Source organism: Theropithecus gelada, chromosome 13 (genome assembly GCF_003255815.1).
Source record: "Theropithecus gelada isolate Dixy chromosome 13, Tgel_1.0, whole genome shotgun sequence".
Classification (NCBI taxonomy): Eukaryota; Metazoa; Chordata; class Mammalia; order Primates; family Cercopithecidae; genus Theropithecus; species Theropithecus gelada.
The window spans coordinates 88,348,862-88,420,950 of NC_037681.1; the positions used below are offsets into that span (position 1 = coordinate 88,348,862).

The 72,089-nt window shown below is 41.0% G+C and overlaps 1 long non-coding RNA gene across 1 annotated transcript; it reads left to right on the plus strand.

Annotated features, from left to right (window-relative positions):
• The first annotated feature begins 26,869 nt into the window (after window positions 1-26,869).
• LOC112605392 lies at window positions 26,870-55,997 on the plus strand. Its single transcript, XR_003115403.1, has 2 exons — window positions 26,870-29,136; window positions 55,709-55,997. It is a non-coding gene; the product is annotated as an uncharacterized LOC112605392 (long non-coding RNA).
• The last annotated feature ends 16,092 nt before the right edge of the window (window positions 55,998-72,089 follow it).

The following is a 72,089-nucleotide window of genomic DNA, read 5'->3' on the forward strand; positions in this document are numbered from 1 at the left end:
GGCCTTATTTTACACTACCTCAGGCCTCTCATCTGCATTCACAGACTTTAAATATGTATAACCAGTATAATATTTTTGAAATACTTTCCAATGTTTCCTTATACCTCATACCTCTTCTGCATTTCAGCTTCATTGAAATAGAGAGGGCAGGTGCCACTATGTGAAAAAGGAGAATATGACAAGGAAAAACCCTCTCCTTCCCCTTGCAGGTCTGAAGAAGAAAGGACATACAGACAGGGCAACAAGCAGTCATGTGTGTGCTCAGAACTCCCTCTCCAAGGTGATAAGTTAGATCTGAAGAGAGGAAGGTGACCAAGAGAGTTAAGAAGACACAGTGCCATGGTCAGGTTGAGAGAAGGAATTCTAAGTAGCCTTCAGTTCCCATGTGTCATAGACTCTGAATAGAGAGCCACAGGGCCTTCCTGGAGACAGGATGACCCCACGGCCTTCTCCAGGAATCCTTTGGAGGACTTACAGAGATTCAGAGGGATCTACAGAGGCAATAAGGATCAAGAGGAGGTCAGGCAATGGAGGGAAAGCTCTGGAGCATGGCAGAGCTGTGAAACCTATCACAAATTTATCAGCTGCAGAATGTCTAGAAAAAGTGGCCAGCTAGACCAAATTCCAGTGGATGCCAGGCAGCATCCACTCAGGGAGAAGCATGGGGAGACCTCTTCTTTCTGAAGCCATGAAGATCTTTCTCCCCATCTCAGACACCATCCTAAGAGAGGGCAGAGGTGTAGAGAAGAAAGAAATAATACTCCAAAGAGACAGGTTACTCAACTGGACTAAGTTTTGAACTAGATTGTATTAAAACTAGGGCAGTGGTGGTGGTTGTTTTCATTCCACCAATCAGGTAGAATACAAAAAGGATATCAGAACAAATTTAGAAAACAAGGAAACTGCTTTTTCTGCACACCTCAGTATAATACAAGTAATTCTGTGATCCTAATATGTATGAAATCATTGAATAAAGCTAAGAGGACAACAAAGAATGGAGTAGTATGATGAGTCTATGAGAAGGTAAATGATTTTCAGACAATTCAAATTCTCTAGAGAATTTGTTGTCACAAAACGTACTATAATTAAACTGCATTGGGCTTGGGCAAAATTCATCTTGGATACCTTATTTGAAATAGCATTCAGTGAGCACTTGTGCTAGCCACTGTAGATACTTTACTAAATAGAACATGCTTGCAAGGCACTTACACCTTCATACCATCTTCTCTTCCAATAGCCCAGTGTCTACCTGGTGAAATCTACTTTGAAGATGGCCCTGGTGTCTGTCATGTATGCCTTCATGTAAATTAAGTTAATGTATTGACTCTCATAATCTGTGGTTTGTTTGCTTGTTGTTGTGATTGTTGCTTACGTTTTTATGTCATTCCCAACTATACAAAGTAAAGCTTTGATCTCTGCTAGAGTAACCTTCAGGCAATAGTAAACTGCTATGGAATTCTGTATTTTTTCATACCAGGGAGGTCTTCTTCACTGAAATTCATTCAACAAACACTAAGAGCTGACTCTATTTCAGATCCAGGACTACACAATGGAAAGATATGGTTGCTTCTCTGACACCTCCACTTGGAAGTAAGAATCTCAAATATATATCCTATTAGGAATATATCCTAATAGGAAAACATGATTCCCACCCATGCCAACCTGCTCATCTACACTTTTTTCTCTCTCAGTAAATAGCAGCACCGTGTACCCAACATGCTGAAATTGGAAGCCCTCATGTAATCCAACTCCTCCCTTTTGTCAACACCGCCCCTCAGAAGCACAGACACTTTGACACACATACCTACATGTGTACATGCACATCTAAAGAATCATTCCTGTTGGTCCTGCCTCCACATCAGGTCTTAAGTCTGTGCTCTCCTCTTCATCCCCATAACACTTCTGTGGTGAAAGCCACACACATCTCTCAACTGGACCACTCAGATCAACTCTGGCTGGGTTCTGCTGCTTCTACTTTTGCACCCTACAATCCACTCTCCTTTCAGCAGTCAAATCAGCAGTCAGATTGCCTCACTTCCCGGCATAAACTCTTACTGGCTTCCCAGGACATTGGAATAGGATCTGTATCCCTTCCTCTATCCTCCAAGGCTCTGCATCATCTATACCGCTTACCTCCTCATGTGATCTGCCCTTCTGACCTCCCCAGCCTCACCTCCTATCTCTTTCCCCACCACCTGCATGCTGCAGGCTTAGGCGGTTCTCAGAAAGAACAACATTCTTTGACTTCAGATGCCTTGCACTTGCTATTCTTTCTGCTTATAATTTGCTCTCCACGTCCCTTCACATGACAATGGTCCTTTTCCCCGTGCAAGTCTCAGTTTAGATGTCATCTCACAAACACCTTCCAAGACCAGACTAGCTAAGGGTACTCCCTTGTTTTCCACAGCATTACGTTTATTTCCTTAACAGCAAAACCTGAGGTTATAAATAGTTGATTTTTTTTTTGGTGGCATAACTTAGTGGTCAAGCATCTAGACTCTGTAGCCAGACTCTGAATTCAAATCCTGGCTCTGTTACTTCCAAGTTGTGTGACCTTGCAAAAGTTTCTAAACCTCTCTGTACCTCTTTCCTTATTTCTGAGAGGTAAAAAGTAATAATACCTGCCTCCAGGAGTTATTAGATGATTGAATCAATGTAAATGAAGCACTTCAAATAGTGACAATTTGTAAGAAGCATAATGTGATTGTTTGTTAAAGAAATATAAAATAAAATATGATCATGGCAGGAATCCTGTCTGTCCTATTCAGCACCATCTCTCCAGGGCTTAGTCTCATGCACAGCACAAAGTAGACACTCAATAAATAGATAAATGAATAAAATAATGACTAAATAACATGTCTTCTGTCCTTGAAGCTTTTGTGGTAGAGCCCAAGAGGTTGCAAACTTTAACGTGCAAATGAATTACCCAGGGGTTTGTTAATATGTGTACTCTGTTTCTGTAGGTCTGGAGTAAAGCCCAAAATTCTGCATTTCTAACAAGCTTCAAATGCTGCTGGTCCACAGTCCACATTTTGCATAGCAAGATTCCAGCTGATTGTTGGCAGATCTTAGTCTAGAAATTTGGTCCTGAAACCTGTCTGCTGGAAACAGCCTTTCTGTTTACACCTTATAAGTAGTTGCTTCCTAAGGCCATCCTCGAATCTTCGGAAGTGTTGATGAGGCCTCAGTGGACACTGCCCACGATTTTACTCAGGTGTCGTGTCACGTGAGTCAACAGCCATCCTTCCTGCACTCTCGACCACCTGGGAAGGTCTGGAAAAGGTCTCCTTATATTCTTCCCCTTTATCATCACTGAGCCATCTATATATTTCATCTGAAAAGAATCTTTCCTCTTTAGGGCTCTCTTTGGGGCCTTAAAAGGTGTAGTAAATGTGTTCCCTTTACACCAGCATTTTCAGTAATTTATTCCAGACACTGGAGCTTGTATTATTTAACTCTTAAATGCTTTCAGATTTCAAATATGCTTTGTATCAGCAAATACAAACTATGTATGTTGGCACTGGCATTTTAAGAACAAGAAGGTTAGAGTTTCAAAAGCGACACCCTGATTTTTTGGACATGACCAAGGTGTGATTAATTTTTCTGGGCAGAGGGATATGTGGCTGGAATTACTCAGAACTGCCCACCAGTTGCCTCTCAAGAGGGTTTGAAATGAAAACATTGCCATTGCTATTGCCTTTACTGTCGAGTGTGCACCAAAAAGAAAGTCCTGCTCCTTTCCAAACTTCCAACCAAAATAACCCCAGGGCGCTCTTGAAAGTAAGCATAATCTTCATGCAATAAGACATTTCACAGCACCATGTCTGAAACCCGAATGTATATCTTCTTTAAACAATCACAGACTGCAATGCCTAATTATCCTGCTTCCAAAAGCATTGGGTTAGGCACGCAACACATCTCGGTAATGGAAATGGACTCTAGTCTCCTGGAGCCAGTTCATAAAAGCAATGGAGTTGTTTTAATGTTGTCAATTCTCTCTCAGCAGTACAGTCAAGTAATGTAGCAGAACTGTCTGATGGCCAAGGTAATGATCAGAAGGGATATAACAGAGAGAGACATCTACTGGCTGGTATCGTAGAATTGGCTCATTTATTCAGTTGGAAGAGTTTGGCTTGAGGGCCTCATGGTACTTGTTTCACAAGTCAACGTGCCCTCCGCAGGAACATCACAGTCCAGACTACGTAAGATCTTAGGGTAAATGTCAAATTCCTCCTTACCTGCTCCTTCCCAGAACCATGACTCCATTTGTCAGTCTGATGAAACCTCCTTCTCTCCCACATGCATACGCAGCTTTCATTGCTGAGTATCAATTACTTTCATATTTGAGGATGGTAACTACAGCTAAAAAAAAAAAAAAAGCTATTAGAATGTCCTGCCTTACAGATTCTTAAGAATTGACAACCAAGTGTCCAGCTCAGCTCAAGAACATGATGTTTTCCATTCTAAAATTCTGCAGCACCACCAAGCACTTCTTAAAATGTGAAAACTCCGTAAAGGGCCATAGCAACTACCACAGACTGATGTCCCGTGGTCCTTGTTTATCCCAAACTAATTTCCCTCTGAAACACTATGATTTGTCATTGTTACTGGTCAATGCCCCTGTTAATTATTCATAATTCCCTCTCAATGATAATGCCCACCCAGATAACTTGCTTTTCCTTGCTTCTATTCTACCACCTTCGCCTAGAATTGATGGGGACCAGCAAGAATAGAAGAAGCATACTGAAGCTTGATGTTTGTCCTGTCCCATATTATTAGGCATAAAACTCTCAAGACTCAGAGGCACACCTTAATAGTGTTACACAGGCAGAGTCATGACATCCATGCTTGTCTACAGCAGGCAATCAGAACGCACTCCAAGAGGGAAGGGAAGTGACATTTTTTTTTCCCAATAGATTTTAAGATAGAAATCACTGATCTTACAGAGAGAATGAGGACACAGAAAGTCTCAGATACAGCATCTAGCTAGCACAGCATTTGCAGAGCATACTAGATATTGGTTGATAAAGATCCCAGACTTGAAGCCTGTACTTTCTGTAAGAGAATGAGCAAATATTAAGACTTAATACTTAATATTCCCTGGATGCAAGTAGTAAACAACCTTGCCCAGAAAGTGTGGGGCACAGAGAAAGTTCTAGACAGTGACATATTCCATTAAGGAGCATTATCAGTTTCTTAGCTTAATAGAGAGAGGGGGGTCCAAAATTGTATAACGTTCTTGTTACAAGGTGTGTACTCAGTCATCATCAATTAACTTTTCCTTGCCTTCATAAAGACTCAATTAAGATTCTGCCAGTATTGTGACATAACATGTCACTGCTTGGGGCCCTGCCAGACTCTTAGACAGCAGGAAGCAGTCTCACTGGTGAACATCTATTCTATCCCCCAAATCCCTGGGAATCCCACCTGGCGCACATGGGTTGTGACTCAAAATTGGCCACATATTTTTCTCCCTCCTCCCCAAGGCTTACCCGGGTAACTTTGGCTTAAAGCACAAAAATGGTCTTGGTAAATATGAAGGGCTTTAGAAATATTAGTGTCAATTGTCATTGTTGCTTTTGTTAAGACTACAATTTGGAGCTATAACCACAGGATTGGCAACTTCCCCCAAATCCAATTATAATCACTATAAAGTGGAAATCTTAATTCCTTTCTCAAAGAGTAGTGATTCTCAAATGGGGGTGATTTTTGCCCCCAGTGGACATTTGGCTATGTCTGGAAACATTCTTTTGGTTGTCACAGTTGGGGGTGGGGGTGCTACTGGCATCTAGCAGGTGGAGGCCAGAAATGCTGCTAAACATCCTACAGTGTACAGGACAGTCCCCAAGCCCCAAAGAATTATCCCACCCCAAATGTCAATAGTACTGAAGTTGAGAAATCCTATCCTACAGGATTGTGGGACGGAGACAAAAGATGTAGCCTTATTTTCTGCCTGAAACCCCATTATCAGCTTCTGGGTTAAAGTGGGCCCTGGTGTAGCAACTGGGCTTGGGATGGGAAGACTAGGTGTTCCTTTAGCCCACTTTGCAATTGCGTGACCTCTGACAAATCAAAATGACCAAATCCTAGTTTCACATATTCTGTTTCTACTGTCAAATATATCCTAGGTTGGTATTCATAAACATGTTTACATAATGCAAGTGACATTGTAATGTATCTTCCATGTTTGAGAGTGAAAGGCGTGTTATTCACAATTATAGTGGGACAATAGGAGTAAATCTTGACTGTCCTAGGCAAACTAGGACATGTGGCCATCCATCAAGAAGAAGAAGACAGCAGAAAAGCAAAGGAAAACAGCATCTTCCTCTGTTTATCTGGTATTCTGTCCACTCACCACTCATCTGCCTGTCCGGCTGCTATATTCACCCCCTTATATAGGAAGGACAAGGCTTATTATCTCTAACTGGAGGGTAAGCAAACTGAGAAGCAGAATGGGAAGCCAAGCGCCCCTGTACCCCTGGTCTCCTGATTTATACCTCAGGGTCCTTCCATCCGCAGTCATGTCTATCCTCCACAACTGCAGCAGAACAGAGATAGGCAGCAAGGAGCGAGCCAAGACTTCATGGTGCCGGATCTGTGAGTCCATGCCTATTTCCTTAAGGGGTTTAACAAGCCTGTTATATGCATTAAGTACCGGCTGCTTAAGAGAATCTGCAACACCATCTTAATACTAACCAGGAGAGAAGCTGGTTAGCATTAAGTGCCCAGAGGGTCGTGAGCCAGGACAGATGGCCATCTTTTCTTCATTAATGCTCAACTTCCTATAGCATCACTAGATAGCAAACCACATTCATCTTTATGGGAAGTTTAGGGAGAATAAAGGAAGAAAGACACTCATGGATAATGGAGAACATCCTCACAGAAAACAGTCAAGTGTGGTCACCTGATTTAGATCTGGTTTTCTAACCTCACTTTCTATTTGTTGCAGTCCCTGATCTCTTAGATCCTGAAATAGTGCAATGGATTAGAATTTTCCTCTGTAGTTCTTGATCAAAGTAAAGCCGACTAACCTGGTTCTTCTCTTGACAGGACCTCCTGGGACAGGGGTTTTAGTGCTGGACCATGCCAACTCCAGTGGCTGCATAAAATTGACTCACTCCTCTGTCCTAACACAGGGTGCCAGAGAAGTACAGGATGCCCGATTAAATTAGAATTTCAGATAAACAACACCTAAGAATTTAGCATAAGGATGTCCAACTATTGCATGGAATATACTTATACTAAAAAGTTATTAGTTGCTTATCTTAAATTCTAATTTAATTGGGTATTCTGCATTTTTTGTTTGCTAAATCTGGCAACCCTACCCTAATTTAAAGGTGCTTGCACTTCCTTCGTAAAGCTACTGTCATCTGCATCACTTGAAATGAACTATGACGCATATGGCCAAAGATTTACTTGAAATTAGAGAAAGCCATTAAGAAAGGGATGTGTGACAAATATTAACATTTTTAGGCACAAGGCCGGTGGTCATTGAGGTGAAATGGGGAATTTCTACTTTTCACTGGAACCAAATACTGTTTGACTGGCCTGAGTCTCAGGATTTTATTCACAAGAAAAAAACAAAAAGTGAGTTTAATGAAGAGCCATGGCTGAAGCAATTTGCTGACTTGCAGTCAAGGACCAATGGCACCTTCCAGGGCTGGTCAAAAGAGGTTGAAAAAATAAAGCATCTGAAAATAAATGCTTTAAACTGTTTTGGCTCTTGCTTGGGGAAAAATCTATGAATAAAGAAATCATTTGAGTGGGAGAGTTAATGTTGTGTGTGGCAAATGGCAAGTTTCAGGGGAGAAGCCTCTATTCACTTACAACTGAATGATGCAGTGGAATAGAATTGGGGAAGAGGTAACTGAAGATGCTTTTAAAATTCTGGGCTATAAAGTTTTCAGAGCAAACTTAAGTCTTCTGAAGTTTATCCTTATATATCTTCAGTAAATAACAAGTTCTCATTTTTAATGGGAAATATATTTGGAAATGCCTATAAATTGTACTTTTAAAAATATAAATAATATTTCAAGTGTTTTAGTATCATAAAATAAAAATTACAGCGGGGGGCCATTAAAAAAAAAAAAAGGTATTTCAAAACACAGACAACATGGGATAGGCACCAAATATCTAGCATGGAAGAAAAGGCTATAATCCAGAAAGGGAGAGGGGTTGTTGGATCAATCATAAATGAGAGAAAATTCTATTCTCTTATTTAAATTATCCACAACTAAATTGAACTAAAGATTCCCAAACCAATTTTCTTCCAGAACAATTGTGTGATCCGTGGCGCTTATTTATTTTCAAGGAAACAATTTGAGGAGTGTTCAGTGAATTCCTTGCACACTCAGCTCCTTCCCCAGTAGTCCTGGTCTCCCCAGACTTGGAGGGACAAATATCCCACAGCCAATTTGTCTACCCAGAGGTCTTCCCTCCAGTCCCCACCAAGCTAGGTCGCCAGTGAGGCAGCAAACATGATGCGTGCGGGTCTAGAGGCGTGCTTGCTGCTCGCCTATGTCAACTGGAGATCATCTCTGACCATAGTTTTTGCTATCTAAAATTCTGGATTTGGAACTGATCAGCCACTTACTTAATCATATTTGAAATAAAAATATCTTCTTCTTTTCAAACACAATCTGAATTAAGATCAATGCTAAAGCATGAAATACATCATTTAAATCAAAACAACCCCCTTTCTCTCTCTCTGTCTCTTTCTCCCCCCACCATTCCTTTAGGCTCAGTTTCTCCAACAACAGTGAACAGCTGTCCTGAAGCAGCAGTTTACTATCATTATTTTATAATTCCATCATTTTGCCGGGGAAGGTTTGTGAGTCTGTATGCATGAGAGATACTCACAACATGGCAAGGCCCTCATAATCACCTGTGATTAATGCTAAGAACCCCCAGTGGTACATCCTTTAATGGTGCTCTTAGAATCATGATGTCTGATCTTGGTTCTATTACTGTCAAAAGTGCTTTAATCTGCTCTGGGTTAAGGGCTCATACATCTATGCTGGTGCCTATCCAGGGAAGCAATTGGTGATTTTTTTTTTCACCCTCTGCCTCAAATATTCATTCTTTTTCCTATTTGCTTCATAACATAGAAATGAAAGAAGCAAAGAGTGTGTGTCCTCTGGAATCAATTGTAACTACTGCTATTACACAGGTCATTTGGCCCAAATTGAAGCATCGTGCCTGGTTTTTCTATGCCCTGACTTCAAGGCAACAGAACAGGAAAGAGTAGTTCACAAGAAATAAAGTGCAATAGAGGCACTTCCTGGGAGAGGTCACCAACACATCGTGGTGTATTTCAGGGTCAATTTCAGCCGATTGTTAACACTACCAGACACAGAAACCTCCAATGCCATTTGCTTATTTCAAAACTCCTTCCTGTTTAGCGTGTCAGATGCTTTCCGCAGCAAGAGTTAGTGACTCACAGGTTGAGAGGCACTTTTTGCATACCTGCTTGTGTTTTTAACTAAAGTGCATCCAGTTCCAGGTCTGGCAGCCAGAACACTTCCCGTTGTTTCTTTTAATACAGTGAGACAGTGACACATAACCAGTGACACATAATTGAGCCACATAACCATGGGTGGATCAATTATAATTTTTAGGCTTCAAGTTCCCCACCTGTCACAGGAGGCAGTTAAACCACCAGCACTATTAAACTTCAAGTTCTGGTGCATTGGGGGTTCCTGTCCCCACAATAATGCATAAAGAACAAGGAGTATGTCTTAAGATGGATTTTTCTTAAAGACAGAGGAAGTCACCCTTTCATCAAGGCAAGTGACCTAATGTGAAACATTTCTTCAACTATTAACCCCAAGCTATTCATATCTCAATTAGGTCTGATAAACAACATATGACACAGAAATTACTCCAACAATAAAGAATGGCATCACCAAGCTAAATATGATTACTTGACTGATTAGACTTGGCTTCCGTGCTCTATAGACAGAATTTTCATTGATGATACTTGTGTGTGTATGTGGGTGTGGGTTCCCTAAGCTCCTCTAATAATTCAGAGAGAAGGGAGAAGGGAGAACTAATCTGAAATGAATATCTCTAGGAGACAGCCAAATTCCAAGTTGTACTCTAAATATAAGGATTGGAGCACTGGTAACAATAATGGGGATAACCCAAGCATAAGAATTTGGAGATGAGTACTGTGAGAATTTAGAAAATAGGCATGTTGGATAACATTAATGTAGTAAAAGCTCTTTCCTTTCTCTAGGTTGACAATGCCAAGCAGGGACCCAAGTATTCTGAGAAGAAAAAAAAAAGCAAGAGTAGTTAAAATCCAAAACACTATTTTTGTTTTTGCTCTGTTAAAGATCTTTTCTGTAATTTACTGCTGAATCTTAAATTGCACAGACTCTAGATTCTGGTGCCACATTTCAAAAAGTTATTTCTATAGTCTGAAAATTAGCAGATATTTTTTACAATAAATTGGCTTTCCAAAGAAAACACAAAATAACTTCTATGGTCACATTTAAACATCAAGATTCAAAAATTACATTAATGGAATAAGATAAAGTCTCCGAAATTGCAATAAAGGTAAATGTCCCTAAAAGTTGGAGAAGAATGTGATTATTTGGAGGAATGAATACCCTGAGCCAATGCTTTTCAGACTTCAGGATGCATTTGAGTTCCCAGAGCATCTTGTTAAAGTGCAGATTTTGATTCAGTAGGTCAGGGATAGGCCTGAGAACCTGCATTTCTAACAAGCTCCCATACACTGCTGCTGCTGCTTAAACTCAGACCACACTTCCAGTAAAAAGGTTTCTAAGTGACCAATTTTCAAAGAACTTGACTACAGCCATCTACACACAGATTATTCTAAGAACAATTTGACATTTGTTTGATGATTTGGAAAGCACTTCTAGTTCCTACGGATCTTCATTTTCGTCAATAATTATTACAAGAAAATACTCCATTATTGAAGCTTTCACGTTTGGATTCTGGATCATTAAAGGTTTATACTTTACAGAGATGAGAAAAAGGCAGGGCACAAATGCGGAGAAGAGCATTAATTTCCTCCCTACCCTCCCTCTCTCCTGCAAGTTTAACTTCACACGTAAATTTGACATGAGGAATACAGCAGGTATCAGACTGAGTATAGCCGTATAAAAACTGGACTGCTGTCTTGAGAGATGTGGCTGAAGACTTCTCACCAGCCCCGATGGGAAAAGAACTGTCCTTTCCTGTTGGTAAGGACGGCGTTCAAGTTTACCTCGTATACTCGACTTTTAATGTCATTGCCAGGAAAATGACATTTGAAGAAAGAAAGGGACCTTGATCTGTGGGTGACCTGAAGATCGAAGTCTTTAAATTCTTGTATTTAGAGACCATTTAATACCACATTTGTTATTCTGATTCCTCCAAAAGCAATTTTTTAAAACTTTTTTTACCTTCCCCGTCTTTTATTATTATTATTATTATTATTATTATTATTATCATCATCATTACTATTATACTTTAAGTTCTGGGATACATGTGTAGAACGTGCAGGTTTGTTACATAGGTATACATGCGCCATGGTGGTTTGCTGCACCCATTAACCCGTCATCCACATTAGGTATTTCTCCTAACCTCCCCTGTCTTCTAATCCACTTGGCAAATATTTTTAAGCACCTACCTCATCTCATTGTTTCAGAATCTGGGAACACAGCAGGGTTCAAAATAGAAATCTATGACTTTATATTCTAATGGAAGATACCAGGCATAAACCAAATAAACTCCTAATTTAGAATACAAGAAAGTGAAAAATTCTAAGGAGACTTGTTCAAACAGCATTGTTCATAGCAGTCAAAAGATGAAAGCTACCCAAATATCCACTGATGTATGAATAAACCAAATGTGGGATATACACACAATGGAATACCATTCAGCATTACAAAGGAAGAAAATTCTGACACTTGCTACAACATGGATGAACCTCGAGGACCTTATGTTAAGTGCATAAACCAGTCACAAAAGGACAAATATATTTTTACTCCATGTAGCTGAGATACATAGGATACATAAATTAATAGAGACAGAAAGTAGAATGGTGGCTCTCAGGAGCTAAGAGAGGGAAGAATGCGGAATTCCATTTTAATGGGTATAGACTCTCAGTTTTGCACAATGAAAGGAGTTCTAGAGATCCAGTGACAGCAATGTGAATAGACTTAACACTACTGAACTGTACACTTAGAAGTGAAGAGGGTAAATTTTATATTGTGTGTATTTTTGTGTTATATGTCTTTCACCACATTTTTTTAAAATGCTATGGAGAAAAGTTAAACAGAAAAGCAGGTTAGTTAGAAATGGGTCAGTTAGTTAATGTTACATTTTAAATGGAGTAGTCAAGAAAGGTCTCGTTGATCAGATGACTCCAGTGCAAAGACTTAAAGGAAGGGAGAGACTGGGCCGCATGACAGAAGAATCTTCTGGCAGAGGAGATGGCAAATGGATGGACTCAGAGGTAACAGAAATGACAAAAAGTCCACAGCACTTACATATTTGCATTGTCCTCCTCACTCTACCAGACAGCTAAGTCAGAGCCACTATCTGCTTATATCTGCAGGGCAGGGCCACTGATTGAGCTAATCTTTGGTCCTTTTGAGAGAATTGTCAGAAAAGACCTAATGGAAGCAACACAGACTAATTTGAGAGCACCTAAGTTTTATGTTACTCTGGCAGCTATTCATACCACCTTTTCAAGATTTCGGAGAGCTGAAGCAAAGGACAAGCAAAATGACGTGCTTTCAGCCATCAGTCAGACTTCTGTTAACTAATGGCCTAGAGACAGGGACAGGACAATAGGATGGGGAGCAGGGGATCTGTATCCAGCTCAGGCTCTGGGGAGAGAAAACATTCTAAATTCAACCATTGTAGAAAGCAGTGTGGTGATTCCTCAAAGACCTAAAAGCAGAACTACTGTTCAACCCTGCAATCCCATTACTGGGTATATACCCAAAGGAGTATAAATCATTCAATCATAAAGACACATACACATGTATGTACATTGCAGCACTATTCAAAATAGCAAAGACATGGAGTCAACCTAAATGCCATAAATGGTAGACTGGATAAAGAAAATGTGGTGCATATACACCATGGAATACAATGCAGCCATAAAGAAGGAGATCATATCCTTTTCAGAAACATGGATGGAGCTAGAGGCTGCTATCCTTAGCAAACTAATGCAGGAACAGAAAACCAAATACTCATGTTCTCACTTGTAAGTGGGAGCTAAATGATGAGAACACATGGACATATCAAGGGGAACATCAGACACTGGGGCCTGTCAGAGGGTGGAGGATGGGAGGAGAGAGAGGATCAGGAAAAATAACTACTTGGTACTAGGTTTAATACCTGGGTGACTAAATAATCTGTACAATAAATCCCTATGAGACGATTTTACCTGCAGAACAAACCTGAACATGTATATCTGAACTGAAAATAAAAGTTAAAAATAAATACATACATAAATCTTAAAAATGCAAGAGGGTTGTTAGCATAAAGGACTTCCGGGGTAGCTGGGAGATAGAAGGGCTGCTGGGGGAAGGGCCATCCCATTCTGCCTGGATCACAGCCTGGCTCCAGCATGGTGCTGTCTCAAGGGTACCAGGTGACTGAAGGCCTCAGACTGGTGCTTCTAGAAGATTTTAGCAAGGAAAGGGGTTTACACAAAAGGCCCCAGCAGATGCAGGAGTGAGATACTTGGCTTCAGGCATCTGAAGGGGAGCAGAGAGTAAGAAAACCATCAGAAAATATATCTGAGATCCCCCTGGAAACTCTCTTTTTTTTTTCTTTTTTTTTTTTTTTTTTTTTTTTTTGAGACGGAGTCTCGCTCTGTGCCCCAGGCTGGAGTGCAGTGGCGCGATCTCGGCTCACTGCAAGCTCCGCCCCCCCGGGTTCACGCCATTCTCCTGCCTCAGCCTCCCGAGTAGTTGGGACTACAGGCGCCCGCCACCTCGCCCGGCTAATTTTCTTGTATTTGTAGTAGAGACGGGGTTTCACCGTGTTAGCCAGGATGGTCTCGATCTCCTAACCTCGTGATCCGCCCGTCTCGGCCTCCCAAAGTGCTGGGATTACAGGCTTGAGCCACCGCGCCCGGCCGAAACTCTCTAGAAATAACAGAGGGAAAGGAAAAGTCCAGTAGAATGTGGGAGCTGCTTATACTGCAACCTCCTTTGTTAGTAAAGTCTGGGAAATTTGGTTTATTAAAAAAATTCATTTCAAGTTTTATGTGTGTGTGTCCAAAAGACTATAGGATTTAATGATAGAATCAAGCTCTTATCTTCAATTGTAGATCAGCTTAATTTTCAATCAATTCCCTTATCCTGTTTGTGCTTCAATTTCTTCATAAATAAAATAAGGGCAATAATACCTACCCCTTTGGGGTAACTGTGAGTGTCGAATAACAGATGGAAAATACTTAGAAAACCTAAACATCCTAGCTTAGTCAGTAAATAATTGTGATTATTATTCTATTCTTCTCATTGTCATTTTATTACAAGAGATCTTCCCCTTTCCACCCTGGAAAATATATATATATCTCTGTCAAGAGTCTGAGCAAAGGAAATCTCTAAAGTTAGGTGTGTGATTTATTTGTCATGGTCCCTAATGAGGAATTTCATTTTAAACCCTTTTGAAACATCTGTTGCATTTCAACTCAGTAAGTGCAAACAACAGAAAAATAGTAGCATCTGGGCTAGAAGTAAAAAAATATCTGCTCCTGTTTTGAAAAAAAGAGTAAGAGCTAGAGCGGGGTGGGGGTGGGGGGTGGGGGAAGAGAGAGGAATGGGGGAAGGGGAGGGGAGGTTGCTGCATTTCTCACACTAGCACTTGATCAGGAGAAGTCCTGCTCTACCTGTCGCACAGGAAGCTGCATGATTGATGTGCACTTGCAGCTGCGCATCTGCTCCTCAGAGTACCCAGAGTCCCCGTGCCCCGCCGCTGGGTCAGCACTTTCCTCTGCGGGTGCTGAGAAGTGACTTTCTGCATGCGTTTCCCACCCCCTCCCTTGTGCCAGCCTTTGCTTCTACGAAAGTAGGAAGAAATGGTCCATGAAGTTTCATTTGCCTTGAGAAAAACAGAAACGTCTTTGGAGAAATTGCAAGTCGAGTGCCGGCAGGGTGCAGCCAAGAAGGAGGCCTGTGGCCAGCTCCGCCTGCTGCCTGCAAGGAGGAGAGAAGGCCAACGGGGATAAGAGTCCTGAGACCTCAGAAGACAGGGGAGCTGTTTGACCATCTGCAGAGAAAGAAAGCCTTAAAGGAAAAGATACAGATCTCCTAAATCCCATAGGTTCCTCCACCCTTTTCAATGAGTTTCCTGGAGTTGTTTTGAATCTGCCCCGAAGGAAGTCAGCTCAAAGGCCGACAGGAAAGCTGGCCCACTCATCACCTCCCTAGGCAAGCAATAACCCATGAACTGGATATCAGGACAGGTAGCTGCTGTCACCCAGGGAACTGATCCCACCACAGCGATGCCAGAGACAGATACTCAGGCGGCCTGGGAGCTCTCAAAACAGGGGTCCATTGTGGGACAATCAGTCATCTTTTGTGGCCAGCAGCAAACTGAACTCACCTCCGGGGTCCTTCCTCCAGGCCGCAGGTGAGACCTGATGCATCCCTTCCTAAGAGGCACAGGGATGCTTACACACATACTTCTCGGGGATCTTCCAGTGTTATTGGAACCCTTCTGGGCCCAATATTTCGCCCAGATGTGCACAGGCAGGCAGGAGAATTGTCTCATTTGTAAAGAGTCTTGCTTTTCTGGCCAGAATTGGTAATAACGGACATCTTCACAGTTGGAACCATGGATGATTAAATGATGTTTAAGGACCTTAAACCTTATTTGGTCTGATCCCTTTACCTGCAGATAGGCACCCTGAGGTCACAGAGGCTGTGACAGGCCCCCCACATGAATTCAGAGCAGCTGACCTGTGACCTGTGGCTTTTTCCATTCCTGCAGGACACATCCAATTTGTCCCTGGGATGCTCACAGAGGAATGAAAGCCGTCCTTGACTTGAATCTATCTGTACACTTGAGATAACTTCCATGTCCAGTTCCCCCAAAATGGAGTCTGAAGGACACAGGAAATGAACATCTGTGATTGTCTTCAACTAATAACACCTGGCTCCACACCATAGGGAGATGGAGAAGAGAACAAAGAGGAAGGGGAAGGGGCCATAGGGTGGGGTGTGGTAAAGAAGAACAAAGGAAGAAATGAGGATAGCATGGTCTAAAAGGGAAGGAAACAGGGAGGAGAGGGAGGGGGAAGAGTAGGCAGTGCCCAGAAAACTTGTTCTAGGGAGAAGTTAGAAGATTGAGGCTGAGGGAAGGGAGTAAGAGCTCATGAGAAAAGGGAAAGTCAAGGAAAGAACTTACTTGAACTTAAATTCTCAATGAGAATCAGTATGAAGGATCACAGAAGTCACACCAGAATCAAGCCTAGCAAGATTGTGTGTGTGTGTGTGTGTGTGAGAGAGAGAGAGAGAGAGAGAGACAGAGAGAGAGAAAGACAGAGAGAGAATGTATTGGCTTGAGCTCCAACCCGTTTTTTATCACAAGACAAGGGGGATAAAGGTCCCTGGTTCCCAAGACCAATTTCCTCCCTGACCTGGATATGAACAGCCCTCCTCCCTGAGGCGTTTTCACCTTGCTTAGCCTCCTCTGCAGAATCCAAGGAGGATGGGAGACTTAAGTTACACAGCAGGGGCCAATAGGGCTGCACAAAGCTCATATTATTCTTACTTTAATCATGGGTTTTGCTTCACAAATCCTGCTTTGAAACCATACACGGCGCTGAAGTTTTATGGCAGCACTTGGGTTGGTTTATGGCTTTGCCAGAGATTGTTGGGGTTTTTTCCTAAAGATATCACTGAATTTTTCTGTTTTCCCTTCTCAAAATAATTATTGACAAACATGTGTGGTGATGGCACCACCCCGTGGATTTTCTCCCAAAATAAATTAAATCAAGCCTTCTGCTTTGCCATTCACTTATTTCTTTATGAAAGAGACAGAGAGAGAGAGAGAGAGAGAGAGGGAAGGGACGAGAAGCGGGAGGAAGGGAGAAAGAAGAGAGAAGGGGAGGCAAGAATTCCTTTTCAAAAAGTCAGAAAACCAAATTCTCACAATATTGAATGAAGCTTTTCTTCTTGTGTGTGGATTGAAGGCTGAATTATGCCAAAGGTGTGACAATCAGAAAAAAAAGTGAGTCAGGGAAAAATTTCCTCAGGCTGATTTTATGCCTTCGGTACTTGCTTACATCCTAAGGCCTGCACTAAGAATGGGAATTTGAGATATTAGAAAATAAGATAAAGAAACCAAAAGACACATTTTTTCTCTAAATCCTATAAATGGCATTTCTTTCCTTTGACTCACAAAGGTATCCATGTGATATTCAGCACAGACTTACTAAATATTACCACACGGCTCCCACGGTGGTGGCTGTATAGGCATTAGGAGACAAGGGTCTCCCTGAAAGACTTCACATAGCCCAAAGCCATCACCACCCTGCTCTGTGTCACCCTCATCTGTCACCCTGACCAAGCCAAAAGCCTCCCCCAAATAGTTTCTGTTTCTTTCTCTTCCCTAGAGTCTATTCCCATGCAAAAGTCAGAGTGATCTTTTAAATTACACATCAGATCATATCACTCTCTTCCTCAAAACCCTCCACTGCTGCAGCTCACACTGAAAATAAACTCGCACTCCTGGCCCATGAACTGGCTAGTCTCCACCTACGTTCCAACCTTACCTCCTCGAAGGTTCTCTCCCCTTTCCCACTAAGTAAGGCCACAAAGGCCTTCGATTGTTTTTCTGTTCCTTCATCAGACCTATCTTGTTCTCACCTTAGAGCAATGCCCTTCAAATATTTTACAGACTCTTCGTGTGACTAAAATGACTGGAAAAGTGATGGACCAGTCCAAGGTTTCTACCTATGGAGCAAGGATTAAATAGTCCAAGAAGCAAGTTCAAAGAAACAGTGGGGAAAAAAAAGAAACTGGAAGGTCATTTTCTTCATGCTGCCTTTCCAGTTTAGCTCATTTAAAGTGCTAATAATTGCACTTGTTTGTATTTCCCCTTTCCTAGAATGGAAACCTAGGAAACAATAACCTCATCTGTCTTATATTCTCACCACCTAGAACCATGCCAAGGACTTAGTGGGCACTCCCATAACTAGCTGTTGAAAGAGTAAATGAAAGAAAAATCCTAGGATACTCGCACATTACAATTTTAAATACCAATACACATCAGTTCTACGATTAAGAACAATTATGAGAGGTACAAACTCTAAATTGGAAGAAAGTTCCCTCTTGCTTAAAAGATGCAGTAACAAAAATGGTGGCATTATCAAACCATTATGAATCTACCAACAAGAGCCCAGCTTCCTGCAAAGCTGGCTGTGGTCTTTTGCTCTCTGTAACTGACCACTCAAGGAATTCATTTCTTCAACAGAAAATACTTTGACAAATGGTCTCATTTTCATTTGATGTCTTGATTTCACTTTCTGAGAGACATCTATTTGCAGCAGGGCAATGTGGCCAAGTGGAATGTTTTGTAGCAATATTTGCAGTGATGACTATTGCTGTTTGACTCAAGACAAAGTCTTTGAGTCTCAAGATCCATATCTTCAAAATAAGGTGATAAGATCTATTGTCAACTTCCCTCTAGCTTCTCTGGGAATATGTTAGATGTAAATCAAACCCCCTGAACTTTTCTTGGAAGAAAAGAGAAGTAGCATAGATATAAAATACACCTAATAAGTGAGCCATCTTGTTGTCAAGTTCTTATCTATTTAATTAAGCTAAAAGGTGATATACCTTTTTTTCAGCATGGTGGCCTTCTCTAAGAACATAACTTAATTGTTATTCCCAATCCACAAAAACCAGAGCTCCAAAAAGTCAATAAAACTGGAGAGAGAGAGGTGGAGAGAAAGAGAGAGAGAGAGAGAATCTCAGTTTAAACTATGGCCTCATAGAAATGTAGGGGTAGTTCCCAGCCAAGAGCCTGTTGAAAGTGTGGATTCAGTTTCTTGTTCCTGCGGAGTCAGCTCTTCATGGTGTATTCTTGCAGTTTTACTTCATTTAATACAAATTTCAAAAATATCCAATCCATTCATATTAAAAAGAACATGTAATGACAGACTGCAGTAAAGCCCAAACAACCCTTACTATTGGCATTACTTGGACCCCCAACTACTGGTAGCCTCCATGATACTAGCACAATTGCCTAGCACTTGTTCTCCCTCCACAAGAACGCTTAGGTGGATGGTTGTGACATTCTCTGCTTGTGCCTAATTGCCATGCATTCTTCCCACCTTCCTTGTTCACAAAACTCCAAATGTTTTTGGGCAGCAATATACCCAGCCCCAACTGAGATACTCACTTATCCAGCTTTCTTAGAAATTCAGTGTGGCTCTGGGATTCCAGCTAAAGAGATGAAAGTAAGTGTTTACTGGGAGTATCTGGGGGCAAGTTTGCGTCTCCTGATGTGAAGGGGCAGGTTCTGATGGCATAGTCCCTCCCTTCCTGTCATGTGCTGTGGAGGAGACAGTGTATAGATGGAGGGGCCATCTGGTAACCACCAACAAACAAGCATGAGGACAAGTGTCATGGTGCAAAGAGCAAAGCACAAAGATGAAAAGAGTTTCAGTCCCTGGTGACATCAATGAACAGCCAAATCCACACCAGAAACTGCCTGCATCTGGTTTTCTTGATATCTGAGGACAAGAAACACATTTTTTTGTTTAAATCACTGAAATTAAGTCATCAAATACTTGTAGCCCAAATCATTGCTAACTGATACAATGACCATATTACGTAAGAGTAGAGAAGTAGTTTTATAAACAGAAATGGCATCCTGGATCAATAGGAATTAAGGGCCCTTAAGGGATTCCCTGCTTCCAGGAAAAGGTATCCCTAAATAATCTCTAATCTCTACCGTTTAATCCCTATCCCTCATGGTTTATATGTAGACATACCAAATTATTCCTTAGATCCTGAATCCTTGGCTCCGAAGCCTCACTGTTTCCCACTAGCCAATTCCCTCAACTGTTCCACATCCACCCTTTATTACTTTCCATCCATTAATCACTTGCATTGTCCAGGTTTGCAATTTTCCAAACTCTGCCCATTTCAATTAGATTCCAGGCTCCCAGACATAACCCGGCAGCCTCCACCTGCGCCTGACTGACATCGGAGGCGGCTGGAGTCCTGCAGGCTCTATTTCCATGTGTGCCATCTTGAGTCCAGAACTAGATAATTTCACTCATCTAGAAAATTAAGGTGAATAAGAGAAGAGAAAACTGGAATGGCATATGGTCTAGCTTCCTGAATTTGTGTGATTATCCATTATCAAATCGCAGGCACTGAGTTATTAAGTCTATTGACAGATGCAATGTAATTTTCTTCAAACAGATAACTGATCCTGGAGCTGATAAGGTCTGAATGTGCATTGCACACGCCCTCATATTTTTATCATTCTTCACTTTCTTCATTCAATGCTCTGTTATCAAATTACCAGTACAAATGTATTCACAGAAATAAAGCAACATAGAAATGCCTTAAATTTATACTCTCATTTCCTTAAAATTTCTTAACTCTGAGCAGCATTACTCCAGAATCTTGGGAAAAGAAACTAAAATAAGTAAGAAAATTACAATACAAAACGTTCAAAATTATGAGTCTGGGAAATGTTTGAAATAAATGTACAGAAAATAGGTGAGCTTCAGCTCTAAGCTTGGACAATTTTAAGGACCTCAAAGTCGAGAAATAACAGCGTTTTGATCCTGCTAAATGTGTAAAGGGCTTGCCTTTCCTTTTATAATCCCTGGCAAGGATATTCTCATGCTGGTAATAAATCAACACTGAAATGTAGCTCAAATTACAAAAGCAAAATAAAATTATTGGGACAACACCTTACACAAACTGGAGAGGACACTTTGCAAACATATTAAAGTTACCCTCTGAGTATACACACTTGGTACTCATGAACATAACAAAATGCACAATTCCATACTTGTGAAACAAAGAAACAAATATCCTACTTGTTCCACAATTCAGCCTCAGGCCCTGATTCAAAACTATTTTTTTTCTCTGAGTTTCCCCCTACTAAGATGACTGTCCATGTTCTGTGTTCCAAAGAGTTAACAACAAAAATAAAAGAGCATCTAGATGTTTGCTTTCAGATGGGCAGGTATAATATATACATTATTATTAAAATACATATACCAGATTACATGACCCCTTTGAGAGAGAACGTGTGAACTGGTGGTCTAGCCACTCTTCATTTGTGAAGAAACATATAAGTGAGACCCAGCACCTTCATGTAGATGCAGGAAAAAATGACTAACGTTGAGTTCTTACTGGGAACCAAAATATTTTAGAAATTCAGACATGTTATTATTTGCTCAACAATAAGTCACTGTGTACTGAACTTTAAAGAAAATTACTGATTTTATTTGACTATAAGAATATAATTAAGTGTAAGATTGTATAAGAATCTTATTTAGCAAATGTACTAATTATGATCCTTGGGGCATTGTATATTTAGTTTTGATTGTACCTTCACGAGACACTCCCCAGGCATCTTTTTCATTTTCCTTACTAAAAGCTAGTGGTATTCCCTGCAGGATTTAGTTAAGAGTTTCTGCTTTACAAACCTACTAGGAAAACATTCCATTTCTTCTCAGTTGGTCATTTTCAAAGACTAAAGGCAGTTAGGCTATTTGTTTTCTCTAATGCATTCAGTCTGTTGATTTCTATATAAATGAAGGTCTATAATAAATTTCAGTTCTCAAAATTTTGTGAAGCATGTTTAGTGTAATAGATTCCTGGGTGATTTTGTTTGCATCAGAATTTCTCTTCCCTTCTAGAAAGGACATGTTCATACGTGAGTGACAGAGTTCAGCACAAGAACAAAATAAAAACATTAATTATCCAGAGCTGCCTGAATCATAACAGCTGTGTTGAATGTGTGGGACACTGGTGTAGGCATCCAAGGAGCATCAATATTTATTATGAAGATGTGCCTATTGATTGAGCTATAAAATGATTCAATGTAATATATGCCATTCCAATAATTGAACTCCATTCAAAAGAACACCAATGTAGCCACAATGAAAATTGAGAACAACGATTTTGATTTATTAAATTATTCTATGCAGCCACAAGATCTTGAACAAAGAGATAAAAAGTTAGTGCAAGTCTATGGTCATGCTGCTGTCTTACTGTTAGAAGGACCAGAAGCAAATTTTCCAGCCTGACTAAGGGATGCCTGGTTCTAAGGGTCTAGCCCCATATTGTTTTGATAACAAGTGCTCATCTGAACCTTCGGTGGCCCAGAGGCAGAACCCTTAGGCTACACCTTTCCCTTGAATGGCATCCCCTTATCATATCACCTGTTCCTTTCAGAAGACCTTCTCTGGTCACCCTAACATTCATTTTTCTCATCTCTGAACTCCTATGTCTGTAGGTAGATATGGGCATAAGGGGAGGTAACAGGGATGAAATCCACATTTAAGGAAAGAATGTGGTCTCAAAATCCTCAACTGGTCAGAATCTCTATGTTCTGCTTTAACAAAAGATAGATCACATACACCTCATAGCTCATTCATGGAGGTCAGTTTTCTTGTTTTTAAAGGACTTTTAGAGTCTGTATTGAGGTCAATAAACTCATCTCAAGTTTTTCTATTCTCTGTATCCATATAGTGCAAATTCACAGTCCGATTGAAAACCCTATGATATTATAACGATACCTATTATTAAAGAAATGTATAATTATCATCATAATACCATAATTACTGAGACATGAAAGTAAACAGAAAAGGTTTTAAATGTAGATTAAAACAAGAAGATTTTATGTAACCATGAACCAAAAAGGTTAATTACTCAGCACAGCCCCAGCTCCTTATTCATTTTGTTAATTGGGTATACTGGTTTTGGGACCCTCTCCCAAAACGTATGTACACCAGAAACTGTGAACGTGACTTTACTTGGAAAAAAGGATCTTTGAGGAAGTAATTAAGTTAAAGATCTTGAGATGAGATCACCCTGGATTTTCCAGATGGGCCTTAAATTTAGCAACAAGTGTCCTTGATAAGAAGAAGAGAAGACACAGAGACAGAAGATAAGGCCATGTGAAGAGGAAAGCAGGGATTAGATGCCTGGGGTCACAGGAATGCCTGGGGTCACAAAAAGCTGGAAGAGGCAAGGAAGGATTCTCCTCTGAGACCTTCAGAGGGAGTATGACCCTGCCAACACCCTGATTTTGGATTTCTCACCTCTAAACCTATCAGAGAATAAATTTCTGTTGTTTTAAGCCACCACGCTTGTGCTTATTTACTGTTACTTAGGTACTTAATTACTATCACAGCTCTAGAAAACTAATACATAGGGTTTTACTATATTTGATTAAATGCCACTCAATAAACACAAATGAGTTATAAAGATGAAGACTCTTTAGAAATTCATTTAACACTTAAGTGCTACTATGTGCCAGGAACTGTGTAAGACTGTGGACATACGGCCAAAATTTTAAAAGATGTTACACTGTAAGACTGTCATCAACCTTACAGTGAAATCTGAAAGGGTTTCCCTCTGCCCTTCAGTCTTTATAGAACAAGAGAAAGAAATAGCAGTAAATTTGAAGAGAAGACTATAAGATAAAGCGGGGTCAGTGGAATTCTTTTGATAGAAAGGTTATAAAGGCAATTTTGATATGTGGAAAATATATTGTCACTAAAGAACCACAAACGTGTTTGCAGACATTCAGTTCAAATGTAGAGTTTATCAGACCCTAAAGAAGGCAAATATTTTCTACATCACCTATTAATTACAAATTAAAAGAGCAACATGTAGAAACCCCAAGACCTGAACCCTTTTCCAAGTAACTATCCTAAGGAGATCTTTTTCTCCATACCACTAAAAAAGAAGAAGAAAAAAGAAAGTAAAAGTGGTGTTGAGTCCTCTGTTTTTTCCTACATTTTCCAGATGATATTTCTCATTATGATGTGTCATCCCATGTTGTATCAATCGCATTACAATATGTCACTTAATGTAACATAAAGCAATATGATTGACAACATCTACTAGGGCTTCTCACAACAGTGCATGTCAACCAGGACATTTTTGTGGCTTTTGCAAATAAAAAAAAATTCAACATATTTCACATAACATCACATCCAAGATACAGTGAGGAGGAAAGAAAGGCTCTTTTGAAGATTTTTGCAACATTCCTTCTGGGGGAACTGATAAACATCTGCTAAGTAAATGGAGTCACATATGTTCCCTATACTTACATCAAATGGACCCAATAAACTATTACCAGCCTGCCTCAGGTTCACAGTCAACTCCTGTTGCTCCTTGTTCGCGCTTGCCACGTTCAGTCCGAGACACCTTTTATGATCACCTTTAAATGAAGAAACAGAGCTATCAAATGGAAGGTCCTCATCTGAGCCAAAGGAAGAAGTAAAGGCTGGCAGGGCTCAGAGATAAGTTAGGAATGTTCTAGAAGCCATTAATTGGTACAAATCTGGTAGCAAGTAACAGCTCAAAACAGCTTAAACAAATGGGAGATTTATTATAAGGACATGGGGATTTTCCAAAGAACCGAGGGCAGAGAGAGAACTAGACCTTAGGAAAAGACCAGATGTGATCATTAAAAAATCCATCAGCATCCTCTCCTCATTTCTATCTCAGGTGCTCTGTCCCACCTGCTTTCTTCTTCCCTGTCTGTTGCTACGCCTTACATTCGGTAGAATTCACCCCCGTGACAATCAACAAGATATAGTCCCAATGATATGGATATCTTATTGGGTATTTGTTGATTTCCTCTATGGGATGTTTTTCCTTCCTAACAGAAATCCAATTCCTCAACCATGCAGTGTAAAAGGGATATACCTCACCTCTAGCTCCATAGGAATACTCAAATTGGCTTTAATCAATCAGTGGATTCCATTACCCTGGCCAGTGATTGGTTCAGGGAAGTGCACTGAGCTTAAATGGATCCAATTAGAGAGAATCTGGGAAAGATTTGTCTAGAATCCTGGGACACAAACACACTCTTCTTCCCTGGACCTATCTGAGTGAGAATGCTAGCTTGGGGCTGCTGCAGCCATTTTTAATACTATGACAGGAGCCAGCTTGATGGTTCCACCAATTCATAAAAAGGGAAACTGAGGTTTGCATTCCTGTGATGTCATTTGAGTTCTCAATCAAATCACAGCTGTAGCCTAAATCCCTCCTAGCACAGTTTGGTTTCATGAGTCAACAAAATCCCTTTATGCTTAAGCCAGTATAAATCAAGTTTTCTATTTCTTACAACCAAAGGAATGCCAGCTTATATAAGAGGTCGACTCACTGTCCTACAGATGATAGGAAAATCTCTAGCCAACTAGCTTGAGCCAGCCAGTCTAATCAGTCATGGTAAGGGTACAAACATAGCTCTCAGGTGACAAGCCCCGTAGACTAAGTAGGTAAACCATTCTCAGAAAAGAGGGTGGGTATTTTGAATAAAATCTATTATCAGTTAAGATACCCATTTGCTGGATGAGGCTGGATAAATAGCCCTGTGTGCTTTGGTTCTTTTCATGTTTAAGTTGGTTGGTCACATTTCTGTACCTAAACTCCTTCGTGGTACTCTGATTGAGGATTAATTTGTTACTCACTCTAAATAGGGTTTCATATTTCGCAGATAGGTTCTAATTTTTTAAATGCTTTACATTTAGATGGTTTTTTACATTTTCATAATTCTTTTCCTTTCCCCCTCTTCCTCTGCTGTTGCTGTTTGTGCATATAAAAAACAAAGAAATATTTTCAGATCCTTGCATTTCATGATTCCACCCCAGGTTTCTATGGTATACCGACTTTCAGAGCATCCCCTTTCAGGGGCAGTCATGTGGCTCACCCACTGGTACTGAGGGTGCAAGTAGCTCAAGTTTTCTGGCATTTCTGAAAGAATCTTGGTCATGATGTAATAGGAGGCTTAAAGCTGCTCAGACTCTACATTGAAGGAACTTCACTTGGAATTTAACACAAAGAAAACATCAGGGACATGCATACTGAGTTAAGCATAGTGTTTTTTGTTCATTCAAGTGTTTTGCTTTTTAAAATAATAATTAAAAATTGCAAACACTTGAATGACAAAAATATTAACCTGTTAAATAATGTATGATTTATCCATGTGATAGAGTTATATTAAACAACTAAAAATCTTGTTTTCACAGACTATTATAGGAAATTGAAAAATGCTTGTGAAGTACTGTAAAGTGAAGGAAGTAGGTACCAAAGTGCATACAACATACAATCATAAACTTCACACACACGATAAAAACTGGAAGGAAACAAATATTAAGTTGTGATTACCTGGAGATTCTCAAGACCATAGGATTATGAATGGATTTTTTTTCCTATTTTATATACTATTTTGCAATTTCCAAATTTGTCTACAGTGGGTAAATATCACTTTTTTAATTAGGAACGAAAAAAGGTTATTAAGAACTCATTTTATTTTTGTAGATGTGGAATATATTTTATCCTCTAAATTTTGGTTTTAGAGATAGTATAAGCAGGTTGACATAAAATCATTTTGAGACAATGTAAATATGCCATATCTAAATCACATTGAAGAAAATGCAATAAAACAAATTTTAAGAATAAAACAAAGAAAGATATTACCCACTTATGACGAAAAGGGCATTTTTGTCCATTATATTTCCTACTTGAAGAATAAGAACAAACTGTTCACTTTCATTTCTACCTTTGAAACTTCTGAATCAAAGGTCAGAATGACTTCCTTTCTGCATCACCACAGTATGGCAGCTGTATGATTTATAACTCTGATTACACTTTCGTCTCCCACAATATGCTAAAATGAGTGAGGTCAGAGATTCCACTTTCACTCCGTTTTCTTGTTTTTGTGACTAGGGGTCAAATTATTCATATTACACTCATGCAGTTTTGTTTAGCTTGATTGTATACTGAAAGCCTGGCACACATAATTAATCAATGTATTGCTAGTGACTGTTGAACAACCCGTATCTGTTGGAAATGTTATTGTAAAATGCCAGATGCAAGGGGAAGGAGGACAGAAGCAGCTGAGAGAGAAAAACCATGTCATTTTTCCCTCAGATGAGCGTTATCAAAGTGGTCATGTGTATTGAGAGAAATCAATTTGGCTTTACAGATTTGTCCTCACTTCTGGAAAATCCAAAATATATCTCCTATTGTTCTTTTGCCTGCCAGGCTGACACACCAACAAAAGCCACCTCCTATATTTTTGACTTTACCTTATACACATTTAAAAAGTGCATTGTTTTGCAGGCCACACAGGAGTACTGGCCACAACTGGTATGATTATATAATCCAGGGCTTCAATTTCACCCCAGCACTCAGTTCTTACTCTCAAACCCTCTCCCTAATTTGTATGAGAAATGTGTAAAGGGAAAATGGCAGTCCAATTTTTTCTTTTTTTTCCAATAATGGCCTTTCATTTTTAGTTTCCTTAGACTTCATGGACTTTTCAGCGACTTTGTTTTAGGAATGTGTGAAAATTGGCTTAAGATTTTAAAAATTTATTTCAGTATACTTTGCCATGAGGAATTGATATAGAGACATTAGCAAATCTAGTATCCTTTTGAGCACCCCTTTCAATGACAGAGTTACATTTGTCTGTCATTTGGCTGCCTTTACTGAGTGCCTACTGTGAGCTAGCCACTGGGCTGGGCTCAAAATTTCATTAAATACAGAACAAGAATTGCTGTTCCTACCCTTAAGGAGATTCCAGGCCGATGGTGAAGAGGCACAGAAACCAGGGTTACATGTGGTGTAGCAAATGCTCTTGCCCAGTGGTCCAGGAAGGCTTCCTGAGGAGGTGACACATGGCTGCATTTTGAAGGACAGATACAAGGCAGCTAGGTAGTCAAACGGAGCCCTTTAATCTCCTAAGTCCTCACTGGTCTTTACAGCTGTTCCTCATGTGCTAGAACAGACATTACAAACTCCACTACAGAATCAAGAATACTGGGAAACACAGAGGTTGTGACTTGAACATTTTCACACACCCAGAGAGTAAAATGTCTATATTCAAATCAGCTATCCTGAAGAGTATCCTTTGCTCTTCCCACCAAGGCAAAACAAAGAACCTGCCATTTTGCTAGGGTGTGCAATGCCCACACAAAGACATTTCATTGAAAACACATTATTTGTAAATAAAGATCTTTATTACCTCCCAGAGATATTAAGTGAACTTAAAAAACTGCTTCCTTCAAGCACTTTCCTCAGCCAAAACCAATGCAGCATGCATTAAATACCTGGCCCAAGATGATGGTAATGGGGACGTGGGGATTCCAACGCATTTTCTCTTTTCATTCCCCTGAGACTCTGATCATTCTATTTTGGACTCGTGGGCACTAAGTTGGTTATTTCTCCATTTTGCATAACCCCAATCTTATACCTACAACAAAGTCCCTTTTCTCTTCTATTTAATTGTTACAGCCATTGCTACTGCTGAGTGAAAAATAAAATATCTCTGTGCTGGCATATTGCTTTATTTTGTTCTGCTTTGTTGAGAAAGAGAGAGAGGGGGCAAGAACTGAAACAGCAGAAAATGATCTGTTTGATGAAAGGTAACAGAATTATAAAAGTGGTCAGATTCCACAGAAGGCCGCCAAATATGAAGAAACTACAATCAGAATCTGCTTCTAATAGAACCATTGGCCTCAAGAAGGGACTGCAGCAGGATGAGTCAGTGCCCCAAGTCCCAGACACATTTCAGCAGCTTTGAGAAATGAGGACAGGAGCACCGAAGTAGGGCACCTGGATTGGGTCACCACAGTGGTGATGACACTTTGTCATTATTGAATTGGATTTAGGAAGTGAAGACCCCACCAGAAATGGAGAACACACAGCAGAACGGGTGGTTCCAGAGTTCTCAACAGCACATAGTGGGTGTCTGAAGTCCATTTCCGGGCTTTGCATGGGTCGAAGGTAATCCAGTCTCATCCTTATCTTGCCCTACCCTTCACGAGTTTCCAGAGACCAAGAATAACTTCTATGAGGAGGCTTCTGCTCTCTCCCCAGGACAAATTTTATCTATAAACAAACTTGTTGTTTACGTCAACTTTACTTTTTTTTAAAAAAAGTAAGCATATCTAATTGAGTCAAATTACAGTTTAAACATAACCAGTTAGAATTAAATATGAGGGCCGGGGGCAGTGGCTCATGCCTGCAATCTCAGCACTTTGGGAGACAAAGGTGGGAGGATCACATGAGCCCAGGAGGTAGACCAGCTTGGGCAACACAGTGAGACTCGTGTCTCTTAAACAAAACTAAACAAAACAAAAAAATCTCTCGTTTATTTGTCTCATTAAACAGTTTTTATTTACAAACACAAACACACACACACACAGGAGAAAGTTATTTACTGGCATAGAATTCTTTGTATCTTGTAGAACTGTGACTCTTCCATCTGACACTATCAAACTTGAATACATTGCCATGTAAACCAAAGAAGCATTTCCCCGCTAAATACAATTCTTTATGATCTCATTGATAGTCCTTGCTCTATACCAAGACACTGTTTACTTCTGCTGGCCCAGAGAATTCCACTGGGAAAGGATGATCCTTTTTAGCCAAAAACAAGTTTTTATCTTTAGGCTTATGGGGCATGATTCATATTATGTTGATGTTTTATATCGTTCTCCTTTCTCTAAGAGTTCAAAGGGAATTGAAGAATAGAAAAAAATGGAATATCCTTCATTAGTTCTATGCAACCCAGATATAAAACTGTGCATGAATAAAGAAGAGAGAACAAGAACAGAAGTTATATTGGATTAAGAACGATGTGGTGGGGGGGGCGTTTTATGTGTCCGTGCACATGCATGCACACGTGTGCACACCCTCACTGCCTTATGCAAGTGTTAACCCCAACCCCTTGCCCTAGGGGAAGACAAAACATGATCCCCACTCATTTACAGTTAATCTCAAAGGTTAATTTTGTTGCTCATACTCTATAAACAAAGAAGATATTTCTTTCCCAGCTCGGGAACTTTTGCCATAAGCGAAACAGAGAAGAAAGTCAGCGCGTCCCGAGGATTAAGGAGAGGTCGGAAGATCCGAAGAACCTGCTGCTGACAGATTTGCTTATTAAAAAGCCTGCTCTGGTGGACGGGCTGCCGCTGATGGCCTGACACAGCCGGACTTCAGAAGACCAGCACACAATCAGCAGACTGTGCTACCCTGGGGACCGCAGGGCACAGGGGAGACTTTTCTAATTTGTCAAAGTTGTATCTAATTCCACAGAACAAAGTTCGCAAAGAGAGATGAGCAGAATCCACAAATTATTGCTCATTCACCAAGCCCTTGATGGAGAGATAGAAACAGCACACAACTAGGGTTTTGTAAAGTAACTCGACCCCTGCCAGTCGGCTTTGGGTAATTCCTCCTTGTGGGCATAACAGTTTCCCTTGTTTTTTGTTTAATAGGATTATTCCTCAGAATATTAAAAAGATAACATCAACATCTTTCAGTGGCCCCATAAACTATTTCAAGAAATAGAAAAAGAAGGGTTCAGGTGTTTTTGTGACTCCTGATAGGACTTTTGTTCTCTCAGAAGCTACAAAGAAAGAATGTGGTTTTGTGAGGGGTGTGCCCAGAGCAAACCAAACAAAACGTTATGTTTTCTAGAAAGGCAACATCCTTCAAACTTCCATTGCCCATCGAGACTCCTGCTAGCCTATTTGAGAACTGACACTGACTTTCAAATGGGAGCTTAGAAATTTCGATTCTGAAAATTGAGGAGTTGTGAAGAGGGAAAGCTCAGACATTAGCTTTGAGTCAGGGAATGCTACTTAAAAGGAACACATTCTCTGGATGAAAACGTATTGAACAGTCTTGAAATGAGGAGATCTCCAGGGAAATATTGCCTTCTTGTTGGTAAGGAGTGGCACAGTCAAGAAGCAGCAGGTCCAGACGTGTCGGGAGTTCCGTCAGTCTAAGTCTGCCTACTCCAGGAAGGAGGGTAGTACAGGCAAATGATGGCTGAGCCCACCAAGTAAGAGACTTCCATAGCAATACCCATAGGCTTCTTATAACACAGTGTTTTACAATGATTGCAGCAGGAAGAGTTGGGAAGAACTGAACCAGTCTCAGGCCAGTCACTTTCTTTTTTACCTAACAGCAAAAACCCTCAGTCCAGACATCTAAAATTCATCAAAATTCACAATGTACCTTACGGTGACTTCACTGACTAGGGCTCTATGGCTCTAGATACCGATTTTCTCATTGCATAGATCTTTGCAGGTGCAGCAATTTCAGAAACTGCGGCTCTCTTTCAATCTGGATGGGCTCTCCTAACTGCTTTTGCAAAAATGTCTTCTGCCCAACATTTTCTCCAACTATGAGGAAATTGATTTCAGGGATTACCTTAGTTTTAGTCAAGAAAAAGAAAAACCTCCTGGTAGAATGTACCTGAAAGATAATCCTTACTCAGAAGCCATTTGCTACTGCCTATCTTCATCTATCAAGCAAACTTCCGGCTGCAGAGCTGGAGGTTAAGGAAGACTCTTGCTTGATGCTCTACTGAGGTTAGGTTTTGGAGAAGCCGCCTAGAACCATCGACAGGACCTGGGATTTTATTATTTTTGTTTTTTGAGTTTTCGTTTTTTAAAAACTTTTATTTTGGGTTGGGGGTACATGTGCAGGTTTGTTACATAGGTAAACTGCAGGTCACAGGGGTTTGGTGTGCAGATTATTTCATCACTCAGGTAACATACATAGTACCTGATAGGTAGTTTTTCCATCCTCAGCCTCCTCCCACCCTCCACTCTCAAGTAGGCCCCATTGTCTGTTGTTCCCTTCTTTTGGTCCATAGGTATTTGATGTTTAGCTCCCACTTATAACTAAGAACGTGTGGTATTTGGTTTTCTGTTCCTGTGTTGGTTCTCTTAGGATAACGGCCTCCAGCTCCATCCATGCTGTGCAAAGGACGTGACCTCATTCTTTTTTATGCCTGCATTGTATTCCATGGTGTATATGTACCACATTTTCTTTATCCAGACTACCATTGATGAGCCTTTAGGTTGATTCCATGTCTTTGCTAGGGACCTGAGATTTTAAATTAAGATCTGATTTGAAATTCTAGCTAGGGCAGTTACTTGCTGTGAGACCTGGGGCGTGGATCCTAGCATATCTGAGCCTCTATTTTCTCATATAAAATGAAGCTGAAAATAATGCTTCCTACCTTGCAAGGCTGATGTAAGAAATAGTTTGTCAGGGTATACAAGGATAGTTTGTAAAATGTTCTATACATGTTAGCTGCTGATTTGGTTGGGTTGGTTTGGTTGGTTTGGTTTTATGACTATTAACTACTTTTGTTCGTTAGCAAGTTGTATTCCCATCTGGTCAGCCCACAGAGCAGCCTAGGCCAACAGTCCCTGTACATCTCCCTTCCCCATTTCAACTAAACAGCCTATGAGGGGGAGACTTCCACATTCCATTTTTTTAAAACATAAAATGAGTGTTTACATAAAAATCAACTTGGCCATTTTTATTGATTTTTTTGGAAAAATAAAAGCTATTTCAAGCCAAGTATATAGAACTGGACATAAGGTATATTTGTAAGAAAAACCACAGACACAATATTATTTTATTCTACTATCTTTTTCTCTCTTCTCACTTACAAAAAAGGTTTTGAGAAAGCTTGAAATATGAGGCACAAATATGATAAAACTGAAAAATCATTAAAATGAGTAAAAAGGCAAAAGAAAAATAAAAAGCAGATCTACACTAATAGGAATTTCTACAGCTTAATATAAAACTAAGCACTAAGGTTACTGACTCAAATCAAAAGGGAAAGGTGGTAAGTGGCTTTTTCCAATGTAAGCAAGCCTCAGAAGGGAGAAAAGTTATTTCCCAACACCAAATTCTGGAAAAGACTTTTTCACAGGAGTCTTCACATGACTGATTTTTGAACCTAGTAATTGTCATCAAAGGTTTCCTAAACATGATCACTTTTTATTGATTATCGACCCATTCTGTTCTAACCCTGCTAAGAGGGACTCTTGAGTTTGGAAAGCCAGTTTGGAAAAGGAGGTTTGCTATTTGATATAAAATCTTGGCAACTCTTGAGTCATCATATATTTCACTGTAATTTATATTTTCAGCAACAAACTTGCACAAGTTTTATAATGAATTTACTTAGTTTGTTATAATTAGTTAAGATATATTGAATTCTTGTTACGAGTTAGGCTAAGCCCTTTATCTGCTTTGGTTCATTTAATCCTCCCAAAATCCTACCATACAGGGATTATGATTTGACTCATTTTACACCTGGGAAAGCCGAGATTTATGGAGGTAAAGAATTTTGCGCAAAGTTACACCATTTGCAAGTCATCCTGGAGTTTAAACTTGACGCCAGCTCCAGATTACCTGCCTCACCACTCACCACTATGCAAGCCTGCCTCACACTTTCAGGCAGACCATATAAGGACTACAACGATCATCAAATGAACACAAAAGTGTATGGGATTTAATCAGAAAAGTAGGTTGCCAGAGAACACAAATTCTATACTGTGACAAAGAGAATTTATTAGAAGTTTATGGAGAAAGAAAGGGATTTTATTTCTGGTCTGCTAGTACTGAGACTGGACAGCCAGCCAGGGCACCTTACAGGAAGTGTGAACTTCATCTGAAAGTTGGGTCAGAAGCCCACGAAATTCCACTTTGCTTCCACAGACAGTTAAGTAGGCCTCCCCCTGGGCTACCAGATTCCCAGAGGGTTGGTGCCCTGTCCCATCTTTGATTCATGATCTTTCCCCACAATGCGGTTACGTCAGCAACTTGACAAGCAAGTCATTTTGCCTGTCCTGGCACAGCACAGAGTGCTGTGTACACTGTTAACCAGCTGTAAATGCCCGTGATTTTAATGGACACTGGTTCAGTTCCCCCATCTGTAAAATGAAAACTCTATATGAATGAGAAATAGATCACTGGGCTTTAAAATTCTAAAATTATGTCATCCTGTGGTCCAGTCTGTCTCTTACAGAACAGAAAAGTTTAACAAATTTCCTCAAATCAAAGCAAAATATTATATTATACAGGAAACAACCTAAAGTCAAATACCTCTCTTCTTTCACCTGCTCTTGAGACTTATTTTGATACAGGAATTATGTACATAGACTCTGGGTACTTCTCATTTATAAACTGTGTGTACTGGGCAAGCTATTTAAGCTTAGTGTCTCAGTTTAGTCATCTATAAAATGAATATAATAATACCTACTTCATAAGATTGGTATGAATTATAAATGAGTTAGTAGCTATAATGTGCGAAGAGCTATGCTGACAACCTAGTAAGTAATCAGTAAGTGATAGCCCTTAGCCGTCTGTCTCTAACTCAACTCTCCCATTTTTCTCAAGCTAATATGCTTACTATATACATTTTCCAGTATACTGTCCTTCATAGCTATGACTTATCCTAACCTGACACACAGAACATTCCTTTCACATTTCAAGCCCACCAAACTATTTCTCTTCGGCCACTCCAAAAGCAACTGGAAGGAAAAAAAAAAACTTTTATGAGACTTCTCAAGATGAGAGGACTCTGAATTTTAACTTCAACACAATTTCGACTCCTTCACTTGCTTGCAAATATATTCACCCTTCATATATGTTGCAAAGCACTTATTTTAGAAGGCGCCCATTTGCAGATATTGTTTGAGGCCAGTACAATAGTGGATTGGTTTCCATTTTGGTCAAATTTTGGTTTTACATGCATTTATGAGGATATTAGATAAAGCAGTACACTACAGTGGAAATAAACCTGCAGTATGTGATTGTCTTAAAGCAGAGGAAAAAAATACAAAATTTTATCTGAATAAGGAGCAAAATGTGTTGTGGCTATGATTCTATCATTCAAACATGCTGTCTCTGTAATACAGAAGTCATCTTTAACTTTTCTAACCATCTTACTCTCTGGCTCTAACCATGCCAAGTCCTATTAACTCTTTCTTCCTAAATCTGTCTCTGGGATGCACTTGGAGTATATCGTATGACTCTCTCATAGCATCTCTTGCAGTCTGTTTCATATTAAAGTTATTTATGCATATGCCTGTCTTCCATACTAGATATTTTAGACTGAGGCCCTGTAACCTGACTTGTCTTTGTATTCCTAGCAGCATTTAGCATGTGTGCACAGGCACATACACACACACACACACACACACACACACACACACACACACAAGCATGACACTGGTTCGCTCTTCTGTGCTTTTTTTTTATTGCTGTTCCTTTTGTCCCAAAGGCCCTCACCCCTCACTTTTTCTACCTGGTGACACCTTTCTCATCCTTCATTGGCTAATTCCAGTTCCCCACTCAGACTCACACTCCTGCAGGGTTCCATTTGCCATAGGACAGTGATTATCTCATGGCATTAGGGTTCATTCCATACCCCTCCGCCTTCCTCATCTGATTGTGAACTCCCTGAGGAACAGAAGCATATCTTCCTCACCCTTTTATCCCTGACAGTGCCCATCATAGAGTCTAACACACAAGAGGCAATCAAAAATTATTTTGGAAACTGAACTCTGTCACTTGAATCCTTAGGACCAACTTCAGGACTAAATGCCTCCTTTAAACAATTACCCTGGTTTTCTCAGGTAACTTCCCCAAAGAGTACTAAGGAGAGTTTGCCTATTCCTATATGTCACCCTACGGCATCTACCTATGAACACTAGGCTGGGGACACAAACTTGAGCATGAATCCATAGGACACTCACACTGAAAAATCTAACCTCACTGTGGGTTGCATGGCCCTGTGACAAAGTGAGAAAAGAAGGAAAAAGACCAAGTCTAACCATCATATAAAAGCAGAAGCTTAAGAAATACCACAAAATGAACCACATGTTGATTTCCAGTAAACAAGTGGTGACCCTGCTGAGAGGAGCCCAAGATTCTACTCCATGGCACAAAAGGGGCTTAGATGCCCTGAGGAATATGTGCGCATTAATTACGTGGATCTTCCTGGAACACTGGTCTCTCTGCCCCACAGGTAGCTTCGAATCCCACTCCTAAAAGGTCTTCAGGAGGAAGGCCATGACTAATTCCACAAGAACAGAAGCTGTTGCCCTGACCTCTGTTTAATGTACACTGCAATTTAAAAAGCTGCCCAAAAGACATTTGACAAGTAAATGGATGATTTTGTAATTCTTTTCTCTCATGAAAATAAAAGATTTTGTAAAGTGGGTGGCATTTCTACCCCCTTCTCTAGTTTATTGAATTAAAATGGCTTCAGTGTTTTTAGAAAGCACTCCTCTTAAGATGCAAATTTATACCATTTTTCTGCATTCGTAGGATTACATGCTCTGCTTAAAATCTACACTCCACTTCAGTTACACACACGTAATTCTTTCTGACCTAGATGGAACAGAATACTCATAGCAAATTGAGAATACAGATCAGGACTGAAGGCCAAAGAAAGCCAGTTAATGGTCTGCATATCATCCCCAAATATAGGATACAGGATTCTTGGGGACTTTTAAAAAAATTGTGCCTCCTTTTAAAAGGAAAATAAGCTGTTCTTTCATTTCTTATTACAGTCCAGGAAAGATCAGGATCTAAAGGGGGAGTTTGTAATATTGAGAGACACATGTGGAAATCGCTTCCATGATGGCAATTTCCTGAACTGCTTTCCAAAGCCCTTTTTTGGCTTAAATAGTCCATGGAGCCCTTTTAAGAATTTATACAAAGAAACTGATCAGTTTCATAATGTTGTGATGAAATTAGAGCCCATATTGCTTAACTGGAATGACTATACACAGTAGCTATTCTTCATTTATAGATTGACTGTAATTGTCTGGGGGAAAATCACCTCTCCAGAGGACTTAAAATGAAGCAGAAAGGTCATATAGTAAGGACAGACATTTGAACCTGATTTACAGTAATTTGAAGGTCTGAGGAAATATTCTGAATCCCTGATTGTGAGTCCTGTTCTATTCTGACATTCAGGGAAGTAGTTTTGATGAAAGCACATCTGGTTTTCTCTCTCCATATTTAATGGGGGCTAAATACATTTGCATTCATTAAACCCAGGAACCTGTGGGTCCAAGAAGCCCATATATGATGTGTCTTGGAATAGCAGTGTAACTTTACATTTAACAAAATTCCTGGTACTTTATCCAATCCTAGAACTTTTTTTGACTTGGAGGCAAATAAATCTCATATCAGTTCTCTGGTCATGAATAAGTATAAATGAAAGTATCTAAGAGACGTTTCTCCATTTGGAGACTGAGTCATCTCACCCATGGTGGCCTCCCTGCTGTGGAGAAGAAGCATATTTTAGTTTTGGTGACTATACGGAGTCACCAGCTTTAAGCAATTCTGCTCACCTGTAGGGAATTTCTCTCCTACTCAGTGAAAGAAGAAAGGAATTTCTGTTAGAATGATGATATATCTATTGGCAATTAGGATTTCCAAGGCAGCGGTCATGAAATTACGGGCAAACAGGGTCACATATGACTCATGGGTCATTGGACACTTTTGCTTTTGTGGCCCCTTCCACATATGTATGTATATATGCAAAAATACACATATGTGTACATACATACATGTATGTATATGCATACAAGTTGAGCATCCCAAATCTGAAACTCCAAAATCCAAAAAGCTTCAAAATCTGAAACTTTTGGCACATCAACATTATATTCACAAGAAAGGTTCATTGGAACATTTCAGATTTCAGATTTTTGGATTTGGAATGCTCAACTGGTAATTATATAATGCAAATATTCCAAAATCCAAAAAAAAAAATTGAAACCTAAAACTTTTGGCCCCAAGCATTTCAGATAAGGAATACTCAACCTGTATAAATATACACACATATATAATTATATTTTATAACTGCATTGGTATACACATGAATATGCTAATATTGTTAATATGGTCTGGCTCTGTATCCCTACCCAAATCTCATCTTGAATTATAGTTCCCATAATCCCCATGTGTCATGGGAGGGACCTGGTGGGAGGTCATTAAATCTTGGAGGCAGTTACTCCCATGCTGCTGTTCTTGGAAGGGCATGTTTGCTTCCCCCTTCCACCATGATTGTAAGTTTCCTGAGGCTTCCCCAGCCATGTGGAACTATGAGTCAATTAAGCCTCTTTACTTTATCAATTACCCATTCTTGGGCAGTCCTTAATAGCAGCATAAGAATAGACTAATACAGTAAATTGGTACCAGAGTGGAGCACTGCTGTAAAGATACCTGAAAAAGTGGAAGCGACATTTGAACTGGGTAACAGCGAGAGGTTGGAACAGTTTGGAGGGCTCAGAAGAAGATAGAAAAATGTGAGAAAGTTTGGCAGTTCCTAGAGACTTGTTGAATGGCTGTGACCAAAATGCTGATAGAGCTTGCTAAATACAATGAAGTCTAGGTTGAGGTGGTCTCAGATGTAGATGAGGAACTTGTTGGTAACTGGAATAAAGGTCATTCTTGCTACGCTTTAGCAAAGAGACTGGTGGCACTTTGTCCCACCCTAGAGATCTGTGGAACTTTGAACTTGAAAGAGATGATTTACAGTATCTGGCAGAAGAAATTTCTAAGCACCAAAGCGTTCAAGAAATGACAGAGCGGCCGGGCGCGGTGGCTCAAGCCTGTAATCCCAGCACTTTGGGAGGCCGAGACGGGTGGATCACGAGGTCAGAAGATCGAGACCATCCTGGCGAACACGGTGAAACCCCGTCTCTACTAAAAAATACAAAAAACTAGCCGGGCGAGATGGCGGGCGCCTGTAGTCCCAGTTACTTGGGAGGCTGAGGCAGGAGAATGGCGTAAACCCGGGAGGCGGAGCTTGCAGTGAGCTGAGATCCGGCCACTGCACTCCAGCCCGGGCGACAGAGCAAGACTCCGTCTCAAAAAAAAAAAAAAAAAAAAGAAATGACAGAGCATAAAAGTTTGGAAAATTTGTAGCCTGACCATGCAGTAGAAAAGAAAATCCATTTTCCGAGGAGAAATTCAAGCCAGCTGCAGAAATTTGCATAAGTAACAAGGATCCAAATGTTAATTGCCAATAGGGAAACTGTCTCCAGGGCATATCAGAGACCTTGGTAGCAGCCCCTCCCATCACAGGCCTGGAGGCCAAGGAGGAAAAACACGGTTTTGTGGGTTGGGTCCAAGGTGCCTCAGGACTTGGTGCCTTGTGTCCCAGCCACTCCAGCCATGGCTAAAAGGAACAAAGTTACAGCTCACACCATGGCTTCAGAGGATGCGAGCCCCAAGCCTTAGCACCTTCCACATGGTGTTGATCCTACAGGTACACAGAAGTCAAAAATTGAGGTTTGAGAACCTCTGCCTAGATTTTACAGAATGTATCAAAATGCCTGTATGTCCAGGAAGATGTTTGCTGCAGAGCCAGAGCCCTCATAAAGAAGCTTTGCTAGGGTAGTGTGAAAGGGAAATGTGGAGTTGGAGCCCCCATATTACAGAGTCCCTACTGGGGCACTACCTAGTGGAGCTGTGAGAAGTGGGCCACTGTCCTCCAGACCCCAGAATGGTAGATTTATAAGCAGCTTGCACCATGCACCTGGAGAAGACACACTCAACACCAGCCAGCCTGTTAAAGCAGGTAGGAGGGGGGATGTACCCTGCAAAGCCACAGAGGTGGAGCTGCCCAAGACCATGGGAACCCACCTATTACATCAGCACCACCTGGATGTGATACATGGAGTCAAAAGAGACCATTTTGAACTTTAAGTTTTAATGACTGCCCTATGGGATTTTGGACTTGCATGGGGCCTATAGCCCCTTTGTTTTGGCAAATTTGTTTCATTTGGAATGGGTATAATTACCCAATGCCTGTACCCCCATTGTATCTAGGAAGTAACTAACTTGTTTTCTGTTTTACAGGCTTATAGGCAGAAGGGACTTGCCTTGTCTCAGATGAAACTTTGAACTTAGAATTTTGAGTTTTGCTGAACTTAGAACTTAGAGTTTTGCTGAAATAACACTTCGGGGAACCATTGAGAAAGCATAATTGTGTTTTGAAATGTGAGAAAGACGAGATTTGGGAAGGGCCAGGGGCAGAAAAATATGTCCCCACACAAATCTCACCTTGAATTGTAATCCAAATTGTAATCCTCACATGTTGGGGGTGGGATCTCACAGGAGGTTCCCCCATGCTGTTCTCGTGACAGTGAATGAATTCTCATGAGATCTGTAGTTTTATAAGGGTCTTTCCCCCTCTCTTCTCTGCACTTCTCTCTCCTACCACCAGGTAAAGAAGGACATGTTTGCTTCCCCTTCCATCATGATTGTAAGTTTCCGGAGGCCTCCCCAGCCATGCAGAACTGTGAGTCAATTAAACTTCTTCCTTTATAAATTACCCAAGCTCAGGTATTTCTTCATAGCAGCATGAAAATGTACTAACACAATTGTATATCAAAATATTCTCTTCAACCTAAAAGCTCACTTTTTTCTTCTGATTTTAAAATAATTTGAGATATTTTCACAGAACTTTAAAAGTATTGTGAGCCCTAGGCACTATGCCTACTGTGTCTACTGAGTAAGTTGACCCTGATGGCAAACACTTTTTCATTTGGATGGTTCCAGTTCTCAAATCTCATCCCTGGCATTAACTGCATGGAGCCTTAGTTTCTTTCTGTGTGAAATGACAAGACTTAGATTTCTTAATCTATATTATTTCATCAGCCTTCCCCCAACACCATGAGGTGTCATCTTTTTCTACTTTCCACAGGCTCAGAGATTTTAAGAGATTGCCTTGAATTGTCTCAGCTGGGAACTGACAGCATTTCTTGGGAAAGGGAAGGGAATGAGAACCAATATTTGCCTATTTTAGGCATTTCACACACAGAATCCACCATTTGATTTCCAACAACCCTGCAAGGTAATGTCTGAATTTTCCATCCAAGCCAATCAGCTAATAGAGAGCTTGGCCAGGGTAGGGCATAGGTGGCAGTAGAAAAATTTGGGAAAATCTGATAATAATACTAAGTCCAAAGTGCAGGAACAAAGCTCCAAACAAGAGGCAAAGTCAAGGGCCTCAAGCCAGATAGAAAATGGAGTGAACTAGGAGCTTGGGGAAAAAGAGAAAGATGATGACCTGCTGCTGCAAACAGGCCAGCATGCCCAGGGACCCACTTTCCTGGCTGTCATAAAGATATAAAGAGAAAAATCAGAATGGATAGCTAGAATATGTCGTCTTCATTTTATAGCTGAAGAATCTGAGGCTCATAGTGCTAAGGTAGTCTCAGGTCACACAGGTAGGAAGTGGAAAAACTGTATATGACTCCTAATGCCACGTTCACTCACAGAACAGACATCTACGTAGAGGCCAAATCTCCATTCTGAGTTTTTTCAGCGGCCTCCTAAAAAGATACCCCAATCTTGGGCATGACCATTGGGAGCAAGGCATTGCCTGAGATCTTGCCAGATTGGTCTCCATTAACACACAGTCTCATGCATATCCCCAGGCTCATAAAGAAAACATGCAATAGCAGAGTCCTTGCCAACATTCTATGCTGAATGAATACACAGAATATGGAAAGAGATATGTTTCCCTTTTTACATCTTTACAAAGAAAAACTTGGAGAAATGGAGTCCTAAAGAGACAGAGAAACCTGACCATTCAGTCTGCAAAGAGAGTAAAAGGGGGCCTACAGCATTTTAAGTCATCTATGTATTATGTGTTTGACATTTTCCAATCAATGGAAGCCCTCAGGATCCCCATTTCTGTTGAAGGAACTAGCTCTAATACTGGCTGGAGGGGAATTGTCTGAATGAATCCATTTCAGCTACCTCCCTCCAGCCAGCTTCTCATAGTCTGAGTGGCCAGCCACCTGCCCAAAGCGCAGAAGGCAGAGCGCTGCAGGGAGGGTGATTAGGATGGGCTGGCCCAGAGATGACAGCCTTGCAGAACTATAGCACAAAAATTAATCATATAAGGTCTCTTTGAATCCTGCCAGCAACTGATTTTAGGAATGAAGTTCAGTTACCAAAAACTACATCTAGCCCATACTTACTCTTTTATGCAGTCTTCCTATGGGTCACTCACATACCTGGAATGACTTTCATTATAGTTTCATAACCATCTGGGATTGCATCACTTGATTAATTCCAGCATTTAATTGCAAACCCAAGCAGAGAGGCTTTTTATCATATATCTACACACTCGAACTCAGCTAACATGTAAGCAATATAGCTTAATCACTTGAGAGCTACATCCCACCTGTAAATACATAGATACATTTTTCACAAGTCAAACAAACACCCGGAGCCTGGTGAGAGCTATGTTGAGCCAAAAGAAGACATAAAGCCACATTCTCAACTGCTTTCAGGAAGTGTGGTGGGTTGTAGTGTGGGTCTCAGCACTCCTTTCCTTGCCATGACTGCCTGTTGAATATGGTCCCAGTAGAAAGCAAGGAGAATGGTACACTACCACTGCAATGTCATTATGAGAGTCCACAGCACCCACACGCAAGACCCCATGAGACTTTGAAAAGTTAGCCCCAGCCCTATCTCCTGTCTCTCTGTAGGACAGAACCCAAGTGGTCCCACAAACCAGACTTTGCAACTCCCTTGAAATCTGACACTCATTTACTTAAGAATTTATTATACATCTGCTAGCATATGTATGTCTCAGCTTTGGCATTTCGTCAGGAATACATGCTGGGAACACTTAACTGCACTGACAACCATATAAAATAGTAAGGAGTCCACCACCAAGATCTACACGCTCTTCCCAACACAGTTGGCCTACATCTGCTCAACACACTTGATGCTGTGTTTACTTGATGCTCAGGTTGAGATCCAGAGTCTAACAGGCCATCCGATGCCCCCATTAACTTTTCATAAGGAAAGCCCATAAGCATGCACTCATGAATCTGGGGAGAAGGAAGAGAAATCAAAGTCATGGTTGACAACATAGGAAACCTTTACATGTGTCATGATTGCTCTCACTGGCATCCATCTCCTGAGCAGGGGATTCTGGGGTGTCACATTTTTAAGGAGTCCATTTCACAGCATGCTTCGGCATCTCAGAATGCTCTCTCAGGGAGCAAAGTCAATCCTAGGTCACTATTTCAATGTAGTTTCCTTTGTACTAAATCCTACTTTCAAGAAAATTCCTGCTATGGTTCACTGGTGTTTAACCTATCATATAATATCCAGGTTTACTGTGTTAGAAGAAGCAGAACAGTATTAAGCTTTTCCCACAAGCCTGTGATTGCATTTGACCTAGTAACCTGTATTAGATTAACATTTATTCTACAACTGCACAGCAAGCCCTGCACCTTGGTGAGCTGCAGTTTATAGAGGACACTAACCATTTTTACAAGTGGAACAGGAAAAGGGAATTGAATCTGAGGGAGTAATTCCAAGCAAGTATGTTGCTGCAGCAGTTAAATTGTTTATACGAGGAGTAGGGGAATTACTTCTGACTGACCTCTCTTTTTATCTGCTTAAAAGACAAAGTGCAGGTCTCCATAGCCAGGGCAAACTCTGGGGAATGCAGCTTTAAAATGTATAGGAGCCATAGGGCCCCCGCCATCCACCAATAAGCAGCAGCTTCAAAGGCAAGGGAGCACAGGAATGTAAACAAAGTTACTGGAATTAGGATGTTTTCACAGTAGCCAGGGTCCAAATGTTTCTCCTGTCAGTCACCTCCAAGCAGACCCTCCAGGTCAGTTGGGACAGAAGTGAAACACAAGTTCAAAATGAGAACAGGCTTTTCCATCATGGGTATTTTGATGGAATGGCTTCTCGATTTTCCTTGGCCACAGCTCAGTATGCAGTGGACTCATTAAGGAACATGTCAGGCTTTGAGGGAGACTGAAGAATGACAAGGGACCCGACAAGGCATCTGTTTGGGACCAAAACAAAAAAGCTGAATCCACGAGGAAGTAATTACCAGGAAATAAAAATCAGAACTCTCTGAGCATCCACCCAACATAACAATGGGAGGAGGTCACCCCACATTATACGGTATATGTAATGAAATCCAATTTAATCTTTCAGTGAACACTGGATTCACCAACACGCCTGCTATGATGGTCAGGGAGTGTTCCTCCTAATAGAGTCAGAGGGAAAGCTGAAACTAGATTATGGGCTCATCCAAGAAAGCCCAATTGTTTCTTGAAATGAAGCAAACAACAAAGCAATAAAAAAAAAAAAGCAATGTCCTAACACTTGAAAAGTACACAAAGACAGTGCTAATGTATTTCTCTTCACATCCAGGCGACCATATCCCCTCCCATGGAAAAAGCTGTGATATGATTGTTTCACAACTCCAGGATATTTTTTGTCTACTTCCCATGGTAATTTGGTTACTTAGTTTTCAATGGAATCTTCCAGAAGTTTCTGAGTATTCATTTGGGCTCAGAAAAATACAACTATCCAGCCTCCTTCCCAGATGTATTGTATCAGAGTCAGCCAGGATGAAGCACCAGCCTCAGCAGGTTTAACCACTCTCCCAGGTGATGCGGATGAATACTCTCAGTGGAGGACCAATGTTCTAGAACCCATGGAATGCGAAAAAGCGTCCAAATGAGGGTCTGTTGAAGAGGTGTCAACTAGAGCTCAGTTGCAGCTGTTTAGACCCAGCAGCACAGCAAAAGCTGACCCTGTTTTATTTAGGAATCAGCTCAATTAAAGGTTGATGAAACATTCACCCCTACACTGCAATCAATAGGTACAATTCTGCAGCTGTCAATGTTGTGTGGTAACTTGACTCTGAGGCTGCTGACCCTCCAAGATTTTCTTCCCATTGTCTGTGGGGGGAGCTGGGAGTTGGAGATTTCACTTTCAAAGCTGTCACTACTTAGGCCCCCTTTACCCCAAATCTAAGATTTGGCAGGCCTTTTTAAGCTACTTCATTCAGAACAACAGGAAGATATTTCTCCAATTCTATATAAGGAGCCTAAATAACTTCTATAGCCAAACACCCAGAAGGGGTGATTTTTTTGTTGTTGTTTTCTTTTCTCTTTGAGGGGCAGGGAAAGCGTAAGGACAACACAGGGGAGTTCAAGGAAGGAGAGGAGAGAGAAATAAACAAGATGCACCTGGGAATTTTTAAAAGCAGCAACGAATGAGTTCTGAGGCAGGATAGGGTTGTAATCTGCCCTCGGGATGCTACCTACGAACAGGCCTGGACATAGAAAGACAACTGTTCAGCTGAAGCAACGCTTGTCAATACAATGACCACTGGGCTGAAAACTCAGTGCATGCAAATGCCCTACTTTTAAGCCCCACTATTCAAGTAGGTGAATAGGAGGAGATTCCAGACAGCCAAACATAAAGAAAGCTAAATGCAAAGGATGTAGTATGGTCCTGCTTCCATCCCTCACCTGCCACCACTAAAAGAGCGTTAGCCTTATACTCCCACCTGGAGTGTTCAGAGCAACAGACTAGGATATGAGACAAAGAGGGTGCTTCTCAGGGACAGATAATTCTGCAGTCAACAGGCTAAAGGAGCTCTTTTCCCCAAATTCAACTTAATCCCAGGTATTTAAATACTATAGGCAACTCATGCTAGCTTACCCTCTGGGGAAAATGTGGGAGAAAAATTTTAAAGACATGAGCATTGGTGATAGAATAGAGAGACAGAAACCCTTTTTGAAGTAATTGTTAAAGCTGTGTCCTCTCAGAAACACAATAAAGATGAACTCCTAGGTATACCTATGTGCCACACACAGGTAAATACAGGTAAATATCCATCAACACCTATATTTATAGATGTAATATTTTACCCAGATATACCCATGTTTACACAATTATGCAGTAGGTAAATGATAATGGTGGTATAGCATTAAAGAACAGAGAATCTCAGAATTCAAATTAGAAGACTTTCTAGATTATCTAATGCAACCCCTTCAATTTACAGAGGAGGAAATTGAGCCTAAGAGAAATAAGAAGTAATTTGCCCAAGGTCACACACCACCTGTGAGTGACTGAGTCTGGGTTGGAACCCCCCTCCTTGCTTCCTGCCTGGTGTTCATCCCAAAGTGCCACATGGACTCCATGATGAAAACATGGGCTCTAATACCTCCCTGTCAGTGCTAACGGTGAGTCACAATGCATCCAGAGGAGCCTCTCTATATGGTGTGCAGAATTTCAAGTTGTCTGCTGTGTATAATGTGTCCATTTAACCAGAGTCTCTAGTATTAATTACCTCTGTGAGGTACAATATGGCATCATGCGGCTTTGGAATCTGTACCCTTCATTAACCGTTTCCCCATTAACCTTGACTGGAATCACATTCCTATTCTAACCGGTAAGATGTGTTCTATTTGTAAGCACTCCTATTTTCTCTTTGAAACCATTCTCATATTCTTATTTCATTGTAAATGGTCTTACTTGTAATAGAGTGCCATTGCACGTATTTACTATTTGCTCCTTAATTTTGTCCTCTTGGAAAGAGACCGATGTCAGCTCCAACAGTAGTTAATATACCTTTGAGCACACACTGTGACCTTTCTCTGGCTCATGCCTGACTTCATTCTCAGATCTCATTAAACAGTAAAAATTATCTTTGGCAAGAGCAAAACCAGAAATGTGCAGGTTTTGTGCTCAGCTATAGAGAAGAATTTGATTTAAATGGCCTCACAATGGCATGCACGTAGAAAATAAAAGGGAGGATGAAACTCCTGTTCTCTCTGCAAACTGGGCAGTGTTACATGCACTGACCTGGATGTAGAGAAGATCTGAGAGATTTTTTGTGTCTGCTGGTTCTACCTTGTTAGTTAAAATATGGGACGCTCCCTGTGGATATATAAGCTTGCTACCAGGTGGTTCAATCTATGAATGAGCCTTTGGAAGTTATCATCCCCCTAACAGCCCTGAGGGAGTGGGAGAGAGAAAAAGGGATTTTTTTGACGAGCAGAGTAAGAAGGTTCAAGGTTGAAAAAGATCAAGGAATCAAGAAAATCAGGTTTGGGAACGATACTGCAGACACCCTGAGTCAAATGTGGTTTTCCAAACACCAGGGGTGGGAGAAGGTAATCCTAAAAGCAAATAAAGGAAACCAAAGGTGGAGATATGTTGGGGAGGGGGAGATCAAAGACAAGTTTACCAAGAGGCCACCCCATCCTTGGGCCTTGACCCTGAGCTAAGAGGAGAGGGTGGGGCTAGAGATTCAGCTCAGAGTAACTGAAATATCCAAGTTTTTCTCAGTTCTATCAACCTACCAGTTTTAGCATCTGACCCACTGATTTCTCTCCATCATTCTCGGATTCTCCACCTAGGTGGCTCTTCCAAGCCACTGGCCTTTTACTTCCGTGACCTCTGGTTGTTAAGGATAATTTTCCTCTATCCATTACAGTCAAACACTCCCACGCTCATACCCTAGACTAATGATCCTCAACTCTAGCCACACATTTGAATTATCTGAGACAGTGTTTTAGTTTGTTGTTGTTGTTGTTTTAACCACAACATGCAGGGACTGTACCAGAACCATTGTAGTCAGAATCTCTGAAAGTGAAGACAGTCATCAATATTTTTTGCCAGCTCCCCTGGCAACTTTAATATATAGCCAGGGTTGAGAATCACTGACCTCAATATTTGTTATTATCAATAACTGCATCCATCATACATTTTCTGTTTTAAGCACCTCTACTCTCCAAGGATGGTCTCCCAATTTTCAGCTTATTCACTGTAGTACCCCAATCCCCAATATCCCTTGACTCCATTGGGACTTCCCACCTACATACTCTGCCACGTTTTCAGTCTATCCACCCTCCTCACATCCTCATTTCCCTCTTCATTCGGCTTAGAGTCCTTGTTTCCATCATCATCTCTCCCTTGTATACCCACAAATGCCATGTTCCTTTCTCCCTCTGTTAGGGCTGCCTGACGACACCCCAAGCCAGGTTTGCATTAATCAAGAACTTATCAAGAAACGGATAAAACCAAGAGAGAGCAAAGGGGGAGACATTCTAGAAGGGATTGTTCTAAAAGTGCAGGAAGGTAAAGGGAAAGCAATAAGGGATAGGGAAGCACCCCAAGGCTAACAGCAGCAGGAAGCAGCTACCACCCCTAAGCCTGGAGGAATAAGAACAGGGATGGTTCCTGGGTCCTACAAAAAGCCACACCTACAGAAGAGGGCTGCTTAATAGAAGCTGGGGCTTCCTTGGAGGGTATAGTCATTGACAACCAGGGGCCACTAGAGAAGGAGTGGGAAAGTAAATATAAGCATCTCACTGCCTCCTGCCCTTCAATCTCCTGCCTGACATCAGCCAAACCCAACCCAGCGGCCAAGGAAGGCACTGAATCATTCCATACGCATGAGCTTCCCAGGGCACCAAACCAGATAAAGAAGGATAAAGAATGGGTCAGAATGGGCATATGAAGAATACACAACACATGGTTAAATTCATCTTTCTGCTTATATCTCCATGGCATCCAAGCATAGCTGGGAAACCTGCACAGCCATGCTGATCTCTCGTAAGACTAATACTGCAGACTTCATGGGGGCTTATAACATTACCTGGCAGCCCTTCCATACTTAATGGTAAACTCACTTTCTCACCATCTTAGAAGACCATCAGCTCCCTGCCCCACCTCACTGACTTTGCCTGATATTTTACCAACAAAATATAACCAACCATAACAGAACTCATTTTCCCACCAAATCTATCCCACCCCTGTTCTTGTCTTCTTTACCAGCCTTCCTGACCCAAAGATGAACTGTCCCTCTTTTTATCCAAGGCCGATCTCTCCACTTATGCACATAATTCCATCCCCCTCACTACTCAGAAAACTGGCTTCTAAAATTAGCTACCTTTTCTCTCTCCTGCATCATAAAACAAAACAAGTTTCAAAAGCCCTGCTTACACTCTCAGCCCCACTGATATGCAGTTCCATGACTGTGCTGAGCATATTAATTACTTATTTGTTCTAACTGCATCTTGAAATGCCCTTTCTTAAGACACTTCATGGCTTACTGCCTCACTTTATTCAGGTCTCTGCTCATATCTCATTCATTCTTCTCTGACCATCCAACGAAAATAGACTCTGCTCCTACCCTGCTGTTCTCCATCCTGTTTACCCTAAGTTTTCTTCATAGCAGTTATCACTAAGTGAAAATACTGTGTCTATTTAGTTATGCTTTCATTTTTGTGTAGTTCCCACTAGAATCTACTAATAACAAAGATTTCACAGGTCTCGTTTACTACAGTATCTTTAGTATTTGGCACAGTGTCTGATTTATGATAGGATTTCAATGGGAGATGACAGGGAGGGAGAAAAGAATAGAGGACTTATGCACAGAGGCCTGGCTGGTGAGACTGCTTGTTGCTCCAGCAGAAATCAGGCTCACAAGATGAAATGGCTCAGGTCTCAGTACCTTAGGAATAGGTCTTTATCCAGAAGCTAGAGTATAAGCAAATATGGGAGAAAGGATGTATATAGTGAAAATTCCAAAGTCCTGACTTTAATCCTGTTTCTGGCACTCCTAACTGTACCACTTTGGGCAACTTACTTTACCTCTCTGTGCTTCTATTTCTTTATTTGTAAATAAAGAAGGATTGAGGAAGGGAATAGATGTAGAAATATTTTGTAAATTTTAAAGCATTATGTAATTACCTCTTCAGAACTACCGGATTCCATTGATACTTTTTATTTTTCAACTCTTACATTTTCTCCTTATTTTCAATTTAAATTGTTTCCTAGCAATAACATGGTCAAGATCATGACCCATCGCATAGGCATATGACATATGATATTATGGCATTAGTGTTTAGTAAGTCATCTAGGCATATGATATTATGGCATTAGTGTTTAATATGTCATTTAGTATCTATTTAGTATCTATTTTCTGAGTTACGGGTGTTTCAATTCTTATGGCCCAGAAGTGTAAAAACTATATTTTTAGCCACAAATCTTACATAGACAAAGAAATAAAAATATATAAGAGTGAGCTACCTTTATTAAGCAGCCAAGTGAAGAATGGAATTTAGGTTAAACAGCCCTTGTTTTCCATTTCTTCTACCTATGCCCAGAAGTCTACGGCACTTAGGGCATGGTTTGAAATACCCTGGCTTACACATTGGGATTCTTTGAGCATCTAAACCAGCCCTTCTCAACTTGATATCCTCAAGGAGTTGCAGAGGCCAGTGGAAATTGGAATTATCCATATCTGAGAAAAGTAAATGCTGATAAGGACAGCAGTAATGTGCCAGCCATGAGATCAGGGGCTCTCAGGCTTCCCTCCTGAACCCTATGCCTGCCAATCTTGGCCACCTACCTTTGTGGTGGATTCCAGGTTTGCAGACCTCCAAATAATAGCATAGTGTTCTATGATTCATTAAACACCCTTGAAGAGTCAGCTAGTTGTATCTCTATTCCATTCTTCCATTCTTTTTCAAAATAATAGAATCCACTATTTGTATCTTGGTATATTCCCAGTCTCCTCTGCAGCTATGCGATACCATCTAACTAAGTTCTGGACAGGGGAATATGAGCAGAAGTCATGTAATCAAATTCTAGGCTGTGTTCTTAGATGGTAACAGCCCTCTCTCCTCTTTTCTCCATCCTCTTATCTGGGTCATGGATATCGAGGAGCTACTTTGGACCATTCATTCTTATAAGGGAAACACACTAAAGATAAAGCAAAACAAAGCAGAAGTAGCTGGGTCTTTAGACAACCTTGTTGAACAGAGCTGCATGCCAGCCCTGGGCCTCCCACTTTCTGGCTATTATAGGAAGGAAAAATAAAGTCCATCTCACTTAAGTCACTTTTGTCTGGGGCCTCTGTTACATATATAGTTGAACACTTATCCTAACTGATACAAAAAGTAAGGTCAGAATCAAAAGAGTGTCACCTCTTCCCCACTAGTCCTCCAGTCAAAACACTCAAGCCTGAAATCAGTGGGTGAATACAGTCCCAGGGAAAACACTGGGCGCTACCTCCCTCCAGCATTTCAGATCCAACCCTTCCTTCTTATCCTAAAGGGAGGAGCCATTGGGATAAGTCAGGGCTGACAGCCAGGCAGCTCCTCTCTGTTCTATCTTTTCATGCTCTACAAGCCTGATTGGTGCTGTCTACCTCCAGAACCAGTGGTCATGGCCAGCCCACAGTGCCCCACATCCAAGGAAGGCTTTGGGAATATAAGCTCTGATGAGGGTGGCTTCTAAAGGTGGCAGCTGAAACAAATCAGGGCCCCTGTTTCCAAGTGTGCACAGCCCCAACGCCAGCCAGAAGATGGCAGTACCGCTCCCCATGCCTGGCATACCCACCCACCGCAGTCCAGTCCCAGGCCGCATCCTCCCATACATTCTATCAGATACTGGCTCCAGAAGATATTTGTTCCAGAGAAAAGTGTACAGGGAAATGTAATACATTTTAATTGAATTTTAGCACATTTTAAAATAAGTATACTATGCTCTATAAAAGTTTTAGGTATGTATGTATTTATTTATTTATTCATTCATTCATAAGAGACAGGGTTTCACTCAGTCACTCAGGTTGGAGTACAGTGGTGTGATCATAGCTCACTGCAATCTCAAACTCATGGCCTTAAGTGATCCTCCCACCTCAGCCTCTCAAGTAGCTGGGACTACAGGCACTCACCACCATATCTGGCTAATTTTTTTATTTTCTTAATTTCTTTTTGCAGACGAGATCTCACTATGTTTCCCAGGCTGGTCTCGAACTCCTGGCCTCAAACAATTCTCCTGCCTTGGCCCTCCAAAGAGCTGAGATTACAAGCTTGAGCCATCACACCCAGCTTATTTTTAAAAATCTTTGCAGCATTGTTTGATAACCATGGCATTTTCCTGGGACCATTCATTTGAACAGCTGAAATCTTGACCATATGTGATGTTCTACATAGGGTACGTGTGTGCCCCTAGACACTTAGTCCTCTCAGTTAAAAGGGGAAAGGAAAGGTCCTGAGCTGAATGCAGATGCTGGTGGTCAGATCAGCTACCCTTCACTTTCCCAACTCACTCTTTCCTCACCTTGCTCACTCCCACCTTGGAAGATTCCAGGGTGTTCTAGCTACAAGGAATCTTGAAGGTCATCAAACCTGGTGTTTTTTTCCTGCTTTTTAAACAAAGTTATCCTTGACAAAAATGAAATCTTGTGTGGAATCCTAATATTTAAAACAAATAAAAGCAGAACTTTACTAGTATATATTTACTTTATGAGTTCAAATATGCCTATATAATACAAAGTATATCACTGATGACTCTAAGACTGATTTGATGAATGTAAAAACTTTGAATAATTACAAACATATTATCCTCAGCATCTGATGTATTATGTTATTTTCACTTAGTAGCACAATATTTAGAAAACACCCATTCATCTAGCTAAGTAGTTGCAAATGGCAACAGTTTTGTTTTGTTTTAAAACAACTTGCCTTACAACTTGGATTTCTGTTCCACTAAATTTACCCAGAAGCTTGCAAGAAAAGTAGTAGGAAATATCTGTTTCAAAGTTGAATTGTTGGTAACACCTAATAAATTCTTGCATTTCTGATCATAAAGTCAGAATGGATCATTCATTCCAGCTCTTGTGTGATGTTTTCAAGATGCAAGAGAGTCCGTTGTGGTGGTACAAACAAGTCTTATGAAATGAGAAGAGCATATGAAAAAAAAAAAAAAAAAAAAGCTTGATCCGACACTTAACTGAGCCCATACAAGTATACTATGGTCACAAACTCACTTGCGCAACTTTGTATCAGTGGAGACATGCATCAATCATGTCAGAATCTGAGAGACAGACTAGTGCAGAATATCAGTATTCCTCATCAAATGTGCGTACCCGGATGGCAAAGTTTTATTCTGATGTTCATTCCAAATGAACCTAGCAGCACATTTTAACACATCGATGTTCTTAGATATGTTAAAATGTGAAATAAAATACATCTGAATGTATGTTATTTTTTACAGGGTTTTCAATAGTAAAGATATATTTTGCCAGAGAAAAATCAAATTAAAAGTTTCCAGAACTCCTAAAACTCCTCCATAGAGCCCCCTAAGTTTCCATGGAATTGAGTCTGAAAACCATTCCATGGAACTGAGTTTGAAATCAATCGTGAAGACCGTATAAGGATTCTTAGTCCAAACAGGCATATCTAGTTGCTTAAGGCCACTCTGCAAGTTTGTGACAGAATCAAGACTAGGGCCTGGGTCTTCTGACTCCCATTCTAGGCTCTTTTCCACCAGACTGACCTGTTTGTCATAGAGGGATGTGCTATCACATCTCTCATCCAAGGGAAAGTTCCAGATGTGGCATCTGAGTCCTACGGTCCCAAAGGAGAACGTGTCCATCTAAATAGGCTATGACTATGACTATGAATGCTAAAGCTTTCCTGAACTCTAAAATTAGGAAAAGTATAAACCCCAAATTTATGCCTTGGAATTAGGCTGTCTTAATTTATACCTTCTTCATTTATAAGTTGCTAGAGATGCGATGAGTAGGGTGTGACCCCCTTGGAGCTCAAGGCCGGTGTTTTTTAATCCATGGTTTTCTAGGTTAGAACTTGATCTCCAAGCTAATTGGTGAGGGTTATAGTAATTTCCACAGGACACTATATTAGTCTGGTAACATTCCCATAACAAAGCACTACAAATGGGACGGCCTAAATAACAGAAGTTTATTTTTTCACAATCCAGGAGGCTGGAAGTCCAAGATCAAGGTGTGGGCCAGGTTGGTTTCATTCTAAGGCCTCTCTCCATGGCTTGTAGGTGGCCATCTTCTCCCAGTGCCTTCACATTGTCTTCCCTCTTCATGTGCCTGTGTCCTAAGCTCTCTTCTTATAAGGACACCAAATACAGGGGACTAGAGCCCACCCTAATGACCTCATTTTACCTATTACGTCTTTAAAGGTGTTATCTCCAAATACAGTCACACTCTGGGTGACTGGGGGTCACTTTAACATATAGATGGGGGAGGTGGGGGCAAGGAGGACACAATTCAGCCTGTAACAAGGATAATGGTTGATTGGGGTTGCCAACCATAAAGCAATGGAGTGTAAGGACCAAGACGGGAGCACCTGTCAGTGATCTGATCACTCCATTCTCCTCTTCCATCCCATTCTGGGCATGGTCTTTGAGATCCTAAGGGAAAGGCTGAAAACTATGTTCAAACACCCCCTAACTTCATGTTTCTGTGCAGATTAGATATGTGGGGTTAGCAGAAAGGCAGATAAAATTGAAAACATCAGGATCGATTTTGGTACTTTTACTTTTTCTAATTTAGCACTGCAGGCTTAAATAACTTAAAAAAAAACTGGTTTGAGATTAAGAAGGGTATATTTTGAAGGTTTCCAAATACTCAGAATGCTAACAGGTTGGAGAGTTTGATAATCCATATACATTTTTAAATCTTTGAAAATTTAGGCTTTTAAAATCAGCTTTTATTCATAATTCATAACTGCAAAGACATGGAACCAACCTAAGTGCCCATCAACCAACAAGTGGATAAAGCAAATGTTGTCTGAATACACCATGGAATACTACAAAGGAGAACGTGTCCATCTAAATAGGCTATGACTATGACTATGAATGCTAAAGCTTTCATAGTCATATGAAAGAGATACGGACTCAGCCATAAAAGAGAACAAAACAGTGTATCTGGCAACAACTTGGATGGAGCTGGAGGCCATTATTCTCAGTGAAGTAACTCAGGAATGAATAACCAAAGATTTTATGTTCTCACTTATTTTAAGTGGCAGCTAAGCTATGAGAATACAGGGAATAAGAATGATATAACGGACTTTGGGGACTCAGGGCACAGGGAAGTTTGGGGAGGGTAAGGGATGAAAGACTACACATTGGGTAAAGTATATACTGCTTGGGTGACGGGTGAACTAAAATCTCAGAAACCACCACTAAAGAACTTGTCCATGTAACCAAAAACCACCTGTACACTGAAAAGTATTGGAATAAAAAGTTTTTAAAATCAGCTTTTATAAACAAACCCTAATTCTGTTGATAAACAAAGAGCCTTTAAAGTGAATACAAAGGGCAAAGGATCCTATTATAAAAATACGCAGAGAGCAACAACAGGCTACAAATGGCTAATCTATATATAAATGATGCTCAATATCACTTATTAGAGAAATGCAAATTCACTCATTAGAGATTAAAATGGGATACCATTTTCTAGCCATCATTAGTAAAAAGATTTATTTGACAACATGCAGTGTTAGAGAAGGTATGAGAAATCACACTGTTGACTGATAGATATATAATTCAGTGGGGAAATTTTGCAGCATTTGTAATCTAGAATCAGCAGCGAAGCTTCTAACATTTTCTGTGCTAGAGAAAAGGTTTGTGCCCAAACTGCTGAGATGAATTTCTCCAGAATCATCTATCACTGAAAAGCTGTCTCTCCTCACAAATTAGGGCTTAGTAGTGGACCATTTAAGAGAGCCTTTGAGGTTGAAGTATATTTATTTATAACATACTGCCTCAAAACTTTCAGTTGTTCTTAATGCCAAGTCAGTCAATAAAAAGAAACTTTGTTCTCCTGTAGTCATATATAACGACACCTGGCATTTCTTCCTCTCAGATGCCTCCAGGATGAAGCCTCTGCCATGCCACCACCCCATTCCCACTGACCCACAACAGCCCAACCTCATCACTTTATACCCTGCTACAGCCTCCACTAGTACAGCTGCCGATAGCTCCCTCTCTACCTTAGGCGGTGCCTCCCTAATTCATCATTTGTATCAGGGTAGTTATTGCTTAAGAACCTTCAGTGTTATGGCCGGGCGCGGTGGCTCAAGCCTGTAATCCCAGCACTTTGGGAGGCCGAGACGGGTGGATCACGAGGTCAGGAGATCGAGACCATCCTGGCTAACCTGGTGAAACCCCGTCTCTACTAAAAAAAAATACAAAAAACTAGCCGGGTGAGGTGGCGGGCGCCTGTAGTCCCAGCTACTCGGGAGGCTGAGGCAGGAGAATGGCGTGAACCCGGGAAGCGGAGCTTGCAGTGAGCTGAGATCCGGCCACTGCACTCGAGCCTGGGTGACAGAGCGAGACTCCATCTCAAAAAAAAAAAAAAAAAAAAAAAAAAAAGAACCTTCAGTGTCTACCCATTACCTATTCATCTCTTTCAAACTTCTCAAAGGACTCAGTAATATAGGCCCTCCAAACTCTATTTTCTATCACTTCTTTCAATAACGCTTACAATCTAACTAGTCACATTTCTCCTTTACCCAAAACCCATGCTCATCTCCAACTCTATACGTTTGATTCTATAGATTCCCCCACCTACAACTTCTTCCTACCTACCTTCCCAAATGCTACTTCTCTTCCAAAGTCTAAAAGTGAATTCTTCTATTTATACTGAGTATTATTTAGTATTTTCCTAGTCCATAGTTTCCCCATGGCAAATAATACAAACAAATATTCACTGGTCTCACACTTGAACGCCAGTGATGTAGCAAACATTCTGATACACACTTGTGATTCAGAGAGGGACATGATGTGATGCTTGCTAGATGGAGAAATGGAAGAAAGGCACTACAGGCAGAAGGAACGGCATGAGCGATGGCACAGAGCCATGTGTATAGCTTATGCAGGAAGAAACAACTGGTGTAGATTCCGGATGGAGTGGGTCAGGAGGGGATGAACATTTTCACATGCAGTCAGTATGAGTTCCTCAAGTTGCTGTAACAGGCATGTGGCATGTGCTATTGAAGGAAAATATGAGCTGAGTATGGTGGACATGCCTGTAGTCCCAACTACTTAGGAAGTTGAGGTGGGAGGATTTCTTTTATTATTATTATTATACTTAAGTTCTAGGGTACATATGCACAACATACAGGTTTGTTACATAGGTATACATGTGTTATGTTGGTTTGCTGCACCCATTAACTCGTCATTTACATTAGGTATTTCTCCTAAAGCTATCCCTCCCCCAGACTCCACCCCATGACAGGCCCAAGCGTGTGATGTTCCCTGCCCTGTGTCCAGGTGTTCTCATTGTTCAATTCCCACCTATGAGTGAGAACATGTGGTGTCTGGTTTTCTGTCCTTGCGATAGTTTGCTCAGAATGATGGTTTCCAGCTTCATCTGTGTCCCTGCAAAGGACATGAACTCATCCTTTTTTATGGCTGCATAGTATTCCATGGTGTATATGTGCCACATTTTCTTAATCCAGTCTATCATTGATGGACATTTGGGTTGGTTCCAAGTCTTTGCTATTGTGAATAGTGCCACAATAAACATGTGTGCATGTGTCTTTATAGTAGCATGATTTATAATCCTTTGGGTACATACACAGTAATGGGATAGCTGGGTCAAATGGTATTTCTAGTTCTAGATCCTTGAGGAATCACCACACTGTCTTCCACGTTGGTTGAACTACTTTACACTCCCACCAACAGTGTAAAAGCATTCCTATTTCTCCACAGCCTCTCCAGCACCTGTTGTTTCCTGACTTTTTGATGATCACTATTCTAACTGATATAAGATGGTATCTCATTGTGGTTTTGATTTGCATTTCTCTGATAGCCAGTGATGATGAGCATTTTTTCATGTGTCTGTTGGCTGCACAAATGTCTTCTTTTGAAGAGTGTCTGTTTATATTCTTTGCTCACTTTTTGATGGGGTTTGTTTTTTCTTGTAAATTTGTTTAAGTTCTTTGTAGATTATGGATATTAGCCCTTTGTCAGATAAGTAGGTTGCAAAAATTTTCTCCCTTTCTGTAGGTTGCCTGTTCACTCTGATGGTAGTTTCTTTTGCTGTGCAGAAGCTCTTTAGTTTAATTAGATCCCATTTGTCAATTTTGGCTTTTGTAGCCATTGCTTTTGGTGTTTTAGTAATGACATCTTTGCCCATGCCTATGTCCTGAATGGTATTGCCTAGGTTTTCTTCTAGGGTTTTTATGGTTTTAGGTCTAACATTTAAGTCTTTAATCCATCTTGAATTAATTTCAAATAAGGTGTAAGGAAGGGATCCAGTTTCAGCTTTCTACATGTGACTAGCCAGTTTTCCCAGCACCATTTATTAAATAGAGAATCCTTTCCCTATTTCTTGTTTTCATCCGGTTTGTCAAAGATCAGATGGTTGTAGATGTGTGGTGTTATTTCTGAGGCCTCTGTTCTGTTCCATTGGTCTATATCTCTATTTTGGTACCAGTACCATGCTGTTTGGGTTACTGTAGCCTTGTAGTGTACTTTGAAGTCAGGTAGCATGATGCCTCCAGGTTTGTTCTTTTTGCTTAGGATTGTCTTGGCAGTGTGGGCTCCTTTTTGGTTCCATATGAACTTTAAAGTAGTTTTTTTCCAGTTCTGTGAAGAAAGTCATTGGTAGCTTGATGGGGATGACCTTGAATCCATAAATTACCTTGGGCAGTATGGCCATTTTCACGATATTGATTCTCCTATCCATGAGCATGAATGTTCTTCCATTTGTTTGTGTCCTCTCTTATTTCGTTGAGCAATGATTTGTAGTTCTCCTTGAAGAGGTCTTTCACATCCCTTGTAAGGTAGATTACTAGGTATTTTATTCTCTTTGTAGCAATTGTGAATGGGAGTTCACTCATGATTTGGCTGGCTGTCTGTTATTGGTGTATATGAATGCTTGTGATTTTTGCACATTGATTTTGTATCCTGAGTCTTTGCTGAAGTTGCTTATCAGCTTAAGGAGATTCGGGGCTTGAGACAATGGGGTTTTCTAAATATACAATCATGTCATCTGCAAACAGGGACAATTTGACTTCCTCTTTTCCTAATTAAATACCTTTATTTCCTTCTCTTGCCTGATTGCCCTGGCCAGAACATCCAACACTATATTGAATAGGAGTGGTGAGAGAGGGGCATCCCTATCTTGTGCCAGTTTTCAAAGGGAATGCTTCCAATTTTTGCTCATTCAGTATGATATTGGCTGTGGGTTTGTCATAAATAGCTCTTACTTTGAGATACGTTCCATCGATGCCTAGTTTGTTGAGAGTTTTTAGCATGAAGGGTTGTTGAATTTTGTTGAAGGCCTTTTCTGCATCTATTGAGATAATCACGTGGTTTTTGTCATTGGTTCTATTTATACGCTGTATTACGTTTATTGATTTGTGTATGTTGAACCAGCCTTGCATCCCGGGGATTAAGCTGACTTGATCACGGTGAATAAGCTTTTTGATGTGCTGCTGAATTCAGTTTGCCAGTACTTTATTGAGGAGTTTCACATCAATGTTCATCAGGGATATTGGTCTAAAATTCTCTTTTTTTGTTGTGTCTCTGCCAGGCTTTAGTATCGGGATGATGCTGGTCTCATTAAATGAGTTAGGGAGGATTCCCTCTTTCTCTACTGATGAGAATAGTTTCAGAAGAAATGGTCCCAGCTCCTCTTTGTACCTCTCATAGAAGTTGGCTGTGAATCCGTCCGTCTGGCCCTGGACTTTTTTTTGGTTGGTAGGCTATTAATTATTGCCTGAATTTCAGAGCCTGTTATTGGTCTACTCAGAGATTCAACTTCCTCCTGGTTTAGTTTTGGGAGGGTGTATGTGTCCAGGAATTTATCCATTTCTTCTAGATTCTCTAGTTTATTCACATAGAGGTGTTTATAGTATTCTCTGATGGTAATTTGTATTTCTGTGGGATCGGTGGTGATATCCCCTTTATCATTTTTTATTGCATCTATTTGATTCTTCTCTCTTTTCTTATTAGTCTTGCTAGTGGTCTATCAATTTTGTTGATCTTTTCCAAAAAACAGCTCCTGGATTCAATTATTTTTTAAGGGGTTTTTGTGTCTCTATCTCCTTCAGTTCTGCTCTGATCTTAGCTATTTCTTGCCTTCTACTAGCTTTTGAATTTTTTGCTCTTGCTTCTCTAGTTCTTTTAATTGTGATGTTAGGGTGTTGATTTTAGATCTTTCCTGCTTTCTCTTGTGGGCATTTAGTGCTAAATTTCCCTCTACACACTGCTTTAAATGTGTCCCAGAGATTCTGGTACGTTGTTTCTTTGTTCTCCTGGTTTCAAAGAACATCTTTATTTCTGCCTTCATTTCGTTATTTACCCAGTAATCATTCAAGAGCAGGCTGTTCAGTTTCCATGTTGTGCAGTTTTGAGTGAATTTCTTAATCCTGAGTTATAATTTGATTTCACTGTGGTCTGAGAGTCAGTGTGTTGTGATTTCCGTTCTTTTACATTTGCTGAGGAGTGCTTTACTTCTAACTGTGTGGTTGATTTTGGAGTAAGTGCAATGTGGTGCTAAGAAGAATGTATTTTCTGTTGATTTGGGGTGTAGAGTTCTGTAGATGTCTATTAGGTCTGCTTGGTGCAGAGCTGAGTTCAAGTCCTGGATATCCTTGTTAACCTTCTATCCTGTTGATCTAATATTGACAGTGGGGTATTAATGTCTCCCATTATTATTGTGTGGGAGTCTAAGTCTTTTTGTAGGTCTCTAAGGACTTGCTTTATGAATCTGGGTGCTCCTGTATTGGGTGCATATATATTTAGGATAGTTAGCTCTTCTTGTTAAATTGATCCCTTTACCATTATGTAATGACCTTTGTCTCTTTTGATCTTTGCTGGTTTAAAGTCTGTTTTATCAGAGATGAGTATTGCAACCCCTGCCTTTTTTTCACTTTCCATTTGCTTGGTAGATCTTCCTCCATCCCTTTATTTTGAGCCTATGTGTGTCCTGCAGGTGAGATGGGTCTCCTGAATACAGTACAGTGATGGGTCTTGACTCTTTATCCAATAAGCCAGTCTGTGTCTTTTAATTGGAGCATTTAGCCCATTTACATTTAAGGATAATATTGTTATGTGTGAATTTGTTCCTGTCATTACGATGTTAGCTGGTTATTTTGCCCATCAGTTGATGCAGTTTCTTCCTAGAATCAATTTTATTTACAATTTGGCATGTTTTTGCAGTGGCTGGTACCGGTTGTTCCTTTCCATGTTTAGTGCTTCCTCTAGGAGCTCTTGTAAGGCTGGCGTGGTGCTGACCAAATCTCTCAGCATTTGTTCGTCTGCAAAGGATTTTATTTCTCCTTCACTTATGAAGCTTAGTTTGGCTAGATATGAAATTCTGGGTTGAAAATTCTTTTCTTTAAGAATGTTGAATATTGGCCCTCACTCTCTTCTGGCTTGTAGAGTTTCTGCCTAGAGATCCGCTGTTAGTCTGAGGGACTTCCCTTTGTGGGTAACCCGACCTTTCTCTCTGGCTTCCCTTAACATTTTTTCCTTCATTTCAACCTTGGTGAATCTGGCAATTATGTGTCTTGGAGTTGCTCTTCTCGAGGAGTATCTTTGTGGTGTTCTGTGTACTTCCTGAATCTGAATGTTGGCCTGCCTTGCTAGGTTGGGGAAGTTCTCCCAGATAATATTCTGAAGAGTGTTTTCCAACTTGGTTCCATTCTCCCCATGACTTTCAGGTACACCAGTCAGACATAGATTTGGTCTTTTCACATGGTCCCATACTGCTTGGAGGCTTTGTTTATTTCTTTTTACTCTTTTTTCTCTAAACTTCTTGCTTATTTCATTAATTTGATCTTCAGTCACTGATACCCTTTCTTCCACTTGATCAAATTGGCTATTGAACCTTGTGTATGTGTCACATAGTTCTCGTGCCATGGTTTTCAGCTCCATCAGGTCACTTAAGGTCTTCTCTACTCTATTCTAGTTAGCCATTCATCTAATCTTTTTTCAAGGTTTTTAGCTTCCTTGCAATGGTTTCGAACATCCTCCTTTAGCTCAGAGAAGTTTGCTATTACTGACTTTCTGAAACCTACTTCTGTCAGCTCTTCAAAGTGATACTCCATCCAGCTTTGTTCCCTTGCTGGCAAGAGGCTGTAATCCTTTGGAGGAGAAGAGGCACTCAGGTTTTCAGAATTTTCAGGTTTCCTGCTCTGGTTTCTCCCCATCTTTGTGGTTTTATCTACCTTTGGTCTTTGATGTTGGTGACCTACAGATGGGGTTTTGGTGTGGATGTCCTTTTGTTGGTGTTGATGCTATTTCTTTCTGTTTGTTAGTTTTCCTTCTAACAGTCAGGTCCCTCAGCTGCAGGTCTGTTGGAGTTTGCTGCATGTCCACTCCAGACCCTGTTTCCTGGGTATCACCAGCAGAGGCTGCAGAACAGCAAATCTTGCTGCCTGACCCTTCTGCTGGAAGCTTTGTCCCAGAGGGTCACCTGCCTGTATGAGGTATCAGTTGGCCCCTACTGGGAGGTGTCTCCCAGTTAGGCTACACGGGGGTCAGGGACCCACTTGAGGAGGCAGTATGTCTGTTCTCAGAGCTCAAACACCATGCTGGAAGAACTACTGCTCTCTTCAGAGCTGCCAGACAGGGACATTTAAGCCTGCAGAAGTTTCTGTTGCCTTTTGTTCAGCTACGTCCTGTCCCCAGTGGTGGAGTCTACAGAGGCAGTAGGCCTTGGTGAGCTGCGGTGGGCTCCGCCCAGTTCAAGCTTCCCCAGCCGCTTTGTTTACCTACTCAAGCCTCAGCAATGGTGGACTCCCCTCCCCCTGCCAGGCTGCTGCCTTGTAAGTAGATCTCAGACTGCTGCACTAGCAGTGAGCAAAGCTCAGTGGGCATGGGACCTGCCGAGCCAGGCGCGGGATATAATCTCCTAGTGTGCCATTTGCTAAGACCATTGGAAAAGTGCAATATTTGGGCGAGACTGCCCCATTTTTCCAGGTACAGTTTGTCATGGCTTCCCTTGGCTAGGAAAGGGAAATCCCCCGACCCCTTGCACTTCCCGGGCGAGGTGATGCCCCTCCCTGCTTCAGCTTGCCCTCTGTGGGCTGCACCCACCATCCAACCAGTCCCAGTGAGATTAGCCAGGTACCTCAGTTGGAAATGCAGAAATCACCCATCTTCTGTGTCGATCATGATGGGAGCTGCAGACCAGAGCTGTTCCTATTCAGCTGTCTTGGAATGGAGCTCGAGGTGGGAGGATTTGTTGAGCCTAAAAGTTCAAGGCAAACCTGGACAACATAGAGAGACCCCATCTCTTTTTTGGAAAAAAAAAAAAAAAAAAAAGTCAAGCTGGGAGCTGCAGACTGGAGCTGCTCCTATTCAGCCATCTTGGAATGGAGCCTGAGGTGGGAGTATTTCTTGAGCCTAAAAGTTCAAGGCCAGCCTGGACAACATAGCAAGACCCCATCTCTTTTTGAAAAAAAAAAAGAGAGAGAGAGAGAGAAGGACCATCACAGGCTGAGACTGAGGGTAGGGAGAGCAGATAAGGAAGGGTGGCAGACTCATTAGTGACCAGTGTTCTAGTGAGGAGGTAAATGGGCCACCTAACTGTGGGGTAAGAGGTTTTATACTGCCATGGTGCCTTCCTGCAGAACATCTCAAAGCTTTACACAGACACTGTTGACTGTATGATACCCCAATTCCTATGCCCCTACTCTGAATCGGGCTGTTGGTACAGCCTGTGGACTCTGGTCCAGGAATTAGATGATGAAGTGAGGAGCATCTTGGTAAGTGCCACTGGGTCCTAGCCACTCCAATCATCTGGATGGCTGGATGTGATTTACATGTCTAATGTGTCTACTCCCTTCCCTGCCAAAACTTGAACATTTTAACCCTGATTACTCAAAAGCCAGGCCCTTAATGCCCCAAATAGGACAGTTTATGAAACAATTGCCATGCCTTTTTTCTGTTCTGTCTGCTTTGCCTTTACATTTAGGTTCTGAGACTTCAAAAATATCTCTTCCATCTTCCTCCCTTTAAACTAGCTCTGATAATTTTGTCCTGCCTTAACTGTTAAAAATCACATTTTCAGGGTCAATGAAGGGCTCAGTAATATGTTTCGGCTACATCATTCACAGAAATGTCTGCCAAGCAGCTCAACTTTCCAATAACACAGATTCACTTAAATTTAATTTCAGGGGAGCACAAATGACTGGAGAAAATGTTTTCTCTATGCTGAAGTTTTCCATTGTCTTCCAAGACCATGCATTCAAGGTGAGGCTTGAATCTAGAATGTTTCCTCTCTTTTGGCTGGAGGTCTCAGAAGCAAACACCATTTAAAAAAAAAAAAAAGTTTCTCAATGTAATCAATAAGAGCATATTTTTTTTTTTACCATAACAAAGGATCTCTGCCACCAACATGGGAATATTCAAACCTCAGCAAGAACAAAAGGTTTCCTGAGTTAATATTTCTCTATTATTGTTCCTGGTAGCAATAAAAACCACTTGGATATTTGACTATATTTGTTTTCTTCCCGAAAGCATTTCTCCAGGGACTTATGTGTTCACATTGTCACTGTCCTTTCTCCTGGCTGCAGCCTGGCTTTAGAGAGCTCATAGTTTTTGGATGAATCATGACTAAGAAGGAGTTGGAAAATTGCAAAGATCTGTTCAACCTGATCTAAGCCCGCAATTGCTGTTGTTTGATTGGTCTTCATTGGAATGAAGGATATGAGACTCAATCATATCCTACCCCATTTCTGTTTCTAGCAAAACTCTTTGGATAAGGACAGGTCTCCCAAAGAATCAAGTTAAACAGCATGTTGGAGACAGGCTGGAGCAGGAATGGAATATTGCCATATTACAGAACATATTGATGCCCCAGGGAGGAAAAAGAACTGAGGATACATAAATTCAGAAATCCATGAGCTCTGGAAATAAATCCCACAGTCATCTCCCCCTTCACTGTCTTTGAATCAGTCGTAGCTGCAACCTGCAAGACTTATTTTAAAGCTAAATATAATCCAGCACCCTTGAGATTTGGTAATCATAGTTTACTCTTGGAGGAAGCAAAGACCTTTAGAAGGCCAAGGTAAAATAGATGAATGCTGCTGCACAGCTCTGTGGGCAGCTGAGCACCCTGCTCTGAACTTTATTAGAGCATTCATCACACTGTTGTAATTAATGTTCACATCTCTCTCTCTCTCTTTCCCACTGGACTGTGAACTCCCCAAGGGCAGGAATCATTTCTCATTCATCTCTCTATTCACTCTCTCAATCCACAGTGCCTAGCTATGATCCTAGCACAAAGACGACTCCCTACTAATGTTTGATGGTGGGGGGATGGATGGATGGAAGAAAGGAAGGATGGATGGTTGAAGGATGCAATCTTGGAGTTATAAAAACAAAAAAAAAATGAAACAAACAAGAACAACAGCCACAACAAAAATAAAACCTATCTCCAAATTGTTGCTTGTTGGAGGAAATCCATACACTATAGAAAGAATAAAATCTTTGTTTAAAGCCATAGTTTTTTCCCAATGCTATTCAAACAATCTCATTCTAAATCTTTGTTTTCTCTTTGGAGGAAATTTAATTGAATATTCAACATGTTCCAAATATATCCAAACAAGATTCTGAGTAATCAGGTATTACTGGAATGGCAGAAACCATTTCCCCCTCTAGTGGAGGGATGGCCAATAGAACCTAGCAGATATGACCCCATAACAGGAACAGGGGGCCAGCAGAGGGAATGGAGTACCTTTCATATAGAAAATTATGAGAATCCTGCTTAAAGCAAGGAAAAAAATTCAACCAAAAACAGAGCCAGAAGTTACTGCTGGTTGCAACTACTAGTTTAATCCCTCATGGATGCTTTTCTTTCCCCACATTCCTCTTTCTTCTCTTCCCTTCTCCTATCTTCAGTCTACCTACTTTACTCTTTCCCCCACACCTATACTTTAGTCCCACCATCAGAACCTACAGTCCCTATAGACCTTATTTAACTCACTAATGGCCTTCAGAACTAAACAATGTTCTGACCTCTGGTCTAAACACATAAATATCCATTGCTCTTTATTTCTACGGTCACTCTTCTGAAGGGTTTCTCACATTTCACTGTGGCCCCAAAATGTTTCATGAATCTCAGGAAACCCAAGAGATATGAGCCCAGATGGGCCAAAATATCAACCACAGTCCCTCAAGCCCTCCTAAAGTCCACCTTTATTACCTCCCAACCTGTGCACAGGGACTCTTTGGTACCATAATTTAGAGGGAAAATGTGGTTTCTATTAAGGAGAACTGTTGTCTCATGTTTTGGAAAGTTGTTTTTCCTTCCTCTTTTCCCCAACTTCAAATTAAATCTGCACTTTTGTGAAGAAAACAACATGAAGGCCCTTTCCATGTGAGGAGAAGAGAAGCAAATGATGGCTTTATTACCCTGCATGTGAGCTCACACTTCATCTGCACTGCCTCGTGGCTAATGGGAAGGGAACAACGGAGACACAAGGTCCGCTTGCACTTTATTGGAAACACATCTGTACAAATTCCAAGCTGGGAACTTGTCTCTCATCTTCTCTACCGGGAAAATGGAAAAGGAACTCCCAGTGGCCTCCTTTAAATTGCATTTGTATCATATGTATCTTAGAAAATTGTGGATCTTTTGGTAAATAAAGTATAGGAAATGGAATCTGAAGGGACAGGCTGGACTAAAAGGAAACTTGTTGTAATGATTTCTTGGCTGTATCTGGCTCAATTTGAGATGAACAAAATTTCTACCAGAGCATTAAAGGTGACAGCCTCTTCCGCCAGCTCCTGCCTTGGGCTGTTTTGTGTGTCCTATTTGGAGTCCGATTTGTAATCAAGCAACCAATAATACAGGCCGATAGAAGAGAAAATGCAGAGTAGGAGGATTTCTTGACCTTATCAGCAACAAACTAAAGTTCCATGTTATGGAGGAAACGTTTCCTAATAACTGTGAAATCCAACCGACTGCCTCAAAGCCAGTTCAACACCATTCACACTTAATTGTTCTCTAAGTGCTTGGATCTGAGTGCCTTGTCTTTTTAACTACGTGGAAGCCTCACACAGGACAGAGGCCGTGTTTATATTTCCAGCATCAAGCTTGTGGGACCAGCGCAAGGTCAAGGAATGTCTGTTGATTGATAGCAAAGGGTGCCACCTTTGACTTCATTTAGTAAAACAAGATTGGCCAGAAAGGATCAAAGCAATATATTTCACACTCATGATAAAATTCCAGTGCCATATTAAAGAAGAAGTTTAATCAGAAAGTGTATATTGGAATACCACAAGGGAATTTAATCATAAGAAACTGCCTTTATGAACAGATCATATAGTCCCTTTGGGCTCTTATATTTTTGTGTGTACTTCAGACCATTTGAGAATTTAATATTGTTCAAAGTTGTCACATTATTTAAATTGTGTTTCACTTGCTTATAACTCAACCCCCAACTTTAGAACGACACTTTCGGGGTTTTTTTTTTTAATAATTTCAACTTTTATTTTAGATTCAGGGGGTGCATGTGTAGATTTGTTGCCTGGGTATATTGCATGATGCTGAGGTTTGCGGTATGATTGATCCCATCACCCAGGTAGTGAGCATAGTACCCAATAGTTAGTTTTTCAACCCTTGCCCACCTCCCTCCCTCCCCACTTTAGTGGCCCCAGTGTCTATTATTGCTATCTTTATGTCCATGAGTGCCTGAAGAGGAACCAAACTTTGGAGTAGATGCATTTGGGATAGACCAATGAATCTAAATAAATAATCAAAGAGGCTTCAAATCTCTAGCCTTTTTATCTAGTTCATCTTTAAATGTTACGGAGATGTTAAAACCATGGTAGGGGGTTTAGCTTCTGAGAGACCATAGGCAGCAGCATAGAGTGAACACAAAATCACAGAGGCTGGTCTGGCTGCCCCACCTGTAGGAGTCCCACCTTCTTCTCCCCACATCACACACAGCAGAGACTAAGTGGAGAGCTACACACAAAATATAGGGATAGTCTCAGGAAATACCCAGGTAGAAAGCAGAGTCTAAGTTTCACAATACAAGAACTAATGCCTTTCGAGGAGATTAAAAAGAAATCAAGTTGGGATCAGAAAATTAATAAATGCTGCTGGTCACAGCAAGCCACAGGTCTGAAGCTAGAAGACCATAAAGGCAGTATATGTGTCTGTGAGGGCTGCCATAGCAAAGCAGCAAAACTGAGTGTTTGAACAACAGAGATGTATTGTCACACAGTTCTGGAGGCTCTAACTCTGAAATCAAGGAGTCAACAGGGTTGGTTTTTTTTTGCCGAGGGCTGAAACAGGATCTGTTTCATGTCTCCCTTCTAGCTTCTGGTGGTTTGCTGGCAAGCTTTGGCATTCCTTGGTTTATAGAAGCATCATCATCTCTACCTTCATCATGAAATGGTGTTCTTCCTACATGCTTGTCTGTCTCTGTATCCAGATTTCCTCCTTTTGCAGGGATACCAGTCATATTGAATCAGGGCCCACCCTCTTGATCTCATTTTAACTTGGTTATCACCGTAAAGACTCTATGTCCAAAACAGTCACATTCTGAGATACTGAGGGTTAGAAATGCAACATATCTTTGAGGATGGGAGGGGAAAGTACAGAGTTCAACCCATAACTGATGGGAATTTAAAAGCAAGGAGCCAGGCACGATGGTGTGCACCTGTACTCCCAGCTGAGGCAGGGGCATTTCTTGAGCCAAGAAGTTTGAGGTTACAGTGAGTTATGATTATGCCACTGCACTCCAACCTGGGTGACAGAGCAAGAATCTGTCTCTAAAATATAAAAATCAAAAAAAATAAAAAAATAAAAAGCAAAGATTTGTGGTCAGAAGGATACTGGTTCAGGGGCAAGCAGCTCTGGTGGAAAAAAAATCAGAGGCAATAATAATTGAAAACATGGTCTGGAACCATGCAAGCATTCCTTAAATGTTCTGTCTTCAGCCTCTCCCTCCTTTCATCTACCTTTAATAATGTTGTGAGGTTTCTTACTGCACAGAGATAATCATGTCCACTCCTACACTCAGAACCACCCCTGGCCACCTGCCATTACTGTTAAAGTATAGAATGGAAGGCTATTTAGTAGGCCACCTGTCCTCATTTTGCACATTAGGAAGTTCAAGCATTTTGTTCTCAAGAGAGAACAAAAGGTGTGGCCAAGATCTCATTTGCCAACCCAGGTCTCACTTAGATCTAAGCCCATTCCCTTAGTCTGCCTTGTTCCTTGAGCCCTAATTAAAAGGAAACTCTAACTTGGATTTGTCAGACTCACTCAACAAGATTAAGTAATTAACGGGCAGACTGTCTCCTGTTTTAGGGCAGAAGTATTTCCTAGAACAGGCCTAGACAGTACGAAATAAATAAAGTTGCAGGTACCAGAAACTCTCTTTCCGGCCATAGACAGGACGGTACCAGGGTAGTTACATTTCTCTCTGGGCCACCTGCAACCATGGGGCTCCCTAGGCTGGACATGTGCAGGTGGTGCAAGGAGGCATGAGCAGGAGAAAGGACGATACTGATCTGCACCCCATCAACAACACATCCCCATTTGGCCCCACGTGCAAATCTTCAACAAGAGAATCACGATCCTTGGGTGAGACAGGGGCAGATGGCACACACCCTTCACCAGAACTGCAGAGCAGGGAGAAGTCTGTGTGTGCATGTGCACGCATGTGTGTGTGTGTGTGTGTGTGTGTTCAGGCAAGGAGGGTTCACCAAGAACCAACCCCATGGCTGACCCCAATACACATTTCTGCTGCCACCTCCCCAGACCACTCATCTCAGCACCACACACACACATAAAAGGGGGCAGGTCATGATAACATGCTGGCTGGTGGTCTTCCTTTCCTGTGCACTTCACCTCCCCTCTCATACTTACTTTCTTCTGCTTTTGCCTCAGGCCTGCCCTATTGCTTGAACTAAAAATCAGGACACACGATCTGGCAAGCACTATTTCTGATCAGTTGATTCATTCCCACCAAAAGCTTCACTGAAATAGAGATTTTAATCACATTTAATAACGCAATGAATGGCTTGACCTCTGTAAATAGAGGACAGAAAATAAAGCCAGGTTTCAAGGACAGGTGTCATTTTCTTGTGTGTATCTGGAGGTCTTCTGAACCTAACAAATATCCTGAACTTCTAGGCAATGCACCAGCAAGGCAGGCACAGAGTGAAAGCTAGGGAAGCTGCCACTACCTACTGTACTTCAGGGTCAAATCCAGCCAAAGGTCAATCAACGCATGTGCTTTCAATTCACCTGCTCTGTGAGGGCGAAGGCAGCACGGAAGGCAGAGAAGCCTCTGTTCTGCTGACTGGGCTCCCACGCAGTCCCCATTTGGAGGCTGATAATTAGGCTAACTAAATCTTTTAATCTCAAAATTGGAAAACATGACTTCACGTGGTTCTGTAAATGTTAATGACCAATAAAACCAGCTGTAGCGCCACATTTGGTTCAGTTTATTAATGTGCTATTTTAGATGAGCTGAAGTAGAAAGAAATTCCATTATCCAACTTGAAAAGCCCTTCCCTGTGTGCACCCATTTATATAGCACTTTTATTCTACTAGATACTCAATTTGTCCCTTCCTTTTAGGGATTAGTTTTTGTTGCCATTTGAGTTTTGTTTTGTTTGGTTGGTGTGTGTGTGTGTCTGTGTGTTTGGCATCATTTTAGCAAAGAAGCAATTAAGCGAAGATGAGTGGACCCGGGGGCCAAGACATCTCCAACTCATCTCAGCTCCACAGCTATTGCTTCCCAGAACTCAGACACTGGCCTCTAATTCTTGCTCAAAGGTCTCCATTTTTAAATCATGAAGATCAATCCTGTCTTACTTTGCTTGATCCACAGCAAAAACGAGTAACGGCTCCACTAACGGGTATGCAGGGACCGCATATTTAAAACTCCAATCTATGGTTGCCTTGGCAAATACTTAGGAAGTACTTACTTTTTCAGGTACAGAATACAAAGCAAGTTCATTAAGTGAGAATAATCCATTCATTCTTTTCATTCAGCAAATACCTAAAGACTTACTACATGTCAGACACTGCTCCAGGGGCTGGAAAATACAGAGCAGAGCAAGAGAGACAGTGCTTTGCTCCCACAAAGTTTATTTCAAGTCAATGAGACAGACCACAGACAAACACTTAAATACTTAGCAGGAGGCTGAGCAATAACAGGTGCCCTGGAAAACATAATAAGGCTGAATAAGAAGGGAGAGAGGGATGGGATTGCTACTTTAGATGAGGAAGTTGAAGAGCAGTCTGCATACAATTATAGAGTAAGTCATGTTCTTGCAGAGGGAAAAGGTGCAAGAGGCAAGGGAGTGGGAGAAACTTGTCAGCAAATGATGGTAGGGGGCATACTGGGTAGGCCACTGTAGGCCACCAAAGAGTTTGAGAGAGTGGGGAGAGTTTTACAATCTGATTTATAGTGTAACAGGGGGAGTGGGGACAAGAATAGAGGTAGGAAGACCAATTAGGAAGCCAGTACAATAATCTCTAGGCAAGAGATGTAATGGTAGCTGCTATGATCTGAATGTTTGCGTGCCTCCAAAAATCATATGTTGAAATCCCCAAGGAGATGGCATTAGGAGGTGGTGCCTTTGCAAAGTGATTAGGTCATGAAGGTAGAACCTTTATGAATGGGATTAGTGCCCTTATAAAAGAGGCACTAGGGCTGGGAATGGTGGCTCACGCCTGTAATCCCAGGGAGAACAAGACAGATAGATCACAAGATCAGGAGTTCTAGACCAGCCTGGCCAAGATGGTGAAGCCCCATCTCTACTAAAAATACAAACATTAGCTGGGGCATGGTAGTGGGCACCTGTAATCCCAGCTACTCAGAAGGCTGAGGCAGAGGATTGCTTGAACCCAGGAGGCAGAGGGTGCAGTGAGCCAAGATCCACACCACTGCACTCCAGCCTGCGCAACAGTGTGAGACTCTGTCTCAATAAATAAATACATAAATAAAGAAAGAAAGAGGCACTAGGGAGCCCGGTCACCCCTTCTACTATGTGAGGTTAGAGCAAAAAGTTGGCCACCTAGGAAGTGGACCCTCACCAGACACCAAACCTGTCAGTACTTTGATCTTTGACTTTCCAGCCTCCAGAACTGTGATAAGTAAGTTTCTGTTGTTTGTAAGGCACCCAGTCTAAAGTATTTTGTTATAGAAGCCAGAACAAAGACAGTGTCTTAGCCTAGGTTGGTTGTGATAGAGGGAGTCATAAGTGGCTGGATTTACTATACCTTCCCATGGCAGCACTGATTGGATTCGTTGATGGATATGAAATGAGGATAAAAATAAAAGAAACAAGAATGATCCAAGGTTTAGCAATGATACAGTTTTTTAGTTTGCAAGATATTTTCACATGTATTATCTAAGATTCATTAGAACCTTGCTTCTTTTTTTTTTTTTTTTTTCTTTTTGAAACAGAGTCTCACTCTCACCCAGACTAGAGTTCAGTGGC